The sequence below is a fragment of the Diospyros lotus genome, chromosome 3 (genome assembly GCF_014633365.1).
Source record: "Diospyros lotus cultivar Yz01 chromosome 3, ASM1463336v1, whole genome shotgun sequence".
Lineage (NCBI taxonomy): Eukaryota > Viridiplantae > Streptophyta > Magnoliopsida > Ericales > Ebenaceae > Diospyros > Diospyros lotus.
The window spans coordinates 35,186,901-35,247,821 of NC_068340.1; the positions used below are offsets into that span (position 1 = coordinate 35,186,901).

The 60,921-nt window shown below is 34.9% G+C and overlaps 8 protein-coding genes across 11 annotated transcripts; 4 read left to right on the plus strand and 4 right to left on the minus strand.

Moving 5' to 3' along the window:
- The first annotated feature begins 393 nt into the window (after positions 1-393).
- On the plus strand, positions 394-7,909 carry LOC127798267 (anthranilate synthase alpha subunit 1, chloroplastic). 2 transcript variants are annotated; one of them, XM_052331719.1, is made up of 11 exons: positions 394-676; positions 1,010-1,188; positions 1,280-1,469; positions 2,731-2,882; positions 3,622-3,737; positions 3,829-4,075; positions 4,172-4,228; positions 4,425-4,577; positions 5,925-6,005; positions 6,307-6,393; positions 7,394-7,909. In XM_052331719.1, the coding sequence occupies exons 1-11, from the start codon at positions 520-522 to the stop codon at positions 7,715-7,717; spliced, it is 1,743 nt and encodes a 580-aa protein (XP_052187679.1). In that variant the 5' UTR covers positions 394-519; the 3' UTR covers positions 7,718-7,909. The 2 variants fall into 2 exon arrangements, with proteins under 2 accessions (XP_052187679.1, XP_052187678.1); XM_052331718.1 differs by having other exon boundaries at positions 3,829-4,228.
- Positions 7,910-10,262: 2,353 nt separating this feature from the next.
- Positions 10,263-11,160, plus strand: LOC127798361 (30S ribosomal protein S31, chloroplastic). The gene is made up of 3 exons (XM_052331879.1): positions 10,263-10,456; positions 10,544-10,608; positions 10,740-11,160. The coding sequence occupies exons 1-3, from the start codon at positions 10,297-10,299 to the stop codon at positions 10,872-10,874; spliced, it is 360 nt and encodes a 119-aa protein (XP_052187839.1). The 5' UTR covers positions 10,263-10,296; the 3' UTR covers positions 10,875-11,160.
- A 4,798-nt stretch (positions 11,161-15,958) lies between these two features.
- Positions 15,959-16,758, minus strand: LOC127798360 (pleckstrin homology domain-containing protein 1). The gene has a single exon (XM_052331878.1). The coding sequence runs from the start codon at positions 16,672-16,674 to the stop codon at positions 16,243-16,245; it is 432 nt and encodes a 143-aa protein (XP_052187838.1). The 5' UTR covers positions 16,675-16,758; the 3' UTR covers positions 15,959-16,242.
- A 5,595-nt stretch (positions 16,759-22,353) lies between these two features.
- LOC127797514 (clathrin light chain 2-like) lies at positions 22,354-26,322 on the plus strand. Its single transcript, XM_052330488.1, has 3 exons — positions 22,354-22,803; positions 24,355-24,508; positions 25,770-26,322. Exons 1-3 carry the CDS (start codon positions 22,397-22,399, stop codon positions 26,118-26,120), a joined length of 912 nt encoding a protein of 303 aa, XP_052186448.1. The 5' UTR covers positions 22,354-22,396; the 3' UTR covers positions 26,121-26,322.
- A 188-nt stretch (positions 26,323-26,510) lies between these two features.
- Positions 26,511-33,244, minus strand: LOC127797513 (uncharacterized). Its single transcript, XM_052330485.1, has 5 exons — positions 32,638-33,244; positions 31,885-31,996; positions 30,835-30,949; positions 27,176-28,201; positions 26,511-26,897 (listed from the first exon to the last, which is right to left on the minus strand). Exons 1-5 carry the CDS (start codon positions 32,747-32,749, stop codon positions 26,637-26,639), a joined length of 1,626 nt encoding a protein of 541 aa, XP_052186445.1. The 5' UTR covers positions 32,750-33,244; the 3' UTR covers positions 26,511-26,636.
- A 1,788-nt stretch (positions 33,245-35,032) lies between these two features.
- LOC127797515 (uncharacterized) lies at positions 35,033-37,315 on the minus strand. 2 transcript variants are annotated; one of them, XR_008022238.1, is made up of 4 exons: positions 36,796-37,315; positions 36,399-36,694; positions 35,482-35,640; positions 35,033-35,346 (listed from the first exon to the last, which is right to left on the minus strand). XR_008022238.1 is itself a non-coding variant. In XM_052330489.1 (3 exons), the coding sequence occupies exons 1-3, from the start codon at positions 37,079-37,081 to the stop codon at positions 35,575-35,577; spliced, it is 648 nt and encodes a 215-aa protein (XP_052186449.1). In that variant the 5' UTR covers positions 37,082-37,314; the 3' UTR covers positions 35,033-35,574. The 2 variants fall into 2 exon arrangements, 1 of the variants encoding a protein (XP_052186449.1); XM_052330489.1 differs by having other exon boundaries at positions 35,033-35,640; positions 36,796-37,314.
- Positions 37,316-44,901: 7,586 nt separating this feature from the next.
- LOC127797516 (GDSL esterase/lipase WDL1-like) lies at positions 44,902-50,725 on the plus strand. Its single transcript, XM_052330490.1, has 6 exons — positions 44,902-45,258; positions 47,133-47,210; positions 47,972-48,112; positions 48,268-48,344; positions 48,426-48,575; positions 50,229-50,725. Exons 1-6 carry the CDS (start codon positions 45,148-45,150, stop codon positions 50,440-50,442), a joined length of 771 nt encoding a protein of 256 aa, XP_052186450.1. The 5' UTR covers positions 44,902-45,147; the 3' UTR covers positions 50,443-50,725.
- A 1,919-nt stretch (positions 50,726-52,644) lies between these two features.
- LOC127797517 (peptidyl-prolyl cis-trans isomerase CYP20-1-like) lies at positions 52,645-57,757 on the minus strand. 2 transcript variants are annotated; one of them, XM_052330492.1, is made up of 8 exons: positions 57,615-57,757; positions 57,257-57,322; positions 56,988-57,066; positions 54,510-54,557; positions 54,392-54,415; positions 53,630-53,812; positions 53,449-53,524; positions 52,645-53,068 (listed from the first exon to the last, which is right to left on the minus strand). In XM_052330492.1, the coding sequence occupies exons 2-8, from the start codon at positions 57,269-57,271 to the stop codon at positions 52,933-52,935; spliced, it is 561 nt and encodes a 186-aa protein (XP_052186452.1). In that variant the 5' UTR covers positions 57,272-57,322; positions 57,615-57,757; the 3' UTR covers positions 52,645-52,932. The 2 variants fall into 2 exon arrangements, with proteins under 2 accessions (XP_052186452.1, XP_052186451.1); XM_052330491.1 differs by having other exon boundaries at positions 57,554-57,725.
- Between the last annotated feature and the right edge of the window lie 3,164 nt (positions 57,758-60,921).

Sequence of the window (60,921 nt, forward strand, 5' to 3'; positions counted from 1 at the left end):
GGCTACTGCACTGTCGACTACGGGTATAGTACGGATAACAGTCAGGTAACAAATTACAGATAAGAATATAAATTTGAGTCATGATATAGTGTAGTGTGGGAGTTTCATCTCCTGTAGAGGATGACTCCTTATGAGCATTATACACTGTATCTCTTGTTTGATGTAGCACCATATATCATAATTAACCCTCCCACTTGCACGAAATAATGTATGGACCTTGAAGTGAGGACTTCACCTTCTTGCAGAGAAGGGCTATTGCACTGTCCTCGCATTGTATGAGTGATTACTTAAATTTTATGGGGCTGGCACAGCACGTGATCAAAACAGGAGACCAGAAAAGTGTTGTATCGGGGGCATAATTGGAATGTCATTACTGATTGATTTCTCTAAGCACCGTATATATATATATATAGAGAGAGAGAGAGAGAGAGAGAGAGCGTGTGTTCTTGTTTCCCCAAGCACCGCTTCGCTCAGAGAACGCCCACCGTCTGCGGTTTCGCTGCAGTGCATTCTCCGACGATGCAAGCCCTAGCCATGTCCTACCGATTCAATCCGTCTGCACGCCGGCTGCATCACTCACCGGCCACCGCCATTTCCGTCCGAAGCTCTACCTCTGCCGCCTCTTTTCCTTTCGTCCGTTCTCTGCAATGCTGCTATCTCCATTCTCCGTATCTAGGTCGCTCTCCATTTCTCTCTCTATTTATGTGTTTATGAGTTTGTGTGTGTGTGTGCGCGCGTGTGTCTTTCCGGTTCTGAAATTTTGCGGCGGAATGATTCCATTTTAAGCTTGCAGTCAGTAACTTGCTTAAGCTGCTGTTCTGTAAAGAAGAAGATTTAATTTTCTATGGAAATTAAATTGTTGCGCAGACGCAGAGTTGCGAAGTTTTGCGTTTTTTGTCGTTTTTATTTTCTTGAAATGTTCATTTGCAATGAAGATGGACCTCTCTCTCCTCGGTTCTCAGTTATAGCTAATCTTAATGGCCGTGATTTGATTTTCTGTAATTTGTAGATGAGTCCAAGTTTGCTGAGGCTTCCAGAAAGGGAAACTTAATTCCGCTTCAAAAATGCATTTTCTCGGATCACTTGACTCCGCTGCTCGCATATCGGTGCTTGGTCAAGGAAGACGATCGAGATGCCCCGAGCTTTCTTTTCGAATCGGTGGAACCTGGTTTGGGTTCTTTGAGTGTCGTAAGTGCTTCTCTTACGGCGTTTATTTTTCTCTGTTCTGGATAATGCGCATACAAATGGTGCGGTTCAGTCTTGAATTTGATTTATTCAGGGTCGTTACAGTGTGGTTGGAGCTCAGCCGGCTATGGAGCTCGTCGCCAAAGAGAACAAAGTCACAATCCTGGACCATGAGAAAGGGTCCATAACCGATGAAGTTCTGGCAGATCCGATGGCGATACCGAGAAGTATTTCAGAGAGCTGGAAACCCCAATTTATTGAGGAACTTCCAGATACATTTTGTGGTCAAAATCATTGCCTTTAATCACCTATTATAAGTTGGCATCGTTTCCCGCTAACTTTCAACACCATTTGGCTGAAACCATTTGTTTTAAGAAACGATCCACTTTACTCCTTTTAATTTCTACAGTAATATATCGTACATGGCAACACCAACCCATTTCCTGGAGATTTAGGGAAATCACCCACAATTAATCGTATGCTGTACCTTTATCCACTGTAGAATTAGTGTAGTGTAGTGTAGTCTATTCTGTGCAATAGCTACATAATACATTCCTGTTATATTTCATGTTAATTGAGTAATAGTAAATGACAATTATACCCTTCACGAATGTAAAACCTACAAAAATGTTGAATTTAATTACAATGCATCGTAACTTATTACAAAGATGTAAAAACCAAAAAAATTGAATTCATATCTGAGATGTTTAAATCTGTATTAGGCATTTGACCAAAAAATTGTTAGCAAGGACCCGTTTGGTAGAGCCTCTGTTGTCACTATTTTGACAATTAAAACAGGAAAATTAATAGCCTTTAGTTTCTTCCCTTTTTATGTTTTTTTTTTTCTTTCATTTCTTCTCTTTCCCACAGTTGTCTCTGTAGCCTGTAGGCGACTCAATGTCATCGGAACGTAGCCGACATCACCTCTACCAGCTCCACACTCGCTAGTGACTCGGATGGGAGTCACTGACGGCAAGACTCCAAGATCTGGATAGATCTGAGAGTGATGACTCCATGGGAGTTGCGACTTCCAGATCCAAATCTGGAAGTCACCGATTCCCACAGCTGAAGGGGCAGTGATTGAGTTGGGTCTTACATAGAGGGAGGGGTAGTGATTGAAGGCAGTGAAGCTGAAACGAAAAGTAGCCAACATCATCCTTGCTGGTTTTTCACAGCAATCTGATGGTTCTATAGGAGACGCTGGCAACCAAGGAGAAGGCCAGGGCCCAGAGGAGTTCCTGCGCCTCCTCCAGTTGCCAACAATATTAAGGGTAGGAAAGAAAATAAATAATAACAAAAAATGAAGTATGAAACTGAAAATGAACACAAAAAATTTTGAAAATAGAGAACTGAAAGTTCTGTCAAACAGGTCCTAAGCAGTTAAATTATAAAAGAGTAATCATAGAACTTTTCAGTTGATTTCCCAAATTAGTATTGGAAAAATCTCAGTTCAAAAAGGGCAAAAAAAAAAAAAAAAACTCCTTGCATTAATTTACATAATTCAAATGAAAGGAATGCTTAGAGATTTTGTTATGTCATGAACAGGTGGATGGGTTGGTTACTTCTCATATGACACAGTTCGCTATGTAGAGAAAAAAAAGATTCCATTCTCAAAGGCACCAAAGGATGACAGAAATCTTCCAGATATTCATATAGGTCTCTACGAAGATGTGATTGTGTTTGATCACATAGAGAAGGTGCTTCAAATCTCTACTTGTATGCTTCTGTCACTTATAATGTCTAATCCATTTATCTTTTAGTACTTTCTTTTCTATCAACTTTAGTACTGAAGAAATTGTCTTAAGTTCCGGTAGCTAGCCTTTCTTGTGGGAGCACTACCTAGATAAAACACATTATGGGGTGGCAGATGCCTGCAGAGTGATGGATGTCTGTGTCACTGGAAGAAAACTTTGTTAACCGTTGCCATAATTTGTATGATGTGTTCATTACTAGTGATGGAGAGACTGTTACTGCCCCATTTATTCTGCATGTTGGCGAAATATTTCAAATTCCTTGTAGCACTTGTTATTTATGATTATTTTCTTGATTGCGACAAAATCTTCCATAATTAGTAACTTCTATTTCTTTCTCTTGCTTTCTTCTTTGTTTTGGATGAAAAATAGAAAGAGTTGAGTAAATGCAAAAAATTCAGAGGAGGTTCATGGCCAAGGGTAAAGATATCCAGTAATGGTTATTTTGGAACGTACTGTTTGTGTCTGAAATGGTGTCAATAAGGCTTTTACTTGATCCTTCTATCAGTTCTGAATGTTGGGTAATATATGTGTAGGATCAAAAGTTCTGATAATACCATCTTCAATCTTTAAATGGTGTTGGTAAAGTCTAGAAACTTTCAGTTAGCCATGTTGTGATTGAGGCTGTTCAATTTTTTTTTCCCTTTCTAATTTAAGGCTTTCCGGGCATTTTGTGCATCCTCAGAAAGCGCATGTGATTCATTGGGTAAGGTTGGATCAATACTCCTCCATTGAGAAGGCATATGTTGATGGAATGAGACGCTTGGAAACATTAGCCTCCAAAGTACTGGCCATTGATCCGTGAGTAGATGTTGTACTCCTTCCTACAGAATGACAAAACTTTATGAAAGTCATTCACGTTTGCACTTTTTATTTGGTTATCAAATTCCAGCCCAAGACTGTCTCCAGGCTCTGTGGATTTACGCACACATCATTTTGGTACTAGTCTGACGAAGTCAAACATGGGGAGTGAAGAATACAAGAATGCTGTACTGCAAGCAAAAGAGCACATTCTTGCAGGGGATATTTTCCAGATTGTATTAAGTCAACGCTTTGAACGTCGAACATTTGCTGACCCTTTTGAAGTCTACAGAGCTTTAAGAGTTGTGAATCCAAGTCCATATATGGCTTACTTGCAAGTTTGGTCTTCTTCGAAACTATCTACAATTTCCAGAATTCCCATTTATTCCCCTTGTAACCCAATTTATGCATTTAATTATTTTCCATGTTTTCAGGTCAGAGGGTGTATTCTGGTTGCTTCAAGCCCGGAAATCCTTACACGTGTAACAAAGGTATATGAACATGCATTTTATTTCTGAATAGTTTCAGGTGGAACTATTACAGGATCCACTGTAAGGATCAAGCAGAATCAAGCCTTTTACTTCTCGGCTCAGAATGTTAGCTACTTCTGAATTTTATATAGCACTCATTGTTGCTATTCTTGTACATACTGGCCAACAATCATTGCTTTGCCATTTTCATTGACAGAAGAATATTGTCAATCGACCACTGGCTGGAACCTGTAAACGAGGCAAAACACAAGCAGAAGATGAGATGCTTGAAGTGCAGCTGCTAAATGATGAAAAACAGTGTGCCGAACACATCATGCTTGTGGACCTGGGCAGAAATGATGTTGGAAAGGTTTTTTTCAAACTGTTCTCCACTAATATGAACATTTATAATCTGGTTGTTGCGTTAACATACTTATATGGACATTGGTAATTTGGTGGTTGAATTGACCAGTATGGATATTGGTTGTGTTGCATGGCTCTTTTGAATTGGCTAAGTACCTGCATCAGAGGTTTGATACTTTGAATATGTGCACCATAAATGTGTTGAAATTAAAAAAATAGCAAACTATGTATAAAACTCTCCTTTTATGTGTAACATCAATTGACTAGTTTAGAAACGTAATTTTATGTTGAATAAGTGAAAAAGAAAAGTATTTAAAGTTTTGAAATTTTGCTTTAACTTCGTGTGCCTGAATTAGATGAGCACTAGATGAGCCTGTCACTCGGACATACCTCCACAATTGACACTTGTATCCAAGTCCGTGTAACATGGGTTGCAATCCTTGTGCTTATTCACTTATTCTTGCTGCAGTCCATAGTTTCAATTGCTGAAATATTTTTTCATGTTTCCTTGTTGTATTGGTTGGTTTTACAATATCAAATCTGTGTGGAACATGACCATATCAATTCTCTTCATTCACTCATGAAGCTTTTCTATGTGAAGATGGTGTCGGAACTGTTCCCTCACTAGAGGGTTGCGTTAGGAAGGGCACTTGACATAAAGTTTTGTGACATTGTTCTGCATGGATTTGTATTGTCAATATGACTTTTAGAAGTCAATTGACATTATTGATGTTATACCACCAACCCTAACATATATACCTTAAACATTGTGTAATAGGCTTATTATATCTTGGATTACCTTTATCAAATAGCCCAATTCATATGACTGAAACTGTATTTGTACCAACAGTCACCACAATCAATTGTAGCTCTATTCTGATAGGAATAAGATTTATAACAAAGATAAAGTGCAGTTCATGATGATGACGGATCTTCATAGTCCATATGTCTCACTCATCATTGTCTGTTCACAATCAAACTTAATATCGTAATCAAGTTTTAGAAGAGGAAATACAATGTCGTGTCTTTATACTTATTAAGTATAATACAACATACATAGAATATTACAAAACAAACTCAAATGGCATTTCCTGTATATAACAAAATTATTGTTGGGGGCAGATTTGTTATTTGGGATTTACCTTTTTCATAGACATGCAAATAATTATATGTAACACTCATCCTACCAACTTATTGTGTGTTAAGGAAACCAAAAAAAGAAAAGAAAAGTATATATGATGTACTATGATGGTATATCATTTTGAATCAAACATGGCCTTTATCCAGTCCTGTTATAAACTCTATAAACTGTATGTCCACCCCTGTAGTAACATTGGTCAGATTGTTGTCGTAGGTTTCCAAATGTGGTTCTGTGAATGTGAAGAAGCTCATGACTGTTGAACGATACTCCCATGTGATGCATATCAGCTCTACGGTGAGATTCTGCTTTTGCCTACTTGTGGTTTATGTTTGTATCTTTGACATATAGAGGAACTGTTTTCTATGAAAGTACTTGTGATGCAGGATATATATGAATTTCGACACAGTAAAAAGCAAACATCCACTTGGATTGTCACCTCTTTGTGCTTCTCAGTCCAATGCTTTTTCTTTGTCTTGTTCCCCTTTCTGGTTTCTGTTTCTGTTTTCCTGTTACATTCCAAGAAAGATTTTAAAAGGCCCATAAGAAAGAAACTTGAAACTTCCATTGACAAATAATTTAATTTTTCCTTTAACAGATTACCGGGGAATTACACAATCATTTGACTTGTTGGGATGCCTTGTCTGCTGCATTGCCTGTTGGAACAGTTAGCGGAGCACCAAAGGTTACTATTTACATTTCATGTTCCCTTTCATTTGCTACCTGTCCTGTTTTGCTTTGGCTCTTCACTGTTGATGAAAAACTCTTGAAGCAACTTGGAACTCACCTAGAACTAACATGGTGTTATTTTCTTATCTTTGAGATAACTAAGATAAAAAATAATTGTAGTATCCATCTTTGCCACTTGTGGATATGGTGGCACTCTGATGCGGATAGCCATGTCTTATAGGATTTTTTTTTTTAGATACTAAAATTTAAAATCTTATTTAAGAAAATACTACTGTTGCCAAACCATTTAGAAAAATGCTATACTTTAAGCCACGTTGGGAGCTGTCCAGTGTGGTGATTCTACTCCAGATGAAACACGCCACTGCGACCAGCGGTTTGCAAACTAAGAAACTCACTGGTCCTAGTGGTGAGTTACAATAAAATGGAGAAAAGTGAAAAAAGCCTAAAACGAAATAACCACCTGTGGGGGTGGCAGTTTGATATCAGCCTGTGCCAGGAGCAGTTTTTTACAAGACTGTTTCACTGATTTGGTAGAAAGTGTAGTATTTTGCTAAATACTTTGAAAGTAGTGATATAAGTAGCTGTTAAACCAGATGTCAAACGATTCTGGGCTGGTTTTCATTAATTCTTGAAGTTGAATAATATCACTATAAGATTGGTTAGTGGAAATGCTGGATTTGTTGCTGTGTCTTGTTTGACTAATGCCGTGCTAGGCATTAATGTGGAAAATGGTCCTACCTTAGCTAGTTACTCGGCATTCTGCTTTTTCTCTAGGTGGGTGCTGTTGCCTAGGATAGACAGTTCCTAAAGAGTTAGCACTGTACCTCTTCTTCCTCCCTAAATTATGTTTTTTCCTCGTCCGCTTGCCTTCTGTTGTTGTTTTGATTAAACATGGATGCCATTCATTGCAAGTTTTCCCAGCTACTAGTCCTTCGATCAGACTTGATATAATAAAACCACATTGTTTTGATCATCATCTTGACCGATCTATATAGGTGAAAGCCATGGAGTTGATAGATCAACTGGAAGTAAATAGGCGCGGCCCATATGGCGGTGGATTTGGCAGCATTTCCTTCACCGGCGACATGGACATTGCATTGGTTCTGAGGACCATAGTATTCCCGACCGGAGCCCGTTATGACACAATCTACTCGTACAAGGATGAGGGTAAACGGCACGAGTGGGTGGCTCACCTTCAAGCTGGTGCAGGAATCGTGGCTGACAGCATCCCGGACGATGAGCAAAGCGAGTGTGAGCACAAAGCTGCGGGCCTTGCTCGTGCCATCGACTTAGCTGAGTCGGCATTCGTCCACAAGTGATGCTTCTACTTTTCAGAGACCAAAACATTAGAAAGATGCTAGCTTTTTTTTCTTTTCTTTTTTTTTTTAAAAAAAAAAAAATCTATACCTTGCTTGCTGTTGTAAATATGGGCTTTGTCTTATTGTTCTGGAATATCTGTAACTGAATAAAAGCAAAAAGGAGAAATGAAGCAAAGAAAGAAAGAATGGCAGTAGTAGGCTTGTTTCTTAATTTGAATAATTCGTGCTGTTTAGGGTTCTGATTTTGTTAGTTTTCAACTTAAGTTGCAATTAGAAAAATTAATACTTGAAACTGTCATTTGGTTTTGTGTTTTTGTAACCATTTTTTAAAATAAAAATATAAAATATTCTTCAATAAATTATGTGTTGTTATTTTCACATAGTAGTAATAGAATTTTTATATATTTACATAATATAACTTTATTCACATCACACTTGATGTGTCATGGACCAAGGTTTACTTAATAGATCCAGCAGCAGGAAACTTAGAGGGAAATCTTGAGAAAAACCTAAAATTTCATAAGGAAAAAGACTTGGGGATAAAAAGATCTATTTAATGTGTGTTGAACTTGTTTGTTTAATCACAAGACAAGTAATTACACAGTATCGAAGGAAAAACAAGAAATCAAAAGAATAGAAAAATAAATGTTAACTCACCCACACAAAAGGAGTCAATAACACATGTGTTTGGAGCTATAAATAGATTTTATTCGTGGTAGGAGTGTTCAACTCTACTCAATCTACTAAATCAAAGAATAAAAAATTTACAAAGAATTGATTATAGAAAATATATCAAAGAAAAATTACAAACATTTACAATATCGATATCTATGATTAAACCAAAATACATGCTGAATAGGCTGAGCAATCCCACTCACAACAATCATCTTAGTCTCTCCCTCACAACCCATAACAAAATCAACAAAGAACGATACAAGGGTTAGGGTCTCTTAATATCTCTAGGATTTCTTTTTGACGAAAGAGGCGATAGAATCGAATCGCCCATTGCCCTTTGCTTTATATATGGGAAGATTACATGACAAATTAGATCGACGGTGGGAAGGTTATATGACAAATTAGATCGACGGTCACAGATAACAGAAGGCCCAATCTGATCCTACACGTGTCAGTCATCGAGACAGTGATAAAAAAAAAAAAAAGCAAAATACATACAAAGATATATTAATAAATCAACTAATTGAATCAAAATATAACACAATGAATATGTACCAATCAAGAAGCCTATGAAGAAAAAACTCAAAAAATGAATATAAAATATAATAGAACAAAAAAAAGTTTCATTCTGACAGATTTCTAGAAGAATCTCAAAAGATTCTTACCCAAGAAGTTTTCAAGAGAGCTTTGGCTAACACGTGAAATGAGTTCAAGAGAACCATACGGTATCTTAGATAAGTCCCTAGTATTTTCAATGAAAAAAATACAAATGGATAACTCTTAAAATTAGTTTGAGAATCTTGAAAAGTGATAGGGCTTATCTGCAAAAATTAAAATCCTAATTGATCTCAAAATGTAAGAGAAGTTTATCATAAACCCCTTGCCTTAATTATAGATAGACAAACTTTTATTCTTGAAATTAAGTCATTTTTACTTAAAAAGAACTCCGTTATCTATTTAGAATAAAAGAATTTGACTTAAATATTTGAGTATTTGTATAAATAATATCTCATGCCCTCTAATCATTTATCTCATTGCAAAAGTTTTAACGACTTAAAACAATTTTATAACATCTAAATTCTATTATTATATTCAGTTAATAACAATACTATATTCTTTACGAAATATTTGTAATTTTTATGTAAAACTACATATTTCAAAAAATTAAACATCGATTTTGAAAGAAGGAGATCGAAACAATATTTGATATTTTTGTGTTTCGTCTTTTGGAAATAAGTTCATTTTTTTTATAAATAAATTTATTTTTTGGGGTCTTTTCCTAAAGTGTTGAAAACTATAAGATTAAACAACTGAAAAAGAGTAACGAAACCAAATGAAAAGAATTAAAATTAATAATTTAATCTTAAGCGAAACAAACAAAAAAAAAAACAAGAACAAAAAAGAGGGTTACCAAATTCTTATAGCAAATTGATGGTTTTTTATGGTAATTAATTTTACTCCTTTGCTAGTTTAGATATAAAATACTATAATTTCCATTTAATATTCACTCATTCTTCTTCATTGAGAATTTTCTAGTGCCCAGCTGATTTGTTATTTGTGAATTATTATCAACTAAGGAATGTCCAAACGGACACCATCGTCTTATGGTTTCAACAAAATACATACATATTTCTGTCTAATTTACACACATTTATTATTTAGCAAAAGAAAAAAAAAATAAAACACCCACCCACACACACACACACACACACGGAGGTATCATCGTGTCCAATTAAGGAATCGACTATAATTTTCCACACACAAAAAAAAAAAGAAAAAAAGAAAGAATTTGGCAGGTAGTCCGAAAACGCGGCGTTTTGAAGAGCATAATTAATAAATAAATAAAACAGCTTGGCCCTCTTCTTCCATTTGTTTCTCTTATCTTCTTCTGATTCTGATCTGATATGGCGTCGCTTTTGTTGGGAGCCCTTCCAATGGCTTCCACAGGTCTCTCTCCTCCCCCGGCTCTCTCCTTTTCTCGATCCCAATCCCTCGCCGGCGCTGCCTTTCCGCTTTCTTCAGTCTCCTTCTCCACCTCCGCCGTCCCGCCACCGCTCCCATCAAGTACGTTTCCATTATACATACATGTTATCCACAGATTAACTCCATACTCTTGATTGTTAATTCTTGGTGTTGTTGGGTATCTATCAGTTTATTGTGGGAGAGGTGACAAGAAGACGGCCAGGGGAAAGCGCTTCAACCACTCCTTCGGAAACGTAAGATCTCCCTCCCTCCGAAGCCCTTCTTTGGTGAACTGAAATTATTATGGATTCAGGACTGAGGATTCTGTTTGTTTGAACTTTGAATGGCGTTTGTGCTGCTTCCTTTACTTTTGTTTGTTATATAGGCAAGGCCAAGGAACAAGAAAAAGGGGAGAGGGCCGCCGAGGGTGCCGGCGCCTCCATCGCCGCCGAAGATGGACCGGTCCGACGATGACGAGAAAGTTAAAATTGAAATCGACGAATCGCTGTTTTCCGGTTGAAGAAGAAGAAGAGGAGGAGCAGCGATGAGTGAGGCGCTGCTGCATCTGTTTGTGTTGGTTTGATTTGATGTAATTTGTGTTGGTGGTGGGGGATTCATTCATCTACCACCACCACCACCACCACCATTACTTTGCTTATTTACGCCTGCCCTCTCCCTCTTCCTTTCCTCTCTGCTTCACTTATCAAACAATCAATCAGTCAGTCAGTCAGTCAGTCAGTCCCATGCATGTATGGATTGAGGAAGAATTGATTTTTTTTTTAATTGACTTTCTTGCTTACTATGGATGGATTACTTGTTTTATCAGAGCTGTGCCCGGAGGAATTTGGATGTGACGAGAAGAAGTGGGAAGGATGTGATGTTGAATGAGTTATATTCATCATCCATTTCATTCCATCACCATTGTATTTAACTCATTTCCGCTCCCTTCCTCACCCAGCACCTAACACACAAATAGCATGCACACGACTCGTTACTTGTGTTGGGGATGCAAGTGTTGAATCTTGAAATCTGACACCTAAAAGGCATTTTAACTTGTGGGTGAAAGCTGGAGTGTCAACACCAGCAGAGAAACCAGGGTGGTCATATTTCGTGTTAGTCATTTATATACCTATATTTCATGCCAAAAAACTTAGTTTTGATTTAAATAATAATAATAATAATGTATATAATTCAAAACAAAATCTCTCCCTATTTGACAGTTTTTAAATGTGAAGCTACGCTGCCCTACTGAAGAGTCGAGGGAAATTTGAAGAGAAGCTAATCCGTTTAGAAGTTAGAAAACTTAGAAAGTGATAAAATGGAGGACATTTCAAGGTTCAAGTTTGGAAGACTGGTACAACCACGAACCTGAAGGCGCACTGTTGGAAGAAAGGACCTTCGACCTTCCCAATTTTTTAACATGCATTTTACCCTAGCCCCGGCACTATCTTCATCTCATTTGTCAATCCATGACTGTTCAATTTAAAGCCCAGTAATGCTTTTGATGAAGAGAAAATGGTTACCTTCAAAATAATAGCAGTGATATTGGAGAAATTTCAGCCAGTTTCGCCTTCAAAACATATTGCAGTGAACAGGGCCCTAGACTCATGTTTTTACACACACTGGCCCAGAACATGGTATTGGGAGCCATCCAGCAGATATGGAGTGCCAAGAATTAATAGGGATGATTCAAATTTGGGTCCGGTCGTAAGAAATTATGGTTGTACGGACAGGGAAAAAAGCCCAATCTGGCACTATTTTAATTACTTTTCCCCACATGTACTTGGCTCCAAAGCCAGCACTAGTTGAGTCTAAATGCCAGAAATTTACACACACTTCCATTCTAGAGCATATATCTCCACAGACCTCCAAGTTCAACAACTTCCCCTTTCCCTGGACTGGACATTGAAGGAACAAAACTTCCCTACAAAGTTGAGGATAGGCAGGGTTCTTGTAACAAGCATGGGTACTTCTGAACCATATCTTCAGAAACAATATCAACTAAACTATAATTCAAATGATTAACAAGACTGGAACCGAAGGAACTGCTACCACCGTATTCATTCATCCAAGTGTAACCATGATAATGAGGTGTAAAATTTTTGGTATGAACCACTCAAGGAGGGTAAAAAAGAAGAGGAGAGAGATAGAGGGGGCTGGAGTAAATGAAATGTCTATGCCTAACAGGAGGGAGAGTGTAGAAAAGTTAAGTGCATAATAAATTAAGAGGATTCACGATCAAGAGAATGGGAGACCTGGCAAAGCAATTGGGAAATCTGGAAACCTTATTGAAGCTAGATGAGCCAGAAGATTCAGTTCTGTTCCATGGGTCTGGAGGGGGTCGTTCATGTTCCCCGTCATTCTGCTGATCGTGCAACCTTTTTGTTATTGCAGATAGCTAAAACTTTTTCTCTACTTTTCCACAAGTCTAGATTTTGCGGCATATTTGACTCGTGGAACAATTGTCATAGATAGTCAGCCGATAGCTTCTGTCCGTGGCATTTTTGAAGGGCAAGCATTCGGATCTCTATGCTTGTGGGTCACATGAAGAGAAATGCCAACTATTGATGTATCATGCAAGGGTTTTACCAGTTTTTCAAAAACTCATGATAAACGCAGCGAAAATAAAACACAAGAACGCCTTGCAAGACCTAATATCAACAACCATATGCAACCATCATAGGGGGTAAGAATGTATACTTCACTAGCAGTTCCGATTCTGATGAAGGGGTTGAATGCCCTCCCAAGGTAGCAACCTTTGCTTCCCAGAGCTCCGAATGGCACCTCTAAACAGTCCAACTGTTCCAAACGACTTACCAAATGATTAATCTGACCCCCAAAAGCATGAGGGGCCTAGTTAGTCCACACTCCGGGTAGGAAATGATTCCTACAAGCAAGCCTATGTGCTAGCCATGATGAGTCTGGAAATGGGTCAAGAGAAACTGATTTCCAAAAACCAAATGGACACTATTGGTTTAGATTTCTACTCTAGCAATGAGGGAATCAAGGAGCAAATAGGAGCAGAAGAAAGAAGGGTTTCTAGGCTCTGATAAAAGAAGGCAATGATATGGCCGAGAGAGAAAATATTGCAACAATTGCAATAGCCAACAAGAAGCTGAAAAAACTCTTGTGTTCTTTCAAAATGCCTTGTATATGAACATGCATAAACCCTAAACGCTCTAGAATGGACAAATGACAGGGAGAGAGGGGACAAGGGAGAGGCATGCTGGACGCACACTGTCCTCCTCGCTCGTCCTGTTGTCATCCTCCTCAACCACATGTCCAAAATCGTTTGCAGAAACAACAAAGAAATTGTGTCGAATCGCGACCTTTCTTCAAGAAAAAGGTTGACCGAATTCGAGGAACCGATCAACCGGTTTTCATTGGTTAGCAATAGCCAGTTGATCGGTTCTCAACCTGTCGACCGATTTTGTCACGAGTCGATCGACCGCCTTCAAGGCCGGTCGACTGGTTTTGTCCCTTTGTCCCAAATTTTTGCAAATTTCATCTAGACTCGCCATTAACACTTAATAGCCTTTTCATTATCTCATAATGAAACCAATGCCCCCATTAAACTCTTAACGACATACCTATCGACTCTTGACAATTGCTCCAATCAATTATAAACCCATTCCATTAACTCTTTCATTAGCTTTTAATAATAATTATAGCCTTTCATCACTTAGTCAACCACTACATTCGAATATGCATGTGACCTTCTAGGTTCACCACTAAATAGCAATCGAGACGCGTCAAACACTTTGATGCCGACCAAACACTTTGGTCTACAAAAAAAATCTCTCAATCTCCTTAATATATCTTGAGAGACCTTGAGTGGCAACTAACATTATGTCAAGGCAATTACACCAGTAATGAAGTCTTACTTCAAAAAGAACCTATTACGGTTTTCGATTCTTGTGTACTATAATTCCTCCATCAATTAACATCCCAATCGAGTGAGAGTCATGGACCAATCAAACTCACTAACTCGATAATTATGCCAAGATCAAGCATGGTGTGATTAAAATGACACATCGAAATTCCTTCCGACATTAAAAACACATTTACAATCATGTGCACTCTGGTCAGGAGTTTATACAATCACAATCACCATTGATCACATAGAATGTTCACCTCACGTTGGAGGTCAATGAATCCAATTGGCAATTACCTACATCCATACGTTATTATACAAAGACCACACAATGCATATTCCCACCGTGATAACTAGGTGGTTCTTAACAACAACAAATCTCATGCATCAACATACAAGACAATTGTGTTGACTCCGGTATAAGGACTAGTAACACAATCGAAGCCAATGACAGATCATAGATCTTCTCAGCCATGTGATCTGTCACTTGCATCACTTTCAACAAATATTCAACTAACATCTACCTACATGTCTACTATATCCATCTCATAGATTATGGCATGCAATTTACCATCATTTATCATTAGTATCTCATACTAATCAAAGATAATAGCTCATGTGTCAGTCCATAATTGATTACTCATAATCCCCTTATGAGAAATTTAAGGATTGGGAATCATTTTAAGAAATCCTTAATCCAAAGGTCTTTGTTACATCTCCTTAACACTTAAGAATAAAATCTTCAATAGGAAATCTATGAACTCATTCATATATTAAAATTAGAGAAATATGAATGAAAATATGACCTTAAAATATGAAAATATATTTTATTATATTTGTAAGAATTACATTATTAGTCCCATATTACAACTGTTAAATGCCATATAAATCTAGTATTAGGACACTAACACTAACATCACGATGATCACATCTCACTCCATATATATATATATATATATAAACTGCAATTGCCTCAGGTTGTAATAGACCAACAGTAAAACTCACATTCCAATACATGCCAGATAGTTGTTGCAACAACTCAACCCTTTACAACAGAAGATAGCAGAAAATTTCTGCATCTAAATCTCTACAATCACCTAAGGTCTTGGATAAAACAAGTTTGGATAAAAGGAAATACTTCCAGCATTAGGGGAAGATACACCTACAGTCCTCTCTCTGAAAGAGATTGATTGACCAAAATCCCCAAGAACCGCCATGATCAAGTCACAAACAAGTAAACTTTATAATGCAGACAAACCTACAGGAAAATCCTAAAGGCATACCGACTTATTAAGCTGACAGAATTCTTAAAAGAACTGCCCCAAATAGCCAGACCTTTTTCTTTCCAGATGAAAGAGAGGAGAGAATTACTCAATTTACCATCTATAGAAGATACAAACTTGATTCTTCTACCATGAAACTTCCTCGTTGCCTCAGGCAGAACGATGCTCAAAATTCAACAATACTGGTGCTCTGTGACCACATACCTCATAGTGTCCTAACGCCTATCACACACTTCAAGGTACATGATCAGCTTCTAAAGCATGTAACAGAGTTACAAACACAAACTAAGAATTTATTTTGCACTAAATTCTACTTCTTTCTCCTTTTGCTCACTATATCGGAGTTAAAGAAGGGTAAGTCATAAAAAAAAATCACCAAGGGGATACAGTTGCTAAAGATGGAACTGACATAGAATTGAACTAGCATCCAGGCGAGACAGACGAAAATCATCGTAATTACTTTACATACTTGCTAACAGAACACAAAAATTACAAGTTCCACAAAAACATCTTCAACACAACAACAGAAAACCTGGGAAAAGACCCCAATACCTGTCAACTTTAAAGATCTAATAGTCAAAACAAAAATAAAATACACTTAAAAAGAAAAAGATAAAACAGGAAATGGTTTCAAATTCATTTACACATATTACGCACATAACATGAAAGTTGAGAAGATCGAGGGTATCCGAATTTGCACAAACGCTTACCGACGCGAATTTGAGCACCACCTATTGCTTGCTATCGTAATCGACGATCTCGTTGTCGGTGACGGATCTGGAGTGCTGGACAATAGAGCGTCCGATGGAGTTGATCCAGTCCTCCTTCTCCTTGTCGGAATCGGCGATGAAGTACATGGTCTCGGACCGAGTGGAGAGCTCGAAGGCGAACTGCTTGTTGAGGACGTCCTCCGCGCCCTTGACGGTGAGGCAGGTGGCCACTGGGATGACGCCGCGTGGCCGAGAGGCGCGCGTGACGGTGGATTCCTTGAACCAGAAGAGCTTGCCTTGCTTGAGCACGAACCAGCGGCGACGCCATGTCTTGATGTACTGGCCTTGCTTGGTGAGCCATCCAGCTCGCTCCGGGCCCGACCAGAACTCCACGCCCTCGTAGTCGTCGGCTGATTGGGCCCCGCCCATAGCCGCTCGCCACAGGCTCGCCATCGCCCGTCGATTTCGATCTGAAGACGAGAGAGAGATCAGAGAGAGAGATGGGGCAGAGGACGAAGAAGATTCTCTGCGTCGCGTTGCTTGATTTGGATTGGTTTTATTGTATCGCTTCACAGGCAGTATTACAAGAAATTACACTTTGCTCCCATAGTTTGTTCAAAAATCACATATACTCATCTCATTGTTTAAAAAAAAACTAAATATTTTCATGTTTTTATGATTTTATTTAATGGTTTTAATTTTGGAAAGAAGAGCATAAGTTTTTAAATTAGTTACAATTTTAACCCACGAGTTAAATTGAATTCTGGGCATGTACTTTTGCATAGATGGCATGCCACGTGACAATTTTAAATAGAACCCACGCTGACTCAAAAAAAAAAAATCATATGGATTTAACAGCAGTTAAATTCCATATGGGTTTAGGGTTTAAATCAAGAAGAGTCGAAGCGAATGAGGAAAACGGAAAAATGACAACGCGAAAAACAATCAGAAATCAATATGACATCAAAAACGAAACAATCAAATGACAAAGACGTTGGAAACGAAGAGCACGAGGTAAAAAAAGAAATCGACGATTTTGAAAAAGATTTACAGAGCTCGCATACAACATATTTCTTAACACAATAGAGGAAGGAAACACAAAGTGTAAGTTTGAGCAAGAGTCCAATCAAGTTTGTTGTCTTTTGTTTTTTTTTACTTTTATTTGATCGAACTTCTCGTCATTTTTTTTTTTTTTAATTTTGTCTGATCAGACTTCTCGTCATTTTTTATTTCGTCCAATCGGACTTTTTCGTGAGTCCGATCGAACTTATCGTCTTTTAACCCATACTTTTAATCCATATGGACTATTAAAAATCAAATCTGAAGTTGAAACCCTAAACCTTATTTTGATATCAAGAATATGCGACTTTAAGATGAAGGCGAACTGAGAAGAAGCGAAGAATAATCGGAGGCCGATGGATGTCGAAGAGAAAGCAATCAAAGGATGAAGATGTCGAGGACGAATAAGACGAGGCGGAGAAAGAAATCGACGTTTTGAAATAGATTTGCAGAGCTTCCAAACAACACAATAACCAAAGGAAGTCGTAAAGAAAGTCAAGATTGTACTTAAAACGCCCAAACAAATCCACACAAGTCGACTTTCTTATCAACCTCAACATTCATCTTCTCTTCGATGGTAAGTAGCATAAAGTAATATAAACTTTGACTATATATGTACGTTTTCCAAGGGAACGACATAAAGGATTCTAAATCCTTCAATAAGCTCCAATGGAAATCTTCTACACTTACTCGCTCGTCATGACCCATTAATAATATGTTGATCACGACGAGATATTTCATCTTCAACACATCATCTTTATCGAGGTATGCCTTTGTATCGAATAGTTCTTTTATGTTGTCAAGATATACGACATCTTTATGTGAGAATAAATAGACTCGTAAGCTACTATTCTCATCAAGTCTCACTTACAAGATTTTCCTTTCAATATGGGCAAATCGAAGTCCAGTCATGAGAATGAACTCTTGTTTCCTATATTTACATGACATGCTGCCCAACTCAAACCACATCTCATCGAGATAGGTATTGGGAATTTTCACATATCTCAAAAGCACTTGATGAATCAATTGTAGTGCAGTAACTTGGGAGAAGTGGGGTATCAGTATGAAATGTCCTAGTAGGCCTCGGACGAAATCCTCTAACACATCATACTTCACAAGGGTCTCACGAACAGGGGCAAGAGTTTTTATGCAACAGTGAGTAATTGCCCGTGTACTAGGTGGTAGTACCCGGCTATTATGGATATAAGTAAATGTTTGTTTTTTCTTATGGGCATCAATCTATAAAAAATAATACAAAATTAAACAAATTAAATGCGAAATAAACAAAATTCAACTAAACAAGATAGACGATTGAAGAGTTCGATTGGACTTTTTTTTTATTTTTTTTAGTGGATTTTTTTTTTTTTTTTTTTTGAAAGTAAGGATTTAAGATTTTGTTTAAATGTTTTTGTGAAAACACAATACTATTTTTAAGAATCCGATCGGACTCTTCAATCGTCTATCTTCAAGAGTTCGAATGACAATACCGTTTGGATCTAAAAAAGTCCGAACAAGAGTCCAATCGGACTAATTAAGAGTTTGATTGGCATTTTCATCGGACTCTTTCATATTCAAACGATACTGTCATTCAGACTCTTGATGATAAATAATTGAAAAGTTCGATCAAGAGTCTGATCCGACTTATTAAGAGTCCGATTGATTTTTTCATCAAACATTTTCATATTCAAACGGTATTGTCATTTGGACTCTTGATGATGGACCATTGAAAAGTCTGATCAAGAGTCCAATTGGACTAATTAAGAGTCCGATTGACCTTTTCATTAGACTCTTTTAGATTTAAACGGTATTATTATTAAGACTCTTAATGATAGACGATTAAAGAGTCTGATCTGATTATCAAAAAAACGGTGTTGTGTTTCATGAGTCTCACCCAGGAATTCTCAAAAACACTTCAACAAAAGCTTAAATCCTCACTTTCAAAATAATAAAAAAAAAAATTTGCTAACAAACAATTTCACAAAAAGTTTGATCGGACTCTTGTTCGGACTCTTTCAAAGAAAACAATGAAAGAAAAATAGCAATACAAAATTTAACAAATTAATCGAAAGAGAAAAAAAACCACTAAAAAAAGTTTGATCGGATTCTTAATCAGTTTCATCAACCTCTTGTTTGGACTCTTTAAAAAAAAAAAACAATGAAAGAAAAACAACAATACAAAATTTAACAAATTAATCAAAAGAATAAAAATAATCCACTAAAAAGAGTCCAATTAAGAGTCCAATCGAACTCTTTTTCAAACTCTTTTGAATCCAAAGGGTTTTGTCATCAGACTTTTGAAGATCAAAACGATTGAAAAGTCCAATTGAGAGTTTGATTGAAATGCTATCATTTGTATCTTCAAGAGTTCGATCAAGAGATCGATTGCAATGAAGAGTCTGATTTATTTCCTTATTTTTGGCTTTCATGTTCATCCACAAATTCTCAATAACACTCTAACAAAAACAACTTGACAACAAGTTTGATCGAACTCTTCATTAGATTCCGATCAAGAGATCGATAGCAATGAATAGTCTGATTCATTTATGTATTTTGGGTTTCATTAGTTATATCCACAAATGCTAAAAAACACTTCAACTAAAACATATTATGTATTTTGGGTTTCATGGGTTTCATCCCCAAATGCTCAAAAACACTTCAACAAAAGCCTAAAATCTCATCCTAAACTTCATTTTCAAAGAAAAAAATATAAAAATAAAGCATACGAATCTAATCGGACTCATAGGACAAAGAGTTCGATTCATTTCCATACCCACGAGTTATTGTTCAAACTTAAACATTGACAATAAGTCACTTACGTTTTGTTTCCTTCGTTCTTCAATTGCTTCACTTTCGACGTCGTTCTCGGCCTCCAATTACTCTTCCCGTTTTTCCTCTTCGCTTCGACTCTTCCTGATCTAAAATTAGGGTTTCAATTTTCGATTCCATACCACAGTTAAACCCATATGATTTTATTTATTTTTTCTTTTTTTCTTGAGTCAGCATAGGTCCCACTTAAAATTGTCATGCGGCGTGCCACTAGTGCAAAGGCACACGCATGGGGATCCAATTTAGTACGTGAGCTAAAATTGTAACTAATTTTAAAAATTGAGCTCTTTTTACCAAATTAAAACCATTGAATAAAATTCTAAAAATATAAAAACTTTTAACTTTTTGGTGCTAATAGCTCTGAAAAAAATGGCATATGAACAATGATTTTTTTTCTTTTTGTTAGGTATATATGATCAGTAATTTGTGCGGATGTAAAGGAACATCAACAATAAATGATAGGCTAAAAATAAAAAATTAACGTCTTGTAATATTTATAATTATAATAAATTTTATCTCGATTGATAAAGTTCTAAAATGATCAAATCAAAACTAGTTGTGAGATGAATAAAAGTAAAAAAAAATTATGAGTATAATATAATGTGTAAAGAATATATAAAGGATAAGGATATTTGGTTCCAATCAAATCATATACTAATTAGTTGACCATTACATTTACATACATGCTTTGACATCCTTTAGCATTTGGTGAAAAAGACACCACCCCCCGCCTATGTGTTTTCAGAAATAGTGTCCACTTCCTTTATTGTTAACAAATCACTTTCAATTAATTATTTTACCCTTATTTTTAAACCAACTTCAGCTTTTTCTTTCATATTTTTGCTATTTTGTATTCTATTCCTTATCTTTTTCATGTTGATTATTTTTTTCTCTATATTTTATTTTTCTCTCTCTTTTCTTGTTCCATAACGACTTTAATCTATATATATATATATATATATATCATTATCGATATTTATTTTTTGTATCTTTGTTTAAAAAAAATGTCTTTTATCTTTGAAAGAACTTGTCACCATAGTGGTGGCCAATGTTTGTCATTATTAGTTTTTTATTTTTATCTAATTATTATAGTGTCTAAAGAGAGAATTGGGATTTTAAAAAAAATTAATGATCGTTATTTGACAGTTGAAGATTTAGTGTTACAGTATGTAATATCAAAGAAAATAGATGATATTTCTAAAAATATAGGAATTGGGTTCCCTTCACCAAATTATGGGGGTACCACGTAAAATTTTTACCCAAGTAAATTAGGAATTCTTTAGAGGTAAATTTCACCATCTACCCTTCAATTTTGGTAAAATTGCACCAAGTATCTTTATTTTTTAAAAACTAACATAAATCTCCCTTGACTTTTATCACCATTCACTTTTCCCTCTGTCCTTAACTAACAGTAGTTAATATTTTTTAAATTCCAAAAATATATTTCTTTTATATCGTAAGGTCTCTACAGTATAATTACAAAAAATAAAAAATAAATAATTATAAACAATGGGTAGTAAAGTTGCCGACCATTATTATCTTTACTAAAATAGAATTTGTAAGAACTCTCATCGATTACAAATTTAAAAGTCCCCGTCATGGCTAATAGGAATGTTTGACCTAATTTGCTAAATCGCCATTTGTTGTGAGAAAATTTTATCGATTGTTTTAAGGTTTTTTTAGTTTGTCAAAGTGTAAAAGAGAGATTTTGTTAGTTAATATAATAAATAATTTTTTTTAATCAAAAAAATATGAATTAAATATTTATTTTTATCATTAAATATTGTCATCCCGTCCAATTCCAATTGATTTATTTGTCATTATTGTCCTTATAGTCAAATTACCCGATGTTAAACCCATCTTAATGGTTTAGGAAACTTTTTTCATTGTGGTGAATTTTTATATTATTACGATAATTTAAAACTCTAATGTTGTTTGTAAGATAATAATGGGATTTTGTTGAAATAAATTAATTATCGATGACAAACTATTAAGTGCAAGAGAGAGAGAGTGTTAAGGAAAGAGAAAAAAAAATAAAAAAGAATGATTTAAAAATAGGATCAAAATAGATAGGTTTTGTATTATATTAAAGTTAAAAGAAAAATTATATTATTTTAAGAATATAAAAATACTCGATACAATTTCGCCAAACTTGGGGAATGCTGGAGAAATTTACCCATTTTTTTAAAAATGGCCCAAGCCGACCGGCTTGAATCGTGGCCTATATATTAACCGGCTTGGGGTCAGTCGCCGAAGATATTTAGTCCGGAGAAAGATTGGGCGAGATTTTATGGCGTCTTCGTTGACGGACTCGTCCGACCAACTCGATCACGAATCACTGGCCGCCGCTTCGACTCGGCCATTCGACGACGACGGGTTCCTTGGATACGACCTTCGTCTGTCTTCCCAGCGCTTTGATTCCTTCTCGAACTTCGCTGACTCTGAGTCCGTCAAGGACTCGGCCGTTAACGAGTCACCGCTTTTCACTTCCCAGCCGATCCCCGACACTCCGTCTCCGCCGCCGATCTACATCTCCACGGGTGGATTCTCGCCCGATCCGGCGGAATTCTCCTCGTTCTCGCCGGAAGGAGACGGAAAGGAGTTCGATGGTTCCTATGCGGCGTCCGACGGGCCGATTCTGCCGCCTCCGGGGGAGATGGAGCACGATGAGGGCTTTGCTCTCGGAGAATGGAGGAGGTTAGGCCTTTCTGTTAATTTTTCTTGCTTTGCAATATGGTTCTTATTGTCGATCATTGAAATTTAGTAGGATAGGGTTCCTTTTTCATTTCACTGATGTTTTCTGGAATGATAATTCTTGTTAGTCTGGTATCTCACTTCCGCCGGAGGATTTCCAAGTTCCAACTGCCCTGAGTTGGATATGTTTGATTGTAAATGCGCAGATGTTGCAATTTGGCCTTCCTGCATTTCAAAAGTAAAATAACTTCCTTGTGGTAACTTTGCATTTTTGAAAAAAAGAAAGAAAGGAAATTGATACATGTTGGTAAAAGGGGGCACCAATGCACTCCCTTGAAATGCTCTATATGTGCTTACGGTAAGATGAGTGGAGTCCAGTTGAAACATCTTTCAGGCTTTGTTTGGGAGAGACTGTTATGGCGTGGAAGCAAAATGAAAAAGATGGGAATAGAGATGTAAAATATTTTCTTTTTGTTTGGGAAAGTAATGGATGGGAAGTAATGTAAAATAATGTAAAACATTTTCTCCTTGTTTTAGAGAGTAGTGAAAATGGATGGAATGAAAAATATTAAACAATAAATAACAATTAGTATTCTCTTAACAGAAAGATAAAAGAGTCTTGTAAGTTAAAAGGAAATTTAAACTTTTATGAAATTATTAAGGTTAATGTTGTTGACAGAGAAAAAAATTTCATCGTGAAAAGTTCCATTCCATCCATTCTTAGGACTTTGTATTAGAATGGATGGCAAGTGTTTTCATTAATTTTCATTCCATTCCACTATTATTCTCTTCCCCAAATGAGAAGAACCATATTTCACCCATTTCCTTCCATCTCACTCTCTGAAACACTCTTAAATCTAAAAGATAAGTTTTATCAAGCTATGGAACTAGTTTTGTTGTATGTCATAAAATATTGAACAGTTGAGTACTATTCAAGCGCAAAATATAAGTGCAACTAATATGAAAATGTTATTATGGATGTTCAGCTATATAACAAAAGATAGTACTACAAACGAGGTTATCTATAATAATGGTTGGAGTAGCTCATACTAAAGATAAAATGTGCAAGATGTGATTAATATATTTTGAGCATGGGAGAAGGACTCAATTATGAAGAGAGTGGATGGAACGTAAAGGTGGAGATGATGTGTGAGATAGAACTTGCATGACATGAAATATAATAGCCTTAGAGAAGATATGGTTATAGGTAGAGATGATACGTTAATTAGAATCTATGTAGTGAACTTCACCTAATGGTACAAAGGCTTGGTGTGTTATTGTTATACAATGTCAATATAGATGCTTATAGGAAGATTTTGGAGTGAAATGCCAAATTATTTCTAATTGCTTATGTTCCAAACATAGCCATGTCATGAGTTAAGATTTTTAAGTTCATTATTAAAATTTAGATCAGTGACACCGTTGATTTGGTGTATCTGAAGAGTGTTCAACTCCTTATGCTTCTAGTGTAGCTTTAACCACTAGACCTGAACTGAGGTAAAACTATTTTTTATGCTCTTAGCAGGTTCTCATGTTGCTTCATGAAATTTTCAGGCAAAATGCTATCCGACTTGAGGAGAAAGAGAAGATAGAGAAAGAACTCTTGGGCCAAATTATTACTGAAGCAGAGGACTACAAGGTGGACTTCTACAGGAGAAGAAAAGCCAGCTGTGAAATCAACAAAGCCACTAACAGGGAAAAGGAGAAGGTGAGAATTGAGATTTTTAATTTTTGTCACATACTTTTAGCTTGGCCTGATATCTATTCTTGACCTTTATATAACATTTCTCATACACCTTCTTCTTCATAATACCATTATAAGTGTTTCTATGACATGATTGTAAAAGTGGTAAATTCCCTTCTTATCTATGAATAACCTATACCTGTTTGAGTTCCTCATTTTATGAACTTTGCATATTATTCTGGTTCAATAGCCATGCAGTTGAAACATATGGTTTATGGAGAAGTTTTATATTTAAAAGCATTTAGAGTCAATTGAAGCTGAGTGAACAGTTCTCAAAAAGGTGAAGGCGGCCTTAAAAGGCTATTCTGCCTGATACTTGGACATCCCCATATGGGTTAAAAGATGTCTAGAGTGTGGTGATACTAATCCATCTGCTAGGACACCGATGGGTATGTAACTTCGTATGCAAACAGAAAGGCTAAGAACTTTGTATATTATTCTATCAACTAGGGGTGGGTGGGTTTGGAAGAGGCTGCTGGAAATACAATATGTGAGGCAAAGCAATACAAACTGATGTGCTTGTTTGACTCCATGCTTTAAGTGGTATCTTTAGCATGTTTTGTTTGAAATTATTTATGCAGGACATAACAGAACAGAAAGTTGTCAAGGCTACCTATAACACTAGTTGTTTACCTGAAGGGTATCACCATGCTCTGTAATAGTAATTCATACTCGCTAAATGCCGTACTTCATCAATTCATCTTAATTTGATGCAATTTTTGGTTCATTAGAATTGTGAACCCTCAAATGAATCTATAATGTTGCATTAAGGCACCCGAATCCCATATATCTTGTGCACGGTTGGCAACAGGTACACATGCATAATGTGATCAAAGATGGACCTAACAAAATGCATAACAAAGCTGAAAACTTTGAAGTAACGTTCTAGTGTTAATCGTGGCAATCTCAAGCTAGGAAGTCTGGCATCCCAGGCTGTCAAAAGAAAAGCCTGCCATCCTAATGAGTTACAAGTGGCTTTAATACACCCCTAGATGCAAATATGGCAGTTTGTTGTGTACCGCCTACATAGATGCCATGTTTGTGCATGATCATATGCATGCAATTGCAAATTGCAGTTTCATATGAACTGTTGCAGCATGATATGCATGAAATAAGGGGCTTCTTCCATTATCATCTCAAAAGAGCTATTTGTATTTGTTTTATTACCTGGTCGATGAAGGAATTACATCCTTATACTCCTAACTTGGGGTTTTTTTTACTGCAGATATTCATGGCCAGCTCAGAGAAGTTCCATGCTGAGGCAGACAAGAATTACTGGAAGACAATTGCAGAGCTCATTCCTAATGAAGTACCAGCAATAGAAAAGAAGAGAGGGAAAAAAGAGCAGGAGAAGAAGCCATCATTTGTCGTGCAAGGGCCAAAGCCTGGGAAACCAACTGACCTAGCTAGGATGCGGCATATTCTCATAAAGCTCAAGCACAACACTCCTCCACACCTGAAGCTTTCACCTCCACCAGCTCCCACCAAAACTGGTGCTGGTGCTGGTGCTGCCTCAGACGCTCCTCCAAAGTCTGCAACTGTAGCAACCTCAGTTGAAGTGGTGGCCGTAGCTTGAACATATATAAAGACAGTTAGTTTTACAAGCATTTTGTATTCTACTGTGTTTGTCATAATACCGCATTAAGTCTCTTGCCTTCTACTTGGAGTCCACCAATTAGATGACCCAATGTAACAACTTTTATAGCTATTATGCCTGTTCTTCTGGTTGTCTTGACGTTGGAACTTCTGCTTTGTTTATGTACCAAGCTTTCTCCTAATACTACCTAAAATCATGCGGCGGGGGCATCATCTGTTTGCCTGGGTTTCATTGCGCAATTTGAGTTAAAAGCAACTAGAACGAGAATTTTGATCAAAGTCTAGGGTGCCTCATTTTTCAGAATCTGATAACTTGTAGGTGTGGTTCAGCATTTGAGTTTAGAATACAACAATACTGAACACGATGAACTTCCATTATAACTCTATATGCTTCATATAATCCGATTGTATTTTCAAAATTCACCTATGACTGACGGGGATTCAACTACAACTACCAATTAATGGACAAGAAAAGTAGCTAATATCATAGGAATAGTCACCTATCCTGAACAGTAGCAGACGATTGGCCGCCTTTATAGCTGTTAACATCGTCTTCCAGTTCACTTCCATCTACACACAGGCCGTTGTTGTTGACACTCGCTTCAGAACTGGTATTACCGCTGCTTGTAAGAAGAAGGGAGTCCGAAACACTAACTGTCCTCTTGGGTGTTGGCGCTGATCTCACACTGTACATAGAGGATGCTGGTCTGTTTGTCATCGACGGCCGTAAATTACCACGAACCCGCTGCCTTACATCCTGCTCAATAGCATGTACAGTCAATAAGACAATAGAAAATTGCTTCGGCACAAAACGCATGAAAAATAGACACAAAATTGAATGTAGAGAATAAAGGATTTGGAGTTCACATGATTAAGAGTGAGATTAGTCACAGATTGACTAGCCTAAAAAGTTAAGAGAGACGGTAAGATGGCTTGACGTGAAAAATTTGAACATTTTTTATGGGACAGGCATAAGAAGATGTGAAGACGATATTTTGCAACAAGAAGAAACTCATAACGGACAACGTGGCATACCATATGCCTTATGGCCATATCTAGAGATTTCTTTGAAAGTGTTCTTCCAAAGCCCAAGCTGTCGGGGGATGAAGATTTCCCAGATAAGTTACTGTGTGGAGAATGTTTGCCATCTTGTCTCGGTGACACCAGTTTCCTCATATTTACTACTCTTTCCACTGTCTTAGTTCCGACTAAAACAGGGCTCACATTGTCTTTAGCTTTGGCGTATGAACGATTGACTGCAGGAAGAGAGCTTCCACTGCTGCGAATAATCCCATTAGGGGGTCGACTCTGTGAGGGAGAACATGACTGCCGTCTGACCCTTCCATGAACAGCAGGCTCAACAGAAGAAGAACGGGCAGTGGGTTTTCCAGGCCTGCCCCTAGCAGCTGAAAGCGGCCTGTCAGGAAGACAAGTCCTCAAATTTGGTGGTGCATCAAGGGAGAAGCCAGGCATCTCTGATGGGTTCCATGGTCTTGGCCTCACTGTTGGAGAACTAGCACGCAGTGGCACTGGATTTGTAACTGTTGTGGAACCTGACTTTGTAACTGAGGAAGTAGACTTTCCTGGATTAGTTGCTGCGGACAGATTGCCTGCTGCATGAGTTGGTATTGCTGTCCTTGAAGTGGTCTTAGATGCAGGTAATGTGGATCTACCTGTCGAAGTTGAAGGTCTAGCAGTAGTCCTTAACAAAGACGGAGAGGATCTTGCAGGAACTTTGGGCTGACTTGAAGGCAGCGTAGTCCGAGATGTAGGTGTAGAAGACCTCGACAGTTTAGACATGTTGGCTGAGGTGGGCTTAGAAACTGTGGTCAACATGGATTTTGATGCCGTGGTCATAGACTTAGACGCAGTGTTGATTGTGGGTTTTGATGCCAAAGTCATTGTGGAGCGTCCAATTGGTGTTGCAGGTCTTGATCCCAGACCCCCTGATGATGATGGTCTGCAAACAGCTGCACTTGAAGGATTTAACCCAAGAGAAGAAGATGACTGTCTAGATGCTAAGTTGCTCCTGGCAGCAGGCTCAGGTTGGCAATTTGCCAGCTGCAGTTTACATTAAATAAATAATAAAACAACATGAGTTCTTGATTTCAGGCTGGTGTAAACTCAATATATTTGAATAAGGTACTTAAATTGGAAGCAATTTTGGTCACTTCGAGAACTAACTATGGATTTTAAGCACATGAACTTGAACATATATGGAAGGAGCATTTTTCCTTAATAGTTCCCATGTATTTTAATCTCTCAAAAGCTTCTCGGTGGTGGAAGGGCTTTTCAAAAACCATACGCCACTCTTATAAGCAATAGACAAGAATTATTTGGCTTGTATTAGCAATAAATTCTTTTTTCTTTCTTTTTTGATCCCTGTGCATTTGTTTGTTGGGTGGTGAGGGGATTCAGACAATCTATAAGCAAACTGTTTTTCCATGCCCAAATCTCCCTCTCCATACCTGAACATTATTTCTAATAAAAAAAGAAAGCTAGAAACCTCATTTGCAAACTTAGCTGAAAAAATAATAAAGAAACAAAAAAGCACATTTGTCAAAGCATAAAAGGAAAAGATCAAAATATGACATTCTTGACTTTCGCAAACTCTCCAGTTGCAAAAGAAACACAAAAGCTCATTTGTCAAAATATGACATTCTTGACTTTTCACTACTCAAAAACATTTAGTAAAACTTGAACAACATAGATGAGCATAACAAGTAATTTGATGGCTTACAAACTCTCTGTTGCATATGTCGAGCCTGATTCAATTTATGACACTTACACAAAGCAGCCCCCAAAACCTAGACAGATTAGGAATTATATTCGAATTAAGAGTTCTATTTGCCCTAGTTTTCATCTATAAATATATGGACATAATTCTTGTAATTGTAATCTTCCAAAAAATATTGAAAAACACCTAGTGCAGCTGTGAATATAAGTATTCTTTGCTGAACCAGGTAAATTTTGTCTTTTGTGTGTGCAATTTTATTCCAATTTTTTTTTTTTTTTGGCCTGATTCATTCCCTTGCACTCGCCAGTTAGACAGACCTAATGTTTGAAAATCTACAATCGCAACTTCGCTTCTAGTACTGAGATGATGTGTAGTTGATATGAGAAATTAGATAGAATTTTCAATTTACACAAATGTCTTTACCATTCTGGTAATCCAGGTGAAAGATTTTGCTGAAAAATTCACCATCCGCACCTTGATTATCCTTCTTCTACACTTGGGACTAACATAAATGAAATTTTATGTTTTTGATTAATGGGAGAATGGAAGTGCTTGCAGAAAACCACTGTAATTTCATTTTATGATTATTTTATTGGATGCTAAATCATGCCTAAGTAAATTGTAACTATCAAATCATCTAAATTGTCCGCTTATTTACTTTCCCAACATCTAGTCATATGTGACCAACCTCTCATTCATAAGAAAGGGCAAAAACTCGCAGTTATTTATTAAAAGATGCACAGAGAAGTTTGAACACAGGATCTTTTGCCTACTTTAATGCAGTGTTTAATTTTTAACCATCAATTAACTTCAATGCAATATAATGTATGGGTATATGTTGAGATTACAGAATTGTAACAATATTTTTTATTGTCATTTCAATTTTCAATCCATTCCTATTTCTCAAGCACCTATAACAAATCTGCAAGAATCCACATACAAAAAAACTAATTCAGTTAACCAAGCCCCTATAAAAATTATAACAGCGCATGTACAAAAACTCAGAAATAACTGCAGCAATTCTGGAAGCTCAGTAATTGCAGCAATATTTTCTTTTTCTGAATATTATTCATCTTAAGTGCGTTGGTCCACCAAAAAAAAAAAACTTTAAAGGACAAAAATCTTCAGTCCATATCTGATGGGGATGCTTCATTACCACTGGAAGAGAAGGAAAAGAGGATAAAGGGAGGCTCAAGCTAGAAACTTTAGACTAGATCTGGTTTTTCTCTGGCTGATACAGAAGAACTAAAGGAGGAAGGAAAAAAATAAAGAAAATGTAAGATGGAGAAAAAGTCAGAGATGGAGGAAGAAAGAAAAAAAGGCGCACCAAGTACTGAGGCTCTGGTCGTTGATGCTTGAGGGAGAGGGGGGGCTCTAGGTCACCAAACCTCAGGGGAGGAGGGAAGCTATAACAGATGCTCTCGGGAGGGGAGTAGACAAATACTCAGAAAGGGCAAGAAAGAAATGAAAACTAAACAAACATATTTTTGTTTTGGTGTTGAGTGAATATTGTGTTTTTGTTTTGGAAATGAAGACACACACCAAATATTTTTCTTGTTCTTTTTCCAAAATTTTAAAAATGAAAACTCTACTAAAAAATCAAAAGGGGCCTAAGCTATTAGAAAGATGAGTTGTTTTACTACTCATTTTCTCAACAGTCTACACTTCATTGGAAAAATAATGAATTAAAAAAGTTTGCTAACTACTTAATTGTGTATGGTAATATCATCCAATAACCTCAAAATAAAGGCAGTAGATTAAGTTAAACTTACAGCATAAAAACCACCAACCAGTATTTTATATTTTTCTCACTGGACATTGAAATCACAAGTTTACTTTCTATATGAGAGAGAAATAACAAACCGCGAGTCTATCAACTATCAAGTTGTATTCTAATGACATCTAATAACTTTTCAATCAGAAAAATCTATGGCTCAGTTTCAGTTATAGCTCTTACCCTAGATTTTAGTGCAGTAGGCCGAGCTTTAGGAGATCCAATTCTACTCGTAACTGTCTTTTCTGATTCAATCTCTAAAGAAGGGAAAGTTGGTGTACTAGGAGGAGTTACAAGCCTGAAAAAACAAGAAAAGAAAATCAAATGAATTATTGCCTCCAAAGACACATGTCTTGCCTCTGTTATATCAATGAACCACAGCAACCTGATTCATCAAATAAGTCAGAAACTTAAGCCCATGTAATGGGCAACAAGTGGTTAAACAGGTTTAGCAAAAACACAAATCTATAAGAAGATATGAAGAAAATTACGCCATGCAATTTTCTCCATGATTCCATATCCTCAAAGAGTGCAACTGCCAAAGGGTGAACAGACAGCTGGAAAACAGTTGATTGGGCAAATATTAAGATGTCTACAATCGGCGTTAGGAGAGCTGTCTATAAATAATCCATGCACTAGCCATGGTCCATTTTAGGTAACCTCCCATATACATATACCATTTCTCTTGCAATTAATTTCTTGAGGGTTAGTCTTGATTTAGTTGCACTAGAAGCTTCAATCTGGCATAATACTTGGACAAGTTTCAGTTGTACCTCTTAAGGACCACGGAAGAAGCAGATGAGTAATTTTTTTTCTTCATTTCCTAAGTCTGTTAACTTGTTTGCTCTTTTTTCAAATATTTTATTTCTTTTCTCTCTCTTCCCTTTTTTACTCCAATGACTAGAAGCACGCTGGGTTGGAAAATCATTGGCTTTCAAACATAATGGAGAATTGATGCCAATTGCAATGTGCTAATTTGAGGAACACAAAAACATCATGGCGTAATTATGATTTATGATCTACCATGAAGTGGTTAAAGTAGAGTCATTTTTGTTTAGCAGTTGTTATGTTAACAAAAACCTTGAAAAGAAAAGAGAACCATATCACAGCAATATTTTACCTGTTACACTAAACCCCTATGGTCAAGTTTTATTAATGTCTATCACCAACAACGGAATAGGACAAGGTGACAAACTAGTGATAATTCCAAATACTAAAGAGATACCACATTACCAGTCATAATCATTTTTATCATTCTCAGAATTCAGGAAATCATCAACAATAGTCTTCTGAGCTTCTGCAGATGATGTAATAGAAAACATTGGAGACGTGCACAGTTTTGATGCTGCCAACAGAAACAAGTGTGAGAAAACAACCTCAATTTTCAAAGAATAATCAAGTAAGAAAAAGAGCTCAATAGATACTATTGTTCTTTTTGTTACAATATCATAATGATGAATAATACACCCAAAAAAAAAAGAAGCAATTCTTTGTTACTTTTGCACTAATTGTATACTGCACTAGGTCAACAAATTGTCAAAAAGTAAAACAAAACCATAATAGATTCACATGTAATTAACAATTAAACAAAATAAAAACAACAAAAAAAACATAGAAGTTGCCAAAAAGGTCTAAAATCTGGAAAATATTAGACTATAGTGTTGCACGACTTTATCAATAATAGGTTAATTTTGTAATAATCACGTAGCCAGCCACTCTGCCTAACATGGAGTCTGGGGTAGTTGTTAAGATGACAATTATCAATTGTGTATATAATTTTTATCAATTTATGGTTGTTATGATTATATAGAGATCTCTGGAAAGATTTATCAATTATCAGGATGGAGTGGATTGACTCTTTAACAAGCTTGGCGAAATTATTTTTGTGCAACTATCACCGGGAAGTTGGTCGCCCCAACTAGACAATTATACCTAATTCTCCTAAATTGATAGGAAAATCATATCAAAGATCAATCAGGTTCATACCAACACGAGAATCAAACTCTGGCGAGTTCTGAAGGAGAAGAGTATTCCTTTCCTTCTCGCGTTTTCGCATCTCAAGAAACAATGCGAGCTCCTCTTCCTTATCCTTCATCATTATCGACACCCTCAGACTCCCAGCTGTCGCCTTTGATTCACTGACGGCTGCATTCAAGGTTCCTGCGCCCTAAAACTTCGATTCCTCACCAAACCTTAAACTCTACAACCACGCAAACAGGCAAAATCACACCATATCCAGCTTTTAAACCCTAACTTCTCATCCAAAAGGACCAGAAACAAGCTTTGACAGACCAAATGCACCATCAGCTCCCTTCAAAAGCAAAACTAACAGCTCCAGATCTGAAATTGAGCTCGAATATATTCAAATTCAAAAGCAATTATCGCAGAAAATGAATCCGCAATTCAATTCCCTCCACGAATCTCTTCTCGTGAGAAAGAGAAAGATTATGTTTTCGTGTGCGTTACGAAAGATTGCGCTTTCAGCTAACGGAGAAGGGCATTGTTGAGATGAAGAGGCGAAGAGGAGAGAGCCGGGGGCGAGGGAGTAGTGGCAGTGAATGTTAACAACAGTTCATTCGGAGGCCATCATCGGGAGATAACAATAATGTGGGTAATTTGTACTTAAAAAATTATGTGGTTTCCGTTATTTGGACATAATTATCTTATCTTTTGTAATTTAAAAATAATTTGTAAATTTTTTTAAGTAGATTTTTGTATAGACACTTTTTATGGTACAACCTATGTTAATTAAATTGATTAATTAAAATTTAAATTAAATTTAAATAAAAAAATAAAATATCTATTGATAAAAATTTCAATTGCTAAAACTATCAGGACCATGGGTTTTAAATTGACATTCCATTAGAAAAAAAAAGAATAAAAAAATATCAATAAATCTATTTAGATATTATTTATCCTGATAGAATTTCTTTTTTTACTCATTTTAATTATTAATGTTAAGATAATTATGTTATTTATTATTTTATTTACTAACAATACTTTTTCAATCACAACTCAAAATTTTTTTATAAGGTTAAAATTATATTTTTATTTTATTAAATATTATTAAAATAAATATTAAATGACTTTCTATTTGAATAGATTCTAACCATTAAGTCAAGTCCAAAAAAATATATAGTTGATGTCTCATAGTCACTAATAAAATAAAATTTAAACAACAAGAACATTAATGATGTAACAACAAGACAGTGTAATTGGAAATGAAAATTGTCTTCCCCGAGAAAAGGTTATTAGGTTATTAACTTATAAGACTTAAAGCTTAAGCGGTTAAGCGTCTCTAATGCTACCATTTATTATTATATTATAATAATGATGGTTATATAATAGATCATTTTAACTTGTTATTTTAAATTCACCTCTATATATAATTATTTTGTATCCTTAAAAGGTTTGTATGTTTGTTTGCAAATTAGATGCGTAACTCGTGACATATATATATGTGTGTAAATAAAAAAATATATTTAATAGTTAAAAATTAATTTTTTAATTTATTTCTAAGTAATATTTAAATTAAGATAAGTTTAGGTATAGTGGCAAAATTAGTTTTAAATTAATTGTATATTTGATGTTATGGGTCGTCACTTCAAATTTTATTTACATAATTAATATTTATTTTATTAAGTAAATGTTGAAATATTTTTAAAAAATTATTTTATTAACCTGATTTCATAATATTAAAATAAAGCATTTAATTTCATAATAGAGTAGATATAAGGTGCATAATTTAATAATAATTTTAAAAATAACATTCAAATGCTATATATCAAATAAAATATTTAGAATCCATGGGATCAAACCCTAAGAACCACCATTTAGTTTTCACATGATTTTTTGTTGTTATTAACAAATGGATTTAAGAAGCACAAAATTTAATAATATAATTACAAAATTTAATAAAAGATACAATTAATTATATTCGGGAACCTCTATTTGGTGCACGTCAATTATTTTTGATAATTGTTAAAAATAATCTTATTATATTACTTGTGTCGAGTCAGGTGTGTGGGATCACTATTTTCGATGGAGTTCATACCCCCTATACTCAAATTAAGAATGTCGGACAAATGTTATATTGCTTGTGGTGAAAATAATTGTTAAATTCTCCAAATCTTATTATAATCAAAGATTGACATTTCAACATCAATTATATGATCACGATGAAATGATCATTAAATCACCTTGAATGCAATATCTAACAAACATACATACATATAACTTTTAGGATATGAGCTTTTGCCACCAAACTAAAATTTCATTAACATAATTTTATGATTAATTAAGAATAGGTAATGGAACAAATCCTTGCGAAAATGTCTCATATATGTGTTGCATGAAAATTAAAAACTATATATACATGGTGGAAGGGTTAACTCACCAAGCGGTATAACTTTGTATTGATTCAAGGGATAGTTAACAATGAAGATTAATATCTGTTGTATACATGTGTCCCAATTGAGGGTTTTATCAGTATAATTAGGGACGACTTCGTCTCCCCAAAACAAGAAAAAAACCCCACTCTCTGACTGACCCACCCATCTAGTAATCATACAATTAATTAAATAGGATATATATATATATTTACACACATCTGTATATATATATACCTCATGGCGTGCCCAGTGGCATGCTATGAGTAGGTAAAACTTCTTGAGCAGCTCATCATTCTCAATCAACCTGTAAAAACCATATACCCAAATGGCGTGACACATGAGACCTCCTAGCTAGGGATAATTTTTTTTTTTAATTATATACGTTAATTAATGATTTATATATAATTGACATGTGTTGGGGAAATCAAAGCCAAATTACCTGAAAACTGGCTGTGGAAGATTGATTAGCCCAAAGAAGATGAGGAAAACAAGAAAATCCAATGCTAAGGAATGGTCTTAATTTGTCTCTGAATTACTTGACTCTTTCTTGTTGGAGAATCTTCTGATATCTGGGGATCCCATTCTTGCAAGCCGACACCTGCGCACGTGACACCCATGTGACATTAATTAATTAATTAATTAATATTGAATTGCTCGTACGTCCGTTTTCGTTATTTTCTTAATTAGTAATTAGGGGCAACGAGAAATAAGGTGAGGTGGATGTCATGTCAGTGTTATAATATCTGAATTTAGCAGTTTAATTGGGTAGCTAATTCATAAAGGCAAAGCATTATTATATATAAAGAAAGGGGGTGGTGGTTGACATTGTCTTCATCTAGAAGACGAATTAGATGCAAGCGAGTTACTTTCACGGTTGAGGTCAAAATATGAAAGCTATGGGGGAGGGGAGGGGCCAGGCCAGGCCAGCCAACTTGGAAGGTCCCAATTTTCTCATTTCAAACCAGGAATAATTTCCATGCTTCATGCTTCATTCTTTCCTATAATATCTACCCCCAATTTAATAAGGGTAAATTGGGAAAGTATTTAGATTTTGAAAATTATTTTAAAAAATATGTTTTTGTAATTTGATTAAAAAAATGAGAAATAAATCTTATATTTATATCAAATTTCACCAGCATAATTTCCCTATTGTATAATTAAAAGCAAGTTTGATGGGGGCATTTGAGTCTTTCTCCTTCGAGATATATATATGGGTATTAAATATTAAATTACTTACAATTTGCATGAAAATCGAGTATATTTAAAAATTTTAGTGAATTTACAAGGTTGCCCCTGGTCATTAGGAGAATTTACGGGGAGCGAGGGAGTGAGAGAGAGAGTGTGTTTGGAACTTACAGCTTCAATGTCAATTTTGTAGACCAGAAGCTTCCTTCTCTCCCGGCAACTGGTTCTATACGCGACAACTACGTGGGCTACGGCCAAGGCCATCGAGCACAAGAACAAAGCCATCTCCATAGCTCGATTAACGCCTCCTCCTTCTCCTTCGTGGACAGCAACATCGCCGGCGGAATTCCCAAAAACAAACGGCGCTTTCAACGATACGAATAGCAAAGAACAAACAGAGCACACCGTCGCCGTCCCCAGATACGGCCCCCTCGAAAGACTCGGCCCGTCGCAGAAACTATAAACACCTAAAATCCAAAAGAGCACCAAACAAATTAATCAATAAACTGAAGATAGATTTACCGCCGGCCGGAACCGTGTTTTCCTGCAACCACTGAAAATAACTTACAGAGAATAAGAGCTGATCGGAGGAGGGAGACGAGGGGGATGTCGATGAGAGAGTAGCGGAAGTCGTAGTTGGTGAAGTGACAAGAGACGGTTCGGAGAGAGAGGGGGGAACTGGGGGGGAGAGAGGCCGACAAAAGGGCTGACGGGAGGAGAGCGTCGGCGACTGCGAGGAGGAGCGGGGCGGAGAAGAGGAGGAGGGAGACGAGCATGGCGAACAGGAAGAAGAGGATCTTGAATCCCCGAAGGATCCTGGCGACTGGCCGGCATGATTCCTTGGAGAAACCCATAATAATTGTCTGGTTTGTTCTGATGATGCCACGACGCAGAAATGGAGAAAGAAGAGAAGAGACGATGGGTTTAGCGTTGAAGAAGGTACGGGAAAGAGCAGAGCACAGGGCCGAAGAAGAAGAAGAAGAAGAAGGAGGAAGAGGAGGCGATGGAGGTTCGAAGTTTTGACCTTGAACCTGTAGAAGACAAATACTTGTTTGATCTTTCTACGTTGTTAATTCCAGGAAGGAAGAGATACCGGTCAAATATAGCGAGCCTGCCTGCGGCTGCGGCTGCAACTTCTCGATGCCATATGACAAATGCCCATATTTCCCCGTCATTTTTTTTTATTTTTTTTTGTGATTTCATTTTATTTAAATACTAGTTTAAAAAATTGGGCCAAGATTCGCTCCGTAAGTGCAAACGAAAATTACAATATTCTTTGTGACTAAGTTTCACATTTTTTATTTTTTTTTACAAAAATGAGTTATGCTTATAGAGTATTTTTCACGAATGTCTTAATTCATATATTTTTTAATATAAATATAAATATTCAATCAAAGAAACGTAAAGGGATTTTAGTTCATAATCTCATAGTACTTGTCACTAAAAAGTAATTATCATATATATATATACTTTTCCTGAAATTTATTTTTAAGACAAAATTAAATTTTAATATTTACAAAACAAGCGACAAGTGTCAAACCAAAACAGAGAATATATATATTCCGTTGTTGTGCAACCAACTTTCTAACCACATCAGGCCTCTTTTCTTCTGCGACCTGCCTATGCATGTACGTATGTGATTTATGGGAATGGTAGTTATGGGATCCCCCGTCAACTGCAACAAACAGCTAATCGACTTCTTAAACGACAAGAAGAAACCTTGATTAAGGCGTGGGGACAGAGAGGTGCTATTGCGTGTGAAACGCGGATACCGAAACTTGCATCTAAGCACAGGATTGGGGACCATGATCGTGGCGCTTAGCGTTTCCAAATTAAATTAACGTTAGTGCTAATGATCGTAGCGGTCATGGCGGAACCGACCGGATAGAAGAATCATGTGATCACATGCAAGCATTTTGTCGTTGCGAATCTCTTCTGCAATATATATTGATCAAAGCATAATCTATTTTTTATATACTTTAATCATATTTAACTAATAATAATTAATATATCTGCCAAACTTATATATATATATTTTTTATGTGGAACGCACTTTAAAACAGTCAAAAAAACGAGTTTAATTTGAATAATTTCCCCTAAAACAATGATTAAAAATTTAAGAGGACTACTAAACAAACAAACACCTGTTCAAACTTTAAAGCAGCCTTTGCCACTGCTTCCTCTGTCAGCACCACGACAGCAAATGGCAGCGGTTTGAAGATTTGACCGCTCAACTGGGTTCAGTTTATTATTATAGAATTAAAGTTTAGCCTTAGATGTTGAGTAATATGTCCCTATAATATATATAAAATAAAGAATTAAAATTACGCCAAAAAAAAAAATCAACCCAACACAGCCAACGGGCCCAACTGATCATATGCACGTTAGTATTGATTACAAAATAAAAGAAATGACAAATTCTTAATTTTAACATAAAAAATCATAATAATATAATGATAAATGAGAATGATGGTCGTATTGTTAAAAAGTATTGTATAAAAATTGTGGGATTTATTTAACAAAATTATCCTAAAATTAAATATCGTCTCGTCTGACAGGACACCCGCACGATTGCTTGCTTAACTTCAAAATGTAGGAACTTTAAGCTGTCATCGCCCCACTCCCTCCAAGCCAGCCCAGCCAGGCTCAGTGGCTCACATGCACCCTCCCCAACCCAACCTTAATTTAAAAAAAAAAATAAATGAAATTAAAAATAGCAGCTCATCAATGGCCAATGGGACAACCAATAAGTCAAAGTCAGTTGGGGTGTTGAAATTGGCTTGAAAATTTGCGTTATGCTCCGTTTGTTTCCTTATAAAATAATTCACTCTGGAAAGAACTGATTTTTATAGAGATAATTGTTAAGAAATATATAATATATCTAGATTAATGCAACTATATATGAAACCATTGAAAATGCCAGTCTATTGTTGGAGATATGGCAGGAATGTGTATATATAATAACAATAATTTGATTGATACAATACTTGAAACATGCTACTGTAACTACAAAACTGAATAGGTATAACTTGATATAAATGTTACTTGACAGAAGGACCACCAATTGAAAACAGAAGAACAATAGCAGGAAAAATAGCAGTGACACTAGAAGTATTGTCTTGAAGACAGAATTTGTCCTGTACTGGTTACAAATAGACTGTGGCATTTGTCTTAACAGGATACAAAGATCGATTTCGATTAAATTACAACCACGAACAAAAATAGATTTGGTAGAACTCGTTAGACACTTACTTTCTGTGACATAATAATTAAGAATGAAAAATATACAAAGAAAAGAGAATTCATATGCTCAAATTATGAATGATTAACAAATGAAGAATGCTCAATTATATATAACTAGCAAACACGAAATTGATAGCTAAAAAATTAATTTGATAATTAAAATGCTTGATTTTAATTAAAAAAAATCGATATAATAAATATAAAATTGAAACCAAAAAATTAAATAAATCGATTTCAACAGTTACAAGTTAATTTTAATAATTAAATTTGTAACATCCAAGCCCCGCACATGCACATCCTCGCTTACATTCACTCTTACGTCTATGGGAAGTCAACATCTATCAAATGCAACTAAAAAATGAAATCTATCATCAAATGCACACAATACAGGTGAAGAATTCATAATTAACCAGATTAAATGTATAAAATTGTTTTTAATCTTTTTATAAGAAAAAAATATTTTTACTCTAGTAAACAAACTAATTGCACTCTATAGCCATTTTTATGTAAGATGTCTAAAATACTCTTAATGAGATTTAAAAATGAAGAGGTTGTATTGCCTTTAACCTAATTTAGGAAAATACCCTTATCTCTTTCACAAATAATATTTTTGTAATTTCAGTGTTTGGGGTTTCAAATGGTCAAGGTTATTTTGGAGCTTTTGTGTTTTTATTTTTATTTTGAATATTTATATAAAGTGTTGGATTTAAATATTAGGTGATGAGGGGGTCAGAATTGAAAAAGTGGTTATATGATGCAAATAATTTGTTTGGATAGGTTAAAAATGTTTTTTCACATAAAATTGGTTAAAAACAAATTTACTGTTTGTAAAATGGTTAGTTTGTGCAATTTCCACCGCAATACAAAGTGCAATTTTGTTCACCCTTTGGGTGACTTTACTTTGGGGGTAAAAACGTCATTTTGGTACTCTCTCCAAATTCACTTCGTTTCTTTCTTTTCTCTCGCCACCGACACGTCAACCGCTATTGACCTTTTGCATCACCCTCTCGTCTCACCATTGTTTCGCCTTCTCTACCCATCTCGTTTCTCTTTTTGTAATGTTTTATTAGCCAATCAAATACCTTCAATTGATATTTTCCCTGTAATATAATTCTAGACAATTAAATTACTCGAAAAACATTTTCTTTCCATGTAAATTCCATGCTTGCAACCAAACGCACTCTAAGGATGGGTTTGATTGCACATTTTTTTCATGAAAAATGGCTAATTTTCACTCAAATTCTACTTTTTGTAGTGTTTGATTAGCCAATTTTTTCATGCAAAATATTTTTCCACTTTGGCTCACGTGACCCTCTTTTCCTACTTTTGGTGGAATTCATTTTCTTAGGAGGGCTAAATTTGATTTTCCATGGAAATGGAAAACCCACGCTGGACCCAATTCATTATGCTATTGGCGGTGGAAAAATGCTATTGGTACACCCATTTTGTACATCTTGGGCTATATAAGAGGGTATTATGACAAAAAAAAAAACCCTCATGAGGCTCGTAGAGGCGTATGAGGCGGATGTGAGGCGCAAGGTATTTTGGTCATAATACCCCCTTATATAGTCCAAGATGTACAAAATTAGTATACATCTAACATGATTCATGGGCGGTGTACTCTTCATTTTTCACGTCATTGGAGTTTGGCTTCTTCAGAGGCCTGCCAGAGAACCTCTTCCTCCTTTACGCAGCCAGCCAGATTGCCTTCCTTATAGACATTGTGGTCCGAATCTTCGTCGCCTATAGAGACTCTCACTCTTATAGAGACTCCCATTCCTACGTCGCCTACAGAGATTCCCAAGCTCATCGCTCTCTGATATATATATATATATATATCTATTTCTCATTTGTCCCATGAAAACTGTTTCGTCTTGCACTGTTTGAAGTCTCAGTCTCTAGTTGATTTTCTTAGTTGCTTGTCTTGACTGAAGTTGTGGGTAGATTATTTTGATTATTTTGTATATGTATATTTAATTATTTTGATATTTTGATTATTTTATGTAGTTAATTATTAATTTGTGTATTTTATTATTGATTATTTATATGTGTGTATGTGATTATTTTTATGAAAAATAATGATAATCAAACATCAAAAAGTTAGAAAAGTACAATAATTTTTAGACAAAAAATTAAGGCAATCAAACACCTTCAATTAACATTTTCCCTATAATTTAATTTTAGGCAATTCAATTGCCTATAAAATATTTTTTTCCCATACAAATTTCATATTTGCAATCAAACACACCCTAATCTAAAATTTAATGATTTTTTTTGTAAATAATTATATATTTTGATCAACTTAATTAAAAATTAAAATAATAAAATCAAAACTAAAACCAAATTAATTAATTTAATTTCAAAATTTCATTTTAATCAAATAAAGAAGAACCCAACCAAGGGTCAACTATAATGGCCTGACCCGCATGATAACATTAGGGGCTCTAATGAGATTACTTGTCATAAATTGAGTATCTAGGGTTTATTTGGTTCGATGAATAAGACATGATAAATTGATGAATAAAATTTAATTTATGTTTATACACGTGAAATTATAAATATGATGGGTTTAGTAATCACTCAAATGCCGAATAACATAATTCTCGAGGAGTTGGGATACATTATCTAGGGGATAGAATAATAGGTGAAGTGATTATTTTGCCCTCCAAATATAAATATTTAAAAATTCTGTAACTAAGGTATTGTGGTCAATTTTTGCATTATTCTGTATCTATCCTTACATTAACCAAATAGAAGATATGATTCAATACAAAATATTTTGTAGTATAATTCTGTTAACTTGAAGTTTAAGACTAAAAATTTCAAAATTAAGTAATTGGACCGTCCAGGCCGATATCGACTCTCTCTTTAGACTTAATTTTGGCTCAATCTTTGTCTCTTTTCTGGACCCAGTCTTGGTCCAACACCAATCTACCACGGCATCATTGCAATTCCATTGGATATCCGTGCAGCCACCTTAGATTATACCCTTATTAGTGGCGAATCACATCCACATTAATGAGGATCTCATCACCACCATGCTATCACCTGAGAATCTTTGTGGTAGTCGGACAGCCAATTCCATCACCTGTAAACGCACAACGCATGCATGCAGAAGAACATCTCCTCCTTCTATATCAACCAGTTCTCTTCAGAGTCAAGATATGTTATGACCTGTTGATATACTATTTCTCCTTACTCTTTTATTCACTCAATCATTGGAGTACTTGCAGGTGTCAATCGTCCCCCGAATGGACTCGTCGCCAGAGCGACCGTCCTCTCTTGGTGAGGAAAAAATAGTAATTAATTCTTAATTGCTTATCTTGCAGTCAAACATGACCTAAAATGTATATTAGTTAACTTGAAAATAATTATTAATAATAGGTAGTGTTGAAGGGCTGAAAGGGTAAATTTACACACAATTTTAACTTATTTATTAACAAGCATTTTTAAGATCTCTTTTAAAGTTGAGTTTTATTTAACGGTAAGTTTAATGTCACTCACGTTGAATATATATTTTTGATAAATTTAAAAACTCTTCAATTCAATTTATAGAGGAGAGCTTAAACTCAATTTGAATATTTTAATACATTAAATAAATTTATATATTTCATCAAATAATTATAATTAAAACGCAATTTAATTAATTTACCAAATAATTTTAGTAGCCTGAAGTATGACCCTCGCAGTGCCTTCCCTACAGAACTTGGAAAATAAGAAAAGAAAGATCTGAAAAAGAAGGGATGAGAGAACGGTGAATGACAACTTTACCCCTGATGCAAATTTATGGCTCACAGAATCACATTTAACCCCCAGCAACCATTAATTGCATGCGCCACCCCCACAGGCACAGATGTGGTAAGAACTATGAAAATAAAGGAAAATCGGGGCCCCTCTGAACAAATTGCCAAACGTGAGTCCTCGCTGCTCTACGTGGAGTAGATTTTGGCATTCCTGCAGAGCAGTAGGTGCTATTCAAATCTAGCAAATTTTGTAGTAGTGAGCAGAGCAGAGGCAGTCCCTTCCTTCTGGGTGGGTTTGAAGTATTCTTCACTTGCTTTGCTGTCTCATAGGACAACTATGATTGCTGCCTTTATATCGCTTGCCTTTGGTTTAGCCAACAAGAGAAACTAGGTACAGTGCTTCCTCCTACTTTTTCATGTGCAATCACTCTCCCCCCCCCCCCCCCCCCCCCCCCCCCCATTAATACAAAAATATATAAATTAGGCAGCCACATGGAGCACGGCACACCAGTCCAATTAGCTAAGATGATATTTATATCTAATATATATCCTTTTTTGTTCTAATTTCACAAGAGAATTTTTTTTTTTTTTTGTATTTAGTCTTAAGGCATAAAATAAAGTATAATTAATGTGTAACAAAAATCGTGAATTAATAAAAAAATGTCATGTGACTAAAAAGATATATATTGGTTTAATGGCTTATACTCAATTTAGATAAAATATTTTTTTAACAAATGAACACTACGGAAGTAGTCATTAATGGGCACTCATGTAAGGAGCATAATTGCCTAGCTTAATAAGTTACGAAATTTAGGATAATCATCTTTGTGCTAATTTTTTTGTATTTATACTTTTTATTATATAAAAAAAAGTAAATTATAAGTTAAATTTTTTACTCTTGTATAAAAAAAAAAAATTAAACTCACGATTTATCGAACTATATTGATATATCGCTTGACCTTTTGCCATCTGATCTATCGAGACAATAAACAACAAGACTTGGGCGAGAGTGATTAATTTTGTTTAATTATTATGGTTTTTTTTGTAATTTTAAGTGACGGAAGGAACCGCTGATCTTCATATATGTTCAGATTAAAAATTGGCCGTTCCAAGGAGATTCCCGATAACGACAATGTCGGAAGCAACTATGACGAAGCCGTTGAAGTAGAAAGAATTCATCGGCTCTTGCGGGGGGATGTAATCCCATACTCCCAGTTCTACTGCTTCTCGATATGCTGCTGCTGCTGCTATTAAGATCCTTTTTTTTCGCAATAAATGTTCAACGTAAGGAAGATAATTTCAATACAGTTACTGAAATTAACATTAATTGATTTAATTTAGTACACATAAACTGAAACTCAAATTTTGTTTCCTTCTACGTAAAATTGTATGAAATGAAGCTTTGACTTATTATCAGTGGGTATTATTATTATTATTTTTTTGTTAAAGAATATTAATAGCCAGTCATTTATTATTTAATAGTATTTTATTTTATTAAATAGAGTAGTGTTTGTTAATTAAAATATAAATTAAAAAAATAAGATATAAAAAATATTTAAAAATTTTAATATATTTATTAAATTTATAATGATTATGATGATGAGATGTATTGTATTGTCATGACCTAATATATGCAGGATTATGTATTGAGATGACCTGCAGGAGCGGCAATTAATACCGTACGATGGGAGCGGTTGGGCGGCGTAGAATATGATGGCGTTTGGTTCGCCCCTCATTCATGAACTGCAACCACTCGCCACAGGGAGTGAGTGAGAGAGAGAGCATATCAACCCGCTTCTCTCTTTATTTATTTCTTTCTATATAGTAACTTGACGCTTCTTTCTCCCTTTCCCGCACCAGCAAGCGACCTAGGATCTGTTTTACATACATGCCCACAGGTTCTCAATCGATTTCAGGGCGAAGAAGAGAGAGAGATGGTCGGACCGAATCGGCCTCAAATCGTGCTCTTCGGCTCCTCCATAGTGCAGCTCAGCTTCAGCAACGGCGGCTGGGGTGCCATTCTCGCCGACGTTTACGCTCGCAAAGTACTAACTCTTCTCTCTCTTTCTCTGTGGCTCTTTAGTTCCCTTTTTGGTGATGATATTCGAATTACTGATGATTGACGTCTTTATACTAGCTAGTTCGGTTCACGTATGTGTACGAACATCAATTCGGTCCTAATCTTTGCTTTCGGATCGGAACACCGTTTCTTTGTCGGTTCATCACTGTTCACTTCAATGCAGATGAGAATTCGTCCAGGGAAGGGTTTCTTTTTGAAGTCACTGCAACCTTCTTTTTTGGGGCACGCTTCTTCTGAGAGCGGAGGGAGTTAAATTGTTGAAGCCCTTCCCTTTCTACTCTTTTCTCCCCTGGACCCCTGCTCTCTGTATGTGAGATCTTATTTAGTTGGAAATCCGAGGGATGGTTTTTTTTTTTTCCCTAATATTTAGCTAAATTTTATGTAGATAATATTATCAACTATAATTGTGAGACAGCCTCAACTGGGAGCTAACACGCTCTCTTGATCCACTGCTGATTTCTCTCTTGTTTAAGGAAAACGTGATTAGGCTTAGGCTTCCCTAAGTAGGTTGGTCCTTCTTGATGTAGAATGGATGGAAATAAATAGTAATGTACTAGCAATAAACCAATTCCCTCTTTCTTTTATCATCTCTTTCTTTTATTTTATTTTTTTCTCCTTCCTGTCATTTTTCTCTCTTCATTTAATATTAGATATTAGAGGTGATGGATGCATGCTCTGGGTGCCAGAATATGCGTGTGTAGTCCTTTTCAGATTTTTTTTTTTCTTTTCTATCTTTTCCTCTCTTTTTTTTTTTTTCTGCTTCACGATTTTTTTTTATTTTTTGCTTGGTATTTTACTGTTATTTCACACTAATAACCCGTACCGATTAATTTGGGTGGACTACTTTGTAGTACAGTTGCACCAACAAATGGCAATAACTTATCCGTCACAGGGGAAATTAAAAATCTGAAGATGTAATGCAAAGTTTTATTTCTCTTTCTGTCCTGCCATAGACCCTCTATGTCTCTTACATATAATTGTGAGGATGAGATAGAGATAAAGGTGAAGATGGTCAAATGGGGCTATTGAGTTGAGGGTGGAAATTGGTTAGTTTTTTCTTTTCTCTTTTTTTTGGTTGTGTGATTTTTTTTTTTTCCTTACGTGTCAAAATTTTCCTTTTTCTTTGTGGTTTGATTTTATTTTTTGAGTTTCAAACCCTCATTTCTGAATTATGCAATAACTTGATTACTACCTAAGTAATATATATTAAGTATACTAAATCATATCTATAAATCAAACAAAATGCTCCAGAAACCATTTTAAACTTCAATCAATGTGACTGTTCTAATATTTGCATCAACATATAAATAGATAGCATTTTCCCTCACTTTAGGTTCCTCTAATTAGTTTATGTTTTGCAGGCAAGTTAAATTAGGTAAATTCAAATACTAAAAAAAAATGGCTATTCATACTATCAGAGTACTAGTTTCCACGGGGTCTCTTTAGATTAGCAGTTATTCTTAGATGGCAGTGGCCACTATCATGCTTGTAGAGAATTTTAGAGAACTAACGAACCATTACTGCTATGGGCAGTGATCTGCAAAATGTAAACATGAGATCTTAGCACATGAGATTCTTGCTTAAAATCAAACCAGTTCAAAAATAAAAAAGATTGCATGATCAACTATCAAAAGCTGCTTATGCATTAGAAGTCCAGTCACATAAATGTAAATGTTATGATGAAGTTGCATCTGAAACACAGCATAATGCAACAATGAAATATGTATAAATATATATATATATATTTGCAATTCCATTATCAATTATGGTTCTTACATTATAACAATCTATCATATTGTATTAAGGCTTATGCAATGTTATTTATTTCTTGTGAGATAGGCAGATATAGTGTTGAGAGGATACTACAGCTGGAATTCAAGACGTGCTCTTCAGGTTCTTCATGAAGTTTTCCCAAGGGTATAACATTTTTTTTTTGTCAGTTAAATCTACTTAAAGACATTTTCGTATGGTTATATTCCTAATAGCCACATATGGACCACAGCAGCTGGTGTTGGTTACTTGGGCTGGACTTGGTTATGGTTTTGAAACCTATTAACTGTTTTCATATCTTGAGAAAACAAAGCAAATGTCTTTGATGAACTGTTTCCAAAAATTGTTTTCAAGCAATGTTTCTGGAGTTTCTGATTGTTTCCATTCTGAAACCAGTGAAACAAATAATGAAACTGAAAAACAGGAATTTTTACTCAGCATAAAAGAAAAACTGAATTTTTTAAAAGACAAATAATCAGAGCTTTTCTGCTCTCTGATGCTGGAAATATTTGTGAATAATAGTCAATGAACAGGTTCAAGGTTTTGGATTTGGACATAATTATTCATTTTCATTGCATAAGAATTAATTTTGTGATCAAGTATCTATATTCTTTCTTGCTATCATTTATTATATTTGATTTTTTTTTTTTCATACTATCTTGTATTCCCCTGAGAATTCTCTTTGTGGCAAAAACTGCCTAACATTGTTAAATGCTTTAAGGGCTCCTGTTTGCTAAAGCAAGCTTGGTAATGCCAACATTTGGCAAGTTTTGATCTATCTATTTATACTGAGATGAGGATGGTAAACTTCACTTGATAACAAAAACACATTATATTGGTAAAGCTTCCTGATTAACTGTTGAGATACATTCCCTCAAAGACATGGTCTTGCAATTTGTTGATTGTAGGATACAGCCATCCAGCCTTCTCTAGTGATCGTTTACTTCGGTGGTAATGATTCAATGGGACCCCACTCGTCTGGTCTAGGACCTCATGTTCCTCTTCCTGAATATATTGAAAACATGAGAAAGATTGCACTTCATCTCAAGGTACCTTTTAGCACATACAATGTCCTGTCAGGAGCAAAAGGAAGTTTTCCATTACTTGTTGCCAGGCTATATGGTCCTGGAGTCATATGGCTGGTTCTTTTTTTCTAACTTAAGGTGATGTTGATGCATATTCTATCCCCATGGCTAAATGTCAGAGTCTTTCAGACAATATACGTGTGATTTTTCTTAGCTGTCCACCTGTCAATGAGGCCCAACTTCAAGAAAATGCAAGGTGCGAAATGCTTATCAGTTTTGTTTCATGGTTCTCCATTAAAGATTGTGTTCTAATGTGTTTTTTATTCTTTAAAAACAGTAAATATTTCAGTGAAATAGTTCGAACAAATGAATTATGCCGAAGTTACTCAGAAGCTTGCATAAAGTTGTGTGAGGAAATGGAAGTGAAGGTTGTTGATCTTTGGAGTGCATTTCAGAGACGAGATGATTGGTTAACTGTTTGCTTTACGTAAGTTTGCTAAGTCTGTCTTCTTTTGCTTATACAATTTTAAGTCCTTCATATTGATCATACTTACTAAAGCAGATGTCAACTGCTTATTGAGGTTTATAGGTACTCACACCTGCATCATGCATATGGCACAATAAACACTGGTGGATTTAAGTCATCAATGTTCAACAGTCTAAGAAAATGTGTTGCAACCTTATGCATTGCATATTGAATAATTCAAATTGGAAAATAAAAGATGGGTACTAGACTTCTAGAACTGTTTTAAGCAATCAAGACTTAGCTAACATGAACAGCAATAATATTGAGATCTAACAAGAGTTAATTAGCTCTTTCCTAGCTTTTTTTTTTTTTTTTAATCTGTAAAAATTGAATTGATCGGTCATCTTGGTCCATGCTTGTGCCATTTCATTGTTTGAAAACTCCTGAAAACTTTCTGATCAAGCATTTGATAATCAGTGCATCCAGTAAAATTATGCAAAAAACTGTGCTCAAAGAAGCACTGCTCTAAATGGTTGCAAGTCATTCTGCTCGTCAGTATTTGTGTGTTTATCTTTAAAGATGAATGTATCCAATCGATGGAGACATACATGGGCATTCCTCCTTGGGTTCAAGACTTTCCTTATGATTTTCATAAATTGCTCCCGTACTGTTCTATCTATATTATTGAGCGCATTCCCCCCCCCCCAAAAATATATATATATATATATATAATACATAAATAAAAATAAAGTAAATGACAATTGTTCCTTGCCCTGTCAATGGTTCATCTGTTAATCTTCCTTATTTCTTCAATCTCTAATGTAATTACTGTCTATTTCCCTTTCTAGTGGCTTCTAGTTGTACTGGTATTTATAACCTTGTTTTATGTGCAAAGGCATTATTAGTTAGACAAAAATATTTTATGTATAATATATGTGTGGAATATTCTGGAGACCGAATACCACCTCTGTTTTTCTCATTTGTAAAAGCTAATTGGATTCATGTTCCCGATTATATTGCTTAATGCTATGGCTGCTGCTGCAGCCATTGCCATCACTATTTCACACATTGAGAGCTCTGTTTTAAACTTCCAAAAAATAAAATAAATGAATTGAAGCGTTTGGTTTGAAGTTTCAATTAGTTAGATTGGTATAAAGCTCTTGGTCCATTTCTTAAAAGCTAGAACTTTTGAAATAAATGGTGACCTAACCTAATATGACTTTTGCAGGGCCAATATGAATCACGATGTTCTAATCACTGGAGACCATCCCTAGAACAAATAGTGAACATCAAGATACCATGACTTTCTTATATTTCTAAGCAAGTTTATAAGACAAGAGATTCTCTTGGATAAAGTTGTTAAAAGGCACAGGAGGAATGGAAGTAATACAAATTTTAAAAATGTTCTGCGAAAGAAAGATGAATCATGATTTGCTTAGATTTCTTTTCCCAATACCCTTCTGAGAGGAAATGAAAGGTGAAATTATAGTGTTATTCTAGCCTTATAATTCTCCCTTCAATGTCCGTCTGACTGTTAAGAACATTGCATGTGGTAGGAATGGAATTGCTATTAGGTAACAATATACATGTTACAGCTACTAAATGCAGAACATTGTGGTTGAAATTTATCATGGGATTTCTTTTATGATCAAATTCATTTTACTTCGTTTCCAGAGACGGGGTTCATTTATCCGCAGAGGGGAGTAAGATAGTGGTCGAGGAAATACTGAAGGTGCTCAAGGAAGCAGAGTGGGAGCCAAGTCTACATTGGAAGTCCATGCCCACTGAGTTTGGAGAGGATTCATCATATGACCTAGTTGCTTCTGATGGAAAAACAACTATAAATCCTTCGGAATGGACCTTTCACAGGGAAATTCAATGGGATTAGACTGCAAGGAAATGTCGTATTTCTGAGGAGAATACAGCTCAACACAACTGCAGTTGCGAAATTTGTTGATGAAATGCGCACAAATTAAGAGATAATTCTGAAGCTTGCGGTACAAAATTTCCTGGCTTGGTGATGTCTATTATATTGTGACAACAGGTCAAGTTGTTAGTCCTGGTATATAGAGTCTTGCTATGTTAATCAGGAAGCCTGTTGTGACTAAGTAACATGATTGTTACTGCAATAAAATTGTTACCGAGTCCGGGAAGCAACTTTCCTCCTTTCAGTATTGGGAATGGGCGACTTGTTGAATTATTTAGTAATAATACCATCATATGACCATCTCACACGGTAATGTCACTGCAATAGAATGATGCTATATTTTTATTTTAACTCGTTTGAAAGGGAAAATCTCAAAACTCTAGGAAGCTGGTGAAGCTTTTTGGTGGTTGTATTGAAAGATTGATTCATCAATTATATGGAAGTGTGTTTAGATGTTTGTCTACACTACATGGGATTTAGGTTGGGCATTGATAGTCAGTTACTAAGTAAATTTCGTATTGTTAAATTCTGAAGTTGTAATCAATAAATTATCATATCACAATTCAAAATTGACAAAGTGAGGTAGTTCACGAAGAGATTCAATCTTAAAATTTTTTCAAACACATTCACTCTTTTAACACTTAAAACTACCACAATAATGGTTACGATCACATTATTTTAACAACACTTCTTTAGATACTACTTACATTGACGCGAAGTTAATGCAATGTTGTGGGTGCATTTGTTTGGAAAATTGAATTTTGTAGGAAGGGTTGTGCTCATAACCTCAAGTCGCGGATTCGATTCTTGTTGGGCCATGTTTTCGGGGTTATGGTTTAAATACGGAGGGTCCAATAGCCAATGCCAAAGGGGCCCAGTCCCCCCGCAATTTCCCCAATGTGACCTTGAGAGAATACATTCATGCTAGGGGTATCTTTTACGTTTGGTCGCTTAAAAGGATGGAACCATAGGGGTATCTTTTATAATAATAGTATTAAAATTGTTTTTTTACTCTAAAATTAGATAAACTTAAATGATCTAAGAATTTAATTGAATTGGTCGATCAAACCAGATAAATTGAGAATTGATCGAGAAACTTGTCCAGTTCCTTAAAATTAGTTGGATTTTGCAAAAACCATGACTGGATCGGTGGGTTGGCCAAGTTTTTTTTTCCTTTCTATTTTACTATTAAATGTTTAAAATATAATAAAATTTTAAAATATTTAAAAGAAGTTAATGTCTATTATTTAAATATCATTCATTATTTTATTAATACATGAATAATTTTTGTAAATTTTTTATCTGTAATTTGAACATTTGATCTTGAGTTTTATTTTACATTCATCATAAATTTATGCTAAAACCTTTTAAATTATTAAGAACTATAAAATATAGATTTTACTTCTTAAATTTTTTTATATCCTTGTTTTATACTTGTTTATTTCATAAAAATATATCCTATTCAAGCCTAATCCAACTATTAAATAGAAAAACTCTCCTATTTTTTATTCAAGATCCCAATCTAATTTTTTAAATGGGAAATGTTATATCACAAATAAGTTTGATAAATAATACTCACAAACTAACTTGACACACGCAAATTTATAATAATTCTATTCAAATTTATGATAATTCATAATAATAAATAAATTTATTATAAATTTTTATATATATATTACATTAATTTATGAGAATTATTGTCAGACTTATTATTCACAGGCATAGCCCATATTCATAAACTCAAAACAACACAACATACTTTGGACTTTGAAGAGCTGACTTCAAAGACTTCATCTTAAAATATTTCAATTTTAGGAAATAATAAAAAATATATTTTTAACAATTGAAAGAAGCAGTATCGTATATAACGGTACTTTAAAAGGGGAAGTTGGAAAGTGCCAGTTCCAACTCCATGGGGAGGCGAAACGAATTGCCTCAGGGCGATTATGGAAAGTACAACGTTCCTTGAGCAAACACCTCAGGGCCAGTGGCCGGGCATTTGCATCATCAGGTGCTTAAAGTGCAGCTTTTAAGCCAGCATATGTCTAGTGAAATACTTAAAATTTAATTTCTTTTTTGGGTATTCCTACCATTAATTGTAGTGGTTAGACAGTTTAACTTTGAATAGAATAGAGAACAACTGAATAGCAAAAAATAAGAAATAAAAACAACAAAAAGAAGGAACATGAAGGCATGTCCCTGTTTACCATTTCTGTTGTCCCAATAGCGAAAATTACTTGTGCAAGAGTGCTTCAAATTGGGAAGACACTTCTCCAGCATCCAAATTGAGGCCAAATTACGTTGATATCATATATATCCAACAAATTATACATGCAGTAACAGAAATTGAAGGACTCTGCACTATTATGAAACCAGTATGTTATGTGAGGGACCCAAGTGTTTGCATTCTAACACACGGAAACAGGCAAGGGAATGGTTTTCTTGCAATCATCAAGGCAGCTCACCACTATTTGAAATAACAATTTTGCTCCTCGGAACTCCATTCTGTCTGCCTTGGGCTTCAATCTTGAAGACAACATCCATCCCAGAAAGCACTTTGCCGAACACGACGTGTCGCCCATTCAACCTGAACACAAACACTTAGAGGTCACCACATGGGCTGAAATCTACAAACTCGTGCAGCATGGATGCCTTGCCTTGAAATGGCACATCACAAAGTTCCAATATTGCCTTCTATCCCCGTTCCTACTGGGTTTTAGATTAATTCTCTCCAGTCACGAGCATTTCACAGTCTCCTTTTATAAGAATTTGACCATATAATGGTTAACCAGCAATTATTGTTTCATTAAGTTCTTACAAATACACTAGCCCCATATCTATCTGAAACAAAAAGAAAAAAAAAAATAGACTAGCTTGTCAAACATTAAGGATGAAAGGCACAATTCATCATGCCTCTCTAGAAAGATGCTGAATGATTCCTTTTGATTGCAGAATGTGGTTAATTACCAGCTAGTAGTTACAGTAGTAATAAAGAATTGTGAGCCATTGGTGTCGGGTCCAGCATTTGCCATTGACAAAATTCCTGTACTCAGGAAGCAAGACAAAACAAAAGAAGAGGAAAAGTTAAAAGATCTGGAGGCCACTAAAGTTCAAAATTCATGCTTCTCAGAATGGGTTTTACACTTACCTGGACCAGTGTGTTTCAGCTTAAAGTTCTCATCAGCAAATTTGTCACCGTAGATCGACTCCCCACCCCGCCCATCACCACGAGTAAAATCACCTCCCTGGATCATAAAACTGGGAATGATTCTATGAAATGCGCTCCCTTTGAAATGGAGTGGCTTCCCAGTTTTTCCAGATCCTTTCTCCCCTAAAATGTGAGTATTGCTACATGAGGTCGACAACTTGTAAAGTTTCTAGCATGATCATAATGGGTTGGACTGCCAACTTGCAGGTCTAAATTTTAGCTGGTTAACTTTTAGAATGCACGAGAAGTATAGTTTGCACTACACAATTTAAAACAAATTTTCCTTCATTCATTCTTCTCCTTCAACTATTACCAAATCCACATACACATCTAAATAATAAAGTTATTTTACAGCTTGTGCAACAATATTCCCTGAGACTTATTCTAATTGGCCATTTATTATATTTTCACTTAGTTTTATAAATTAGAGAACAGGTAAGCCACAGCCACTTTTTTTGGGGGGGTGGGGGGCATCACCCCCTGACAGGATAATTCACTAACCCCTAAAATGAATTCTCAATAAACAATGTATAGCCAGTTAGGCACTAAAAGCTTGTAACAATAAGCACGTGTGATCTAAAAGTAGAGCTACATTATACACTAGCCAAAACACAAAATTTGCACTGGTATAAAAAAAAGGGAAATATTTTACACGCATTACATAAAAGAAGATATAGAAAAAGATTAAAGTTAGTTCACTACCTGTGCAAAGAGCTCGAAAGTTTTCTGCATAGTAAAAGCGTAAAACCAGTCAGTTGCAAATTGCTATCTGGAACATCCAGGATCACATGGAATTTCATGTTAATAGCCAGCACTTTACCTACAGTCTTGGGAACGGTTTTTCCAAAGAGGCCCATGATCATACGACCTGACAACAACCAGATCATCAATATGGATTACATATTTCCAAAGCAGCTTTACTGAGAATCATCAACTAAATTATATGTTTTTTAGGAACTAACTCAAAACCACTTCACAAGTGCCATGGGCAGGAATCCAATGATGTTAAATTGTCCAAAAGTGTTTTACCATCCCAAAGCTCCATTTTGTTTCACATGGCATTATAATGAAGCACATTTCATACAATCTTTAACAGCTTCTCATTTCATGGATGTACAAGATCAATTTAGCATGTCAAGTGGAATGACATTGTTTTCTGGCCCTTTGTCATGAGAAGAACCAGACCACCATAGACCACTATAGCCAATTTAAATTTTTACTTACTTTTACTGCTGTAATCACTAATATAGAAGTTAGTTACTGCATGTGCTAAGGGTTAAGGGTGTAGGCAAGTTTGTTATAACTGTGAAGGGTGTAGGGGCCACCATGGCAGGAGAATCTTCTCCTCCCAAACGCTTTGTATATATTCTCCGCATCCTTGGGATGGATTTTCTAACGAGAATATTACATAATTTATGAATTATCTCCCTCTTTCTTCTCTCTGTTCTCCCTCACTCTTCTCTCTTCCACTCTTATCTCTCTCTGTTTTCTACTCTCTATTCTTGCGTGCACTTTTCTAATTCTCATCAGATTAGAAAGAGGATTGTCAAGCTTCGGCCGTGACACCCTTTTCTATATTTGCAATAAACAAGTCCCATGTCTGTTCAATGAGGGGTCCATTATATAACATTAGCTCACAAATCACACTTCCTCTTCCTCTAAATCTCATATATATATATATATAGATATATATTTGTGAATTAGTGGAATGATCCATCCATTTCTTCACCGACTCCCCACCTCATACTTCCTCTCCTGTCATTCTCAAGCTCACTCTTTTATCTCCTAGAGACTTCACCTTTTCTCCTACTTATAGAAAAGTTTAAGGTGAGTCAAGCCCCTCAGCAGTAGAAATTTCTCTTTGCTTGAGTTTCAAGTTGTTGTCCTGGTTTAGTTACTCCAACTAGATTGCTTGGCCTTCTTAAGTTTGTTTCAAACCTACAGTATTTTGTGGATGGACATTCTTGACTTTAGTGGACTTATTAGTCTGCATGTACATTTATTTCCCTAAATCCTTTTTGTCTTCTAATGAAGGATTTGTACTATCCATGAATACAGATAAATAGTTTTCCTTGGCCAACATGACCCAAAGCCACTTGAGGCATATACAGTGTTCTTTATAACCTGGTCATAACACATGGCAACTAGTGGGGTTTATATATTGTACACCATTATGCACTGTGGTCTTCTTCTTCTTGCAGTGACGTACTTGTAGGATTTCTAACACCTTGATTGCTTATTGTTATATTATTTAATGAAACATTCGGGGCATTACATTTCTTTACAAAGATGCCAAACTCAATTTTTTTCATAAATTAACCCTAACCAACACTTCATCTTAATTATGCCCTCCGCGTTTGCATTCCAGACATAAGCATGATAGCAAATCTGGATAAAGCCTTGCATGGTTGCTGGAAGAGTTAATACTAAATTATAGGAACTGTCTGAAACAGAGAATCACTCCCTGAAATCTCAAAAAACAAAACAAGCCACTTAATTTGTTCCCACTCGCATCTGGATAACATATGCCTTTTCTTACTACATGGGTTGTTTAAGTCCACGATACATGGTTGATATCTTTTCCTAAATTAGGATCAGCCATGCCTTCCTTATAGAGAAAAAATAAAAAACAAACCAACCAAAACAGGTGGCTTCTCTATCAGACTATCACCAACCTAGCATGAAAGTATAAACAAAAACAGAACTCCAAAACCAATTGTCAGACAATTTGAATGATTGATAAGTTTCACATGGTTGAGAACACCCCTTGGTGGAATGTTATTGGTCAGATTCTTGTCCCAGAAAGAATCAGAAGCATGATTAATGTAGTAGCACCAAACCAACTTCCAAACAGATTGTACATTGATAAATAGTCCTGGTGTTAAATGACAAAACCCTACAAAAACTTACTTCCAGCCTAGTTGTCTTCATTGAGCTTATAGAAAATTTATTGTATTGGGACTTCTTCCCAAAATATAAGTAGACTTAACTAAGAAACAAAGAGACACAACTGTTGTTAGACTACTGGTATACATTGTCCTTAGTTAAGTAATAATTGAGCAGTCTCATAAACACTAGGATGTCCACTAATAAGAGCACAACCTATTTTCATAATGAAAATAAACAAGCCTGAATTTATTATATCATGAAACTTTATTACAGTTCATTCATTTTTCAGTGTATTGGGGATTGCATTCAAAATAAAACCTAACTCAAAGCTGAAATTGGTAGATATTTCCACATAAAATATGACAAAATTTTAACTTAATCAACATATTAGATAAAGAATAAATTGTACCAGAAGGTTTGCCATCAATCTCAACATCAAAGTATACTTTGTGGGTTACTTGTTCTAGCTTGTCCTCAGATTCATCTTCCTACATATGCGTCATAAACCGTCAAATGCAATTCTAGACATCCAATTCTAGCAATCAGTGGCCCTATCAACAAGGAAATAAAACATTAAATAGAATAAGTAGAAAAACAGGTCAATTATAGTGCGATATGGTCAACCCTAAATGGCTATATCCATATCAACGATACGGATCTGGTGAAATAGAAGGTGACCTCAACATTGGACATGCTGTCGACGACTTTTTCCTCCGATGAGACTCTGGTATCGCCCAGTCGACTCTGGAAACAAAATCAATCAATCAAACAACGCATAGGACGCTTCTGCGATGAATTGAAACGGCAAAAACAATTAAGAGAGCGAGTCTGCCTCCGCTTGACAGATCAAAAATCTGTGATTTGTTGAGTGAGGAAAGGTTTGGGCATTTCGGATGAAAAATGATTGGCACCGGACAATTACTGAACATGAAACAAATAATGGAAGGATAGGAATGAAACGAAGCAGCGGAGTACCAGAATGAGAGCTAGGGTTCCAAATGGAACCAGAATCCACAGGAGAATGAGCGGAGAAAACCTGGTTCTGGTGGCCATCTATTCTTCTTCGTCGAAGATGAGCGAGCTCGGAGAGTGTTGAGACTTCAAGAGACGCCAATTTGTACGGTACGATGGGCAAATGCCTAATGCTTGAAATACAAGGGTTGCAGTGATGATATTTTAAAATTGGTATGATTGTAATGCTAGGAACCATCCTGATGACATTGTTATGTGTCATATTTTTATTTAATAAAGTATTAAGTAGAGATAATAATAATATATAATTTTTTTTATCATTCTCTAAGAAGAAAGTGTCATATAACTGATAATATTATTATCATTAATCATGATTCTTAGTATTATCCATGCTTAAATTGTTAATCTTGAAATGTTGAATGTCTTATTTGTTTTATGGGTGGCAATATTAATACATTAAGATGATGTAAAGTTTTAAATTTGATTAATATTTAAATTAATAATGTGTTTGGATAAATATGTTTTAAATTATTATTTATATAATTATATATTTAATTTGAAAAAACTAATAATATATCAAAGCTTAACAAAAATATCAATATTGATATATCGTTGAATGATTCAAATAAAATTTATACAAATATTACATTTTAATAAAAATAAATTATAAATTAATGTCCTAAATTTATTACCATTAATAATTTATATATAATTATTAAAAATATATTAATACAATACTTTATGTTTAATTCATACAAATATAAAAAATATATATTAAGATATTATATAAAATTATTTATTTTTATATTTTATCAATACATATAAAATATAAAAATAAATAGAAAAATGTTGAGGGATAGAGGTGATGGACATGACGAAGACGAAGGCGATAAATACAATAAGGTGACAGAGGATATGGAGATGGAGATGATGAAGGAGATGGAGGCATAGGTAACAAAAAATAGAAAGGCAAATGGATGAAGAGCAAAATTGTAAAACACTCTATCAACTATATTTTTCATTACAACGTTTTTAAGAAAAATAGAGAAGAGCTTTTCTACAGCGTTTAACTTCATCAGCATTTAATATTTTTAATTTTTAATAAACGTATAACTAAATAAATTATATAACGTTTAAGATTCACTAATAATTTATAAACAGTTAAACCAATAAGTCAAACACCCCCTAAATATGTTTTAAAAAAGTAATTATTTTTTAAGAATTTATATTACAGATAATCTTTTAAATCACAATGACATGTTTTAAAATCGACCCTTACTTACTTTTCATCATTTATTTTTTTACTTTTCATTTTTTAATTCAATAAAATTGTAATTTTTTTTTTATAAAACAATCATTTATTATTAACTAATCCAATAAAGCTTGCAAATATTGGCCCAGGATCATTTTTCTTTGGGTAAGATAATCATAATCAATTATCATTGTATACAAATATATATATTTCTTTGTTAATTTTAAGGCTAGAGGGTCAATGAGACAAATTAAAGAGTAAGAGAATAAATTTATAAGGGTAAATGGTAAAAAAAATCTAAATATTTTTGCGAATATGTAAATTTATCTAAATCTTTTAATTTTAACAATTGTATCATAATTGTCTTAATTTGTGTATGTATAGTTCCCATTCTTATATATATTTTTTATAACAGGTGATTTGTCACGTCAGCAATCATATGAGCATTCTAAATTGATTTCAGATATTAGATAAAATTATACTTAATTTAGCCCATTGGAATACAATTGCTAAAATTGAAACGTTTGAAAAATTTACAAATATATATATATATATTTGCTATTTGTCCAATTCACAAATATATATCTTCATAGTTTAAAATTCAAAATAATGAGAGGCTATCTCTATATTCTGTTAATACTACAGAGCATATATGAAATACCCTGAACATGAGAAGAAAGTGATAAAACAATTTAAGCATAAAATTAACTAGAGTTAATCATCTTGTATCTTAATCTAACTTTAATCATCCCATAACTTTATATAATGACCCGATCAAAGAGCTTATGGGTTTGTCTATAAACTTATTTTATTTTATTATTTTTAAATTATAATATATTTTGTAATTTTAAAATAACTTTCACTAAGCTAAAGTTAATATATTTTGTGTATCTAAATCAATTTAATTTTTCAACCACACAAATGGCTACAAAATTGTTTTGAGTTGTGTTCACACTTTTAAGATATTTACTATATTGTTAATCTCACATAATGATTACTTTTAATAATCGAGACAAGTCAAATACGCATAATTTGATTTATTTAATATCTCAACTTTGCTTCAAGTTTTGTATTACTATACAGTAATACAAAAATATTACTATAAAAAGATCCACATCTTACTTTGCTTCAAATTATGTGCCAAATTTTGTATTTTTTCAATGCAAGGTATACATTTTTAATTTATATTAAATATGTATTAATATTAATTTATCCTTAAAAATACTGTTAATTATTAATCAATCATTCTAAATTAAATGAGGTGGACCAAATTAGGCATTTGGGTAATGACAACTAATAATTTGATGCTTTTAACAGAGCAAAAATACATAACATTCCAGATTATTATCTTTTTAATGAATTATTTTAACAAAAACAAATAATGATACAAATTAGAAATAAATTGAAAGTTGATACAGTATATAAAAAAACAAGATTGCTGTATAAAAACATGGTAAGATATGCGTTTTCTTTTTTTTTTTTGATATTTACCCTTAAAAAATTAAAAAGTTTATTATTGTAAAATTAAAACAAATTTAAATGTTTTATTTTATTTTTTTATAATTTATCCTTATTTATTATTTTCAAAAGGGTAGGACTAAAAACCAAAAATTAGAATCGACATTGAAGTCAAACCGCCCTGACTTTTTCAAATTTTCATTGTCCAGAACTCTTTGTTGGCACATGGTCCTTTATTTCCTTTTCTTTTTCCTCCCATGGCCCATGCTCTCTTTTGTCAGTGGGTCAAGTCTACTGTGCCTCGATTAAAGAAGAGGAAGAAAGTCAATTTTACATAATGCTTGGGGAAGTAGTGTAATTAAAAAATGTCTCCATAGCTAACAAGTGAACATCAACACCATTTCGTACCTGTTAAGAGTTAGGGTGACGGTTTTGCATTTTTAATAGTAATTATGATCTAAATTTGTCATTTTATAATGATAAAAATCTTTATAATCACACTAAAAAAAGTTAATATATTAATTGTCTCACTTTTATATTATTAATAAAGTTATTATATTATTTTATATGTTTATTTATTATTTATTTCAAAGTCAATAGTCATACATTTTTTATTTTTATGACCTCAATAGCCATACATTAATCAAGTATTTTTTTTTAT

Excerpts from the sequence above, each read along its gene's own strand:
- LOC127797516 (XM_052330490.1), top strand. The coding sequence starts at position 45,148 with ATGGTCGGACCGAATCGGCCTCAAATCGTGCTCTTCGGCTCCTCCATA. Across the intron at positions 47,211-47,971 it reads TTCATGAAGTTTTCCCAAGG|GATACAGCCATCCAGCCTTC; the intron begins GTATAACATTTT and ends TGTTGATTGTAG. Across the intron at positions 48,113-48,267 it reads AGATTGCACTTCATCTCAAG|AGTCTTTCAGACAATATACG; the intron begins GTACCTTTTAGC and ends GCTAAATGTCAG.
- LOC127798361 (XM_052331879.1), top strand. The coding sequence starts at position 10,297 with ATGGCGTCGCTTTTGTTGGGAGCCCTTCCAATGGCTTCCACAGGTCTC. Across the intron at positions 10,457-10,543 it reads CCCGCCACCGCTCCCATCAA|TTTATTGTGGGAGAGGTGAC; the intron begins GTACGTTTCCAT and ends GGTATCTATCAG. Across the intron at positions 10,609-10,739 it reads TCAACCACTCCTTCGGAAAC|GCAAGGCCAAGGAACAAGAA; the intron begins GTAAGATCTCCC and ends TTTGTTATATAG.
- LOC127798267 (XM_052331718.1), top strand. The coding sequence starts at position 520 with ATGCAAGCCCTAGCCATGTCCTACCGATTCAATCCGTCTGCACGCCGG. Across the intron at positions 4,229-4,424 it reads TCCTTACACGTGTAACAAAG|AAGAATATTGTCAATCGACC; the intron begins GTATATGAACAT and ends TTTCATTGACAG. Across the intron at positions 6,006-6,306 it reads TGATGCATATCAGCTCTACG|ATTACCGGGGAATTACACAA; the intron begins GTGAGATTCTGC and ends TTCCTTTAACAG.
- LOC127797517 (XM_052330491.1), bottom strand. The coding sequence starts at position 57,631 with ATGGCCACCAGAACCAGGTTTTCTCCGCTCATTCTCCTGTGGATTCTG. Across the intron at positions 57,323-57,553 it reads GAACCCTAGCTCTCATTCTG|AGTCGACTGGGCGATACCAG; the intron begins GTACTCCGCTGC and ends TTTTGTTTCCAG. Across the intron at positions 54,416-54,509 it reads AACCGTTCCCAAGACTGTAG|AAAACTTTCGAGCTCTTTGC; the intron begins GTAAAGTGCTGG and ends TTTACTATGCAG.
- LOC127797513 (XM_052330485.1), bottom strand. The coding sequence starts at position 32,749 with ATGATGAAGGATAAGGAAGAGGAGCTCGCATTGTTTCTTGAGATGCGA. Across the intron at positions 31,997-32,637 it reads AGAGTTTGATTCTCGTGTTG|CATCAAAACTGTGCACGTCT; the intron begins GTATGAACCTGA and ends TTCTGTTGGCAG. Across the intron at positions 28,202-30,834 it reads CTACTGCACTAAAATCTAGG|CTGGCAAATTGCCAACCTGA; the intron begins GTAAGAGCTATA and ends TGTAAACTGCAG.
- LOC127798360 (XM_052331878.1), bottom strand. The coding sequence starts at position 16,674 with ATGGCGAGCCTGTGGCGAGCGGCTATGGGCGGGGCCCAATCAGCCGAC.
- LOC127797515 (XM_052330489.1), bottom strand. The coding sequence starts at position 37,081 with ATGGGTTTCTCCAAGGAATCATGCCGGCCAGTCGCCAGGATCCTTCGG. Across the intron at positions 36,695-36,795 it reads CCGATCAGCTCTTATTCTCT|GTGTTTATAGTTTCTGCGAC; the intron begins GTAAGTTATTTT and ends TTTGGATTTTAG. Across the intron at positions 35,641-36,398 it reads ACAAAATTGACATTGAAGCT|GTGTCGGCTTGCAAGAATGG; the intron begins GTAAGTTCCAAA and ends TCACGTGCGCAG.
- LOC127797514 (XM_052330488.1), top strand. The coding sequence starts at position 22,397 with ATGGCGTCTTCGTTGACGGACTCGTCCGACCAACTCGATCACGAATCA. Across the intron at positions 22,804-24,354 it reads GCTCTCGGAGAATGGAGGAG|GCAAAATGCTATCCGACTTG; the intron begins GTTAGGCCTTTC and ends TGAAATTTTCAG. Across the intron at positions 24,509-25,769 it reads CTAACAGGGAAAAGGAGAAG|ATATTCATGGCCAGCTCAGA; the intron begins GTGAGAATTGAG and ends TTTTTACTGCAG.